At 38.8% G+C, this 72,089-nt stretch overlaps 1 non-coding gene across 1 annotated transcript; it reads right to left on the bottom strand.

Moving 5' to 3' along the window:
* Positions 1-57,137: 57,137 nt before the first annotated feature.
* LOC130032203 (U7 small nuclear RNA) lies at positions 57,138-57,199 on the bottom strand. The gene has a single exon (XR_008793758.1). It is a non-coding gene; the product is annotated as a U7 small nuclear RNA (small nuclear RNA).
* Positions 57,200-72,089: the final 14,890 nt, after the last annotated feature.

Genomic DNA, 72,089 nt, shown 5'->3' with positions numbered 1-72,089 from the left:
AACCTCTTTAATATTCAAGTCCTGTCATATTTGTGATTTAGTTAAAATGAGCTGAAACTCTAGTATCTGAGTCCTTTGTTAAACCCTTCTTTGTATTAATAAATAAACAGATTATCTGGTTTGGACAAACTTGCAGGCTATCGAATGTAGCCTGCCCACAGGGCAGAGTCTGGCAAACTCCCCATGGCGTACCAAATATGCCAAGTACCAGTAACAATGATGGGTCTCATTCTCCTAAAGAGCCTTGAATATAATCTCACGGCTAGGATGAAAGAGACGTTACTGGGGCCTGCTCGAGGCAATCGACGAATAACAGGATGATGAAATGAAATGAAATGAAATCTGGTTTAAGAGGTGAAACTCAACCCACAAACCCTTGTCAGTTCAAATCCTGCATCTGATATTATTATACTTATACAGGCTTCCTAACACCTCTCTTTTTATATTGCCATCTGTAAAATGGGTACTCCAAGCCTGCTCTGACTGGAACTGGCTCTCCTCCAAACAGATTCCCCATCTTCCAGTTTGCAGGCATTACACCCACAACTGCCCCTGGCACCGTGTAATCCCATCAATGGCCAAGACCTAGAGACTATAAAACCTAGTTCTGGAAGCACGCAGCTGCAAATGTGGCTGCGCCACATCCTATTACCTAGTTCTTACTCTGGAGAACCTGGCAGGCTACCAAAAGTACCCTGCCCACAAGGCAAAGTCTGGCAAATTCTGCGTGGCGTATTCAATATGCCAAAATCCATTAACAATGATGGGTCTCATTCTCCTGACCCTGAAAGAGCCTTGAGAGTGGCACTTTCTAAAATCCCAGGGCTAGGACGAAGGAGACGTTACTGGTGCCTGCTCGAGGAAATTGATGAACAACAGAATGACAGTGATAGAGTGAATTTCTACTAGAAAGAAGCATATAAATATTCAGCAAAAGTAATAGTTATTAGCCAAGTCAAAAACATCCTGGGGGAATAATTCCATAATAGAGAACAATAGAGTAAGAGTTGTTGCTAAATTCAAGACAGTACAAAAGCCTTCTAGCAAAGGATGTTGCCTTTTAGGATTATGATAACAGTTATTAATATTTGGGTCTTTATTAAATATCAGGTGTTTTACTTGCACCCAGCCATTTAAGTCTGTTAACTCATTTGACACAAGCACAATTTCTATTATTTTACAGCTGAGGTCTTTGAATTTTAGGGAAATGAAGAAATTTGTCCAGAGCTATCAAGCATTCAATGACATATTATGTCTTTGAAAGTTCATCAGACTATTTAACCAGAGGCCACTGTACTACTGCTGAGTTTGTAATTGGCTAAACTAAAATCTAGGGCCAGAAAATATTAGATCCATTATTTCATCAATGGCCAAGATCCAGAGACTATAAAACAAAGCTCCCAAAAAAGAACGATGCAGGCCCAGTTTCTCTTGGAGAGCCCAGCAAGCTACCGAGGTTATCCCGCCTGTATGGTAGAGCCTGGCAAGCTACCCATAGCATATTTGATACGACAAAAACAGTAACAATAACAGGTCTCATTCTCCTGACCCTGAAAGAGCCCCCAACATGGCAGCATTGGGAAGGATGAGTAAGAACGCAGCAAGGATGAATGAGGATGTTACTGGTGCCTGCTCGAGCAAATCGATGAACAGCAGGACGACAAGTGATACAAGTGAAGTGATTTCTTTGTTGATACAGCTGAGCTGGGCCAGAGTGATAGTACAGCAAGTAGGGCGTTTGCCTTGCACTAGGCCGACCCAGGTTCAATTCCTCCACCCCTCCCGGAGAGCCCGGCAAGCTACCGAGACTATCCCACCCACATGGCAAAGCCTGGCAAGCTACCTGTGACGTATTCGATATGCCAAAAACAGTAACAACAAGTCTCACAATGGAGATGTTACCAGTGCCTGCTCGAGCAAATAGGTGAACAATGGGAGGACAGTGCTACAGTGCTATATCTGGGCTCTCCCAGAAACAAAAAAGAAACGAGTTTAATGACAATGGAGTTATCCATCTGTTGAGGGTGGCAAACAAGGAATGAAGTACTAGTTATGAGGTTGAAGTTTTAATTTTGAAAAAAGAGGTGGGGGTGAGAAGCTCAATCTTGGAAACAAACATGACTTACTGAGTTCTATCAGAGAGGAGTCATGCTGTGAGTAAAAAATTGTTTCTCTGACCCAGAGGTAGTGTGTCTTCTGTTGGTTATGTATATAAAACTTGCCGGCTAACTTGTTAGCTTCCAAGTCGAATAAAATTTCATAATTTCTGATTTAACTCCAAGGAGAGGAGGTCATAACTATTACACCTCTACTTGGAGGGAAACATCAAAATTATGTCTTGATATACCAGTTCTCAGAGTTTCCCAGAAAAATGAGAGAAAGGGAATGGGACAGTGAACACAAAATTTTTTGGCTGACTAATGCTTGTACATATGCAAATGAAAAGTCAGGTAAATGTCATTTCATATTTATCAAAATGGAAAATATAGTAATGCTAGACCTGTGTACAGAGGAAAGAAGGTGGGCAGTGGAAACAATGCTGGTGGAAGTGTAAACTGGAGCAATTTACATTTCAGAGGACACTTTAGAAATACAAATAAAGATGAAAATACAAATAAAGATGAGGCTGGAGAGAGATAGTCCAGAGTGCAGGGTGTTTGCCTTGCACACAGCTGACCCAGATTCAATCCCTGGCACTCCATTTGGTCCCCTGAGCCTACAAGAAGTGATCACTGGGTGCAAAGCCAGGGTTAAGCCCTGAGCAGAGCTGAGTGTGACCCACAAACAAAAAACAAACAATAGAAAAGATACCAAGTCAGTTTTCTAGAAATTATTTTCTAGGGGTCTACCCTAGAGATATGTTAAGCCACATATATAAAATACTGTAACATCTTAAGAGCAAATATTAGAAAAAACTTCTTAGTTTCAGAAACAACAAAATAAGTAAATAAGTCAAGGTGACTTCATACTAACCAGTAGTTTAAATGAATAAAGAAGAATGATATATATCAACCAATAAATATCCATAAATATATTTCCAATATAATACATATCAAATGCATAAAAAGATTAGACAAATAAAAGCAAATGGGTTATATTTATTTAGAATTTGATACTAGTTGTATAAAGTTTTGAAACACATAAACAGAAGCATGTATTTTAGGGACATATTTATGTGTAATAAGGGTTTAATTAATGGTATAAAAATTTGTATAGTATGAGTATTTGATAATATTGAGAGAGAAGAAAGAACCAAATAAAAACTTTAGCTCTGGAAAATGCAATGTTTGAAATGCAATATTCTCTAAACTTAACAGAATGATGATAAGGAAAGCAATTTGTAAACTTGAAAATAAATAATTATCATGTGGTCTGTGTTGACCTTAATTTCTGTTGAGTATGAGTCATGTCTTAATTCTTCTCTTCTTGAATAATTTTGGATGGTGTGCCTGATATCTTCTGTTCTGACATTCTGGGTTCTATTTTATTCCTCTGAGAGAATAATAGTAAACAGAGTATAAGTAGATAAAGAGAAATGAAAATAGACAAAGTATAAGTAGACAGAGTAAAAAGATTATAAGTAGATAAGTAAGCAGAGTATAAGTAGATATTACCTATTTTCAATGGTGACATTTTAGAGTCACTGCTGTTTTGTTGCAATTTAAGCATCCTTTTATTTCATGTGCCATGTCATTGCACATAAGATTTTAACATTTTTTATTACAATTATATTTTTGAATCTAGAATCAGTTGAGTTGTTTTTCTCATTCTTGACACTGGTTTCTATTTATTTCTTTTTAAATTTTATAAACATCCCCTAAAGGGTTTATCAATTTTATTTATCTTAAAGAAATATGCTGCTAGACTGGGGAGATCAGGTGGTATTCTTGCATGTAGGATACTATAATTCCACTGGAAATTCAGAATTTCTTTTAGAGGTGTTTAAGTGCCCTTAGACACAATCCTATGCATTCAGGATCCATCAGACTCTGGTGTCTCCAAGGGCATTGCTTGGGAGTTGAATGAGTGGTAGCCAGAGCACTGGAGAACAAGATGGATTTGTTTCTTTGACAATGATGATGACCGAGGACTTAACTAATACCAAGATTAATTCATGTAATTACTAAACCAATGTTCTCCAGCCCCTTCTTCATGCCATTTTCATGTTAAATAACACTGAAAGAAGATTGAATAAGATGTGATCTCTTTGTGTGCTAGACAAAAATAAATAACACCACAATAAATTCTTGTCTATACACAGGCTTATAGAGAATGAGATAATGCAACCAATTCTTCCTTGGAAAGATTCACTGATGAATCTTTGGGGATTGGAAAAGAGAAATAATGCTATTTTGACTAGTAACCAAACACTTTGATTTTCTCCTACACATAGGCAGAACTTATTGGCTACATGCCAAAAAAAAAGAATTAATGTCCTAATGATTTGTATTATGACGTGGTGCTAATATATGTGAAGTCAGTCCTGTCTTCAGGCAGTTCGCATTTCAAGTTTCTAAATAGAATGGATAGATTCCATCAAGCTACTTAGTCGCTAAGAACTTCATGAATTCCTCTTTATAATTGACTTGCTTTCAGACAATAATTGTTAACTGATAAATAGGAAGACTGTCAGGTGTGGATTCCATGGTGAGAGAAAGAGAGTTTGTCTGTTGCACATAGGAAGAATCACCAATAAGACCTCTGATCCCATTAAGGATATAAACTCTTCAGATGAAGTTGATGACAGCCCACAGGCTACTAGAGTCCTCACCAGCTTGGCTATTCTCTGCACATGTTCAGCCAAAGGGGGATGAAATAAATGCAAAGATTTCATGGCCTCCAAGAAAATTACTGTTGAGAGATGACCCAGTTCTTTGATTGGTGTCACCAAAAGACAGGACTCCCTGAGAAATGACTATAATGACATCCACCAGCTGCTTAAATTCTTTCTATTATATGCATTTGCTTTCAAATGACTTTAGCATTTTAGCATAAACTCCTACTTGCTTTCCTCCCAGATTTGGATTCTGGGCATTTTTAAAGCAGCAGGCAGATGCAGGACTGGCAAAAGCAGCATGTCCCTCTGCATCTCACAGAAAGGATAAAAATTTCTTGGCTCTCTAAATGATCAATGGCTTAAGAAAGCGTTATGAATGGATGCCAAAGTGAATGTTTCCCTCACTTTTGTTGTGTTTTTCACAAGGAACACGAAGAGGTATGGGCTCAAATCTGAGATATCTTCCTTTTGCCACTTTTTCTTCCTGAGCCTATATTGGTTCTTGCACTGGTATACTCTGGGTTTATTTGTTCTCATATGTCCATTGACTTCTGAAAACTCTTGAGCGGATTTTATTGTGCCTCTAAAACATATCTAGTGTATGAGAAGAGAAAGTGGGTTATGGGAGATGAAAAAGTAAGCATGAAGTAAGAGCAGAAATTATAGCAACCTTTGTAAGTGAATACAATTATAAGAACTTCTCCCTGCTTCATTTCTTTTATTATTCTTGATGGAACTGGAATGACTGGGTGTTCCAGACTTGGTTGCAGTGCACCAGAGGATGGCACACTTGTGTTGTGTGTGGAAAACTCCCAAATGACTGAGCTTGTAGCGATGGAATCAGATTCCTGGTTTGGTCAAAATTGGATCAAACTGTTGGACTTAATCTGCAAACCAAATACTCTACTACTGAGCCTCTGTGAGATTCTATGTTGTTGCAATATCCTGAAGCCTCTTTCTATTCCTTCCTGCTATATCTTTTGCTCTTTTCCCCACCTCTCAACCCTACTCAAGGTATAGCGAAAGATGGCATATAAGATAATACAAAGATTTAGTAACTACCTTTTAGCTGGAACTGTACCCTGAGCATTTATTAGGTGTCAGGCTCTTTTGAAATAGTAGCATATTTTATTCACAGCAACCATATAGGTATCTGTTGTAGGATCCTTTTTAAGTGAGGGTTAAGACACAGAAAGCTCAGGTTATATAACAGTATGTCTAAGGTTATATAACAATATCCACTTAGCCTACTCTCTAAGAAGAACCTGCAAGATGGGCATTATCTGGAAGAATTTTATTTGGGATTTGGATAGGCCACACCTGGAAGTACTCAGAGATTACTCCTGACTCTGCTCAGGGTTCACTCCTGGAGGTGCTAATGGGGTGCTGGAAATCAAACCCAGGTTGAATGCATGCAAGGCAAATGCCATACCCACTGCACTATCACTCCAACCCCTGGAACAAGTTCCTTGAAGGGCCTCTTGAGAACCTTTATTATTTTTTATACCACACATAGCCCTAGAGGTGGGTGGATATGGACAGAGAAATAAGGAGAAAAGGAGATTTTCCCACCACTTAATTGAATACTAAGTTTGGGTTACAACTGGGTTTGCTGGATAGCTTACTTGTACTATGTAGTGAGTTGAATGTAACATGATAGAACATTCAAAGACCTTCCTGGGAGGCTTGGATTACCTGGCTCCTGGGTACTTGAAGGAGCCCCATGGAGGAAGTGATTGAGGTTAGATAGATGGCTGGCATTGGGTGGTTGGCTGGGAAGTTTGTGCAGTGAAGTTTATCTATTGGGAAGTAGTTTGAAGAGGAAATGAATTTGGTCTATGCTTTGTGTCTATCTGCCTCATGTGTGTGCTTCATGCATCTGGGAAGAGGCAGCACCACATCATAAAACCTCCTTGAAAGCCACAGAGGTATCTCTCTAAAACATGTAATGGATTGTACTGAAAGCCTAGCTTTGACTGATGTGAGGTTTGGGACTCTACCTAGGTAAGAATCCATGCAGCAAAGAGACCAGAGAAGGCAGATGACCCAGAGTAGGGCCAAACTGTTTACCAACAGATGTGTTTTTGAAAATCTTCTTTAACTGGTCATGGCAGCGGAAAATATCCTGCTGTTAAATGCATCTGCAATCCGCTGCTCTCCCAGTCCACCTACAAAAATTTTGACCTTTAAAGAAATGATGGAGAAGCTGTTTTTTTTTTCTATGGCATCGAAGCTCTGTCTATTTTAGGCTCCAAGGCAATTGCAGCCCTCTTTGCTCCCTATTTCACATCACTTTTAAGTCTTGTCCTGGCCACTCTGAACCCTTCAGCACTTCTCCCTGTGCAATTTCTTGAGTCAAGATCTGTGATTTGCAGATGACATGTACATTTCTTGGCTGATGGTTGCTGAGGCAGTTTACAAACCCAAGACAGTTGTGGGAGGGTGGGTGGGAGGTGCTGGAAGGGTGGATTACAATGGAAAAACTGTAAAGCCACTCTAAATTTCTATTTTCATGCAAATTAGAACTGCTTTCTCATTATTTTGATTGAAAGGAAGGTAGCTCAGGTTTCTTGTTGGTGTGAATTACCATATTCATGCTTTTGATGCCCAAACAATTGGCTGATTTCTATTGTTTGTCTCTCCTATGAGAGTAAAGTACTTTGGAAAGCATTATTAAAAATGTTTTCTCTACCCCCACTCCTCCCTAAATATCCAAGCAAAAGATGAATTTTTAGGTTCCTCTCATTATGGCAATCTGTTATCGAGAAGCATCAAAGAACATTCAGCTTCTTGAGCTTTAAACAATGATGGTTGCATTTTGGATAATCTTTTATTTGAATATCTGAAAAATATGCAAATTACCAAGCCTATGACAAAAGTTATTTCAGTATCACTTATTGAAATATTCATTCATTTTAAAGAGGCCATCTTAATGAAAAACAAGACTTATTTGATTTTAAGCAGACCTGATATGTATATAAATGTAATGTGATCTGAAACACATGTTAATGAGATTTCCATCAGAAGGATTACTGAGGTTCTGTGTTTAGACACCGAGAAAAGGCAAATGGCTGTATCAAGTCCCTGTTCTTAATCTTCAAGAGCAAATTTATTGAAGTGTCTCAATTTTACCACACACCCTCACATCTGCATATGGGTCTAAATTCTTAATCCTGTCACACTGTGAGGCTGCAGATTAAGAGAATGTATAAACAATGTCTCTGTCACTATACATAAATATAGACTGCCAAATCAAGTGTGGGCTTTATCACAGAGACTCCTATCTTAAGCAGATTTTTGCACTCATCATTGCTCAGTTCTGAAGAAAAAAACATTGACAATCTTTGATATTTCTTTACATTTTCCAATTGAAAGGCATTTTTTCTGTAAGTGGAAGATACCCTCTAAATGTTTCCCAACAAAGATAAAACAAACAAAAAAACACACAATGAACAACCTAACATATGTCAGACACTCTGTCAGATATTTGCATTTTTTGCTAGCAAAAAAAATCATTAAATTAGTGTGCATTTAGATATCACATTTAAGTGTTCTATATTAAAATATATATTACTTCAACCACTTTTTTTTGGTGTGTGTGTTTTCCTTCATTGCATGTTTACCACTGATTTTATAAAACATATACTCGATAGGTAAATCTTTATGAAGAAGACTTTGAAACCTTTGGAAATCCACAAAAGCTACAAGGAAAAAGTAGATAAGAAAGTCATTGTGTCTGGTACAGGCACTTCAAGTTAATGCCTTAGCAAAATTACAAATTACTACAAGTTGTGGACTTTCAGGGTCATTTAAACCCATTCAATGCCATGAATGTTAAACCTACAAATTGCCACAGGCTTATTGTACTACTCCTGTCAGCATGCAACTCAATTGTTATTTTCAATGACAGTCACAAAAGCTTCCATTAAATTATCTACCACACACTTTTGTAGGATTTCAGATTTCATCTTACCCTACACTTTATTTTGTCTAATGAGTTCCATTGTGCAAAGTAAATATAAGATAAACTCTAGATATTATAGCTCTTCAGAGAAGTTAGTGAAAAATCATTAGAGACAACATTCAAAAAGTGCTGGAGAAAGGTTGATGTTTATCCTTTTGCAACTTTCCATAACAAGAAAAAAGCATGACTGTAGGAAATTCGATTGGATTTTCAAAAGCAGATAAAATAAACCATTTTAATAGTAAATTATAAGTCTCAGTTCTATTGATTTTGTTACTGGGCTAAAAAATCACAAATTTCTATCAATATAGAAAATAAAAGCAAAGGCAATTGAAGACCTTGGGCTGCCCAACTAGCATTGATGTTTTGGTTACTAGACTTGAGTCATCTTTGTTTTCCTGCATGAACTTGTTAGTAACAGCAGTTGGCCCTCCCGTTGATCGTCGATTTGCTCGAGCGGGCCCAGTAACGTCTCCATTGGAGACTTTGTTGTTACTGTGTCTGGCATATCAAATACTCTCGGTAGCTTGCCGGGCTCTCCGAGAGGGGCGGAGGAATCGAACTCAGGTCGGCCATGTTGGCCGCTTGTAAGGCGAACGCCCTACCCGCTGTGCTATCACTCCAGAAGAACATCAATATTTAAAATTATAATTCCATTCCCTTATTCTATCACTGTATCACTGTCACCCCATTGTTCATCAATTTGCTTGAGTGGGAGCCAGTAATGTCTTCATTTGCCCCAGTCCTGAGATTTTATTTATTTATTTTTTAAAAAAATTTATTAGTGAAACACCATGAGGTACAATTGTAGACTTACAATTTTTTGTTCTTAGATTTCAATTATACAGTGATTAAATACCCATCCCTCCACCAGTGCCCATTCTCCACCACCACGAATCCCAGTATCCCTCCCACCCCTCATCCCCCCCATCCCACCCTGCCTCTGTGTTCTCTCTCTCTCCTTTTGGGTCCTGTGGTCTGCAAGAGAGGCATTGAGTGGCAATCATGTTTGGTCTATAGTCTACTTTCAGCATGCTTCTCCCATCCTGGGGGGATCCTCCCAACACCCTTTATTTGGTGCTCTCTTCTCTATCTTCCCCTAGCATGTGTGGCCGGCCTCCAAGCCATGGAGCAAACCTCCTGGTAAGAATCTCGGCCACTCTTGGGTGCTAGTCTCCTGTTTTGTTACTTTATGTTCCCCAGATGAATGCAATCTTTCTATGTCTATCCCTCTCTTTCTGAGTCAGTTTGCTTAACATGATACTTTCAATGTAGTACCACTTGTATGTAAATTTCATGACTTCATCTTTTTAACAGACATAGTACTCCATTGTGTAGATGTACCAAAGTTTCTTTAACCAGTCATTTGTTCTTGGGCACTCGGGTTTTTTTTCAGATTCTGGCTATTGTAAAGAGTGCTGCAATGAACAAACAAGTGTAGATATCACTTCGACTATACTTTTTTGCCTCTCTGGAATATATTCCCAGGAGTGGTTTTGCTGGCTCAAATTTCTAATTTTTTGAGAATCATCCATACTGTTTTCCAAAAGTGCTGGACCATTCGGCATTCCCACCAGCAGTGAAGGAGGGCCCCTTTCTCGCCACATCTGTGCAAAGCATTGGTTGCTTTTGTTCTTGTGGATATGGGCCAGTCTCTGTGGTGTGAAACGATATCTCATTGTGGTTTTGATCTGCGTCTCCCTGATGATTAATGATGTAGAGCACTTTCTCATGTGCCTTTTAGTCATTCGGATTTATTCTTTGAGAAAGTTATTGTTTATTTCATCGCCCCATTTTTTGATGGGGTTGGATGTTTTCTTCTTATCTAGTTCAACCAGTACTGTGCATATCCTTGATATCAACCCCTTGTCGGATGTGTATTCAGCAAATATCCTTTTCCATTCTGTAGACTGTCTTTGTATGTTGGTCACTGTTTCTTTGGAGGTTTCCAAAGCTTCTTAGTTTAAGATAGTCCCATTTGTCTATCTCTGTTTTCACTTGCTTGGCCAGTAGCATGACATCTTTGAAGATACCATTAGCTTCAATATCATGGAGAGTTTTGCCAACTTTTTCTTCAATGTACCTTGTGGATTCCGGTCTGATGTTGGGGTCTTTAATCCATTTTGATCTTACTTTTTACATCACGTTAGGCAGAGATCTGAGCCCACTTTTTTGCATATAGCCATCTAGTTTTGCCAGCACAATTTGTTAAAGAGGCTTTCCTTGCTCCACTTCACTTTTCTTGCCCCCCTATCAAAGATTAGATGACCATAAGCTTTGGGGGGAGATGTCAGTATATTCAACGCTGTTCCATTGGTCTGCAGTTCTGCCTTTGTTCCAGTACCATGCTGTTTCAATTATTACTGCTTTGTAGTAGAGTTTGAAGTTAGTGAGGCTGATTCCTTCCATTTTCTTTTTCCCAAAAATTACTTTAGCTATTCTTGGGGGCTTTTTGTTCCATATGAATTTCAGGAGTGTTTATTCCATTTCTTTGAAGAATGTCATGGCTATTGTATTAGGAATTGCATTGAATTTTTACAGTGCTTTGGGAAGTATTGCGATTTTGACAATGTTAATTCTCCGGATCCAAGAGCAGGGGATATCTTTCCATTTCCTCGTGTCCTCTTTTATTTCCTGAAGTAGCGTTTTGTAGTTTTCTTTGTACAGGTCCTTTACTTCCTTAGTTAAGCTGATTCTTAGGTACTTGATTTTCTGGGGCACAATTGTGAATGGGATTATTTTCTTCATATCACTTTTTTCTCTCTCACTATTTGCACATAGGAAAGCCATGGACTTTTGGGTATTGATTTAATAGCCTGCAACATTACTATACAGGTCTATTATTTCTAAGAGTTTCTTGGTAGAGGTTTTAGAGTTCTCTAAGTATGGTATTATAGCATCTGTGAATAGTGAGAGCTTGATTTCTTCCTTTCCTACCTGGACGCCCTTAATATCTTTTTCTTGCCAAATCGATATTGCAAGTACTTCCAGTACTATATTGAACAGTAGTGGAGAGAGTGGGCATCCTTGTCTCCTCCCTGATCTTAGGGGGAAGGCTCTCAGTTTTTCCCCATTGAGGATGATGCTTACTGTAGGCTTGTGTTATATGGCTTTAACTATATTGAGGAAAGTTCCCTCTATCCCCATTTCTGCAAGGGTTTTCATCATAAATGGGTGCTGGATCTTGTCAAATGCTTTCTCTCCATTTATTAATATGATCATATGATTTTTTAAATCTTTTTTGTTGATATGATGGATTATGTTTGTTGATTTCTGAATATTAAACCATCTTGCATCCTCTGGATAAGTCCTACTTGGTCATTATGTATGATCTTTTTAATGAGTTGTTGAATTCTATTTGCTAGTGTTTTGTTGAGAATCTTCGCTTCTGTGTTCATCAGGGATAACGGCCTGTAGTTTTCTTTTCTTGTGGTGTCTTTGTTTCCTTTTGGTACTAGGGACATATGGGCTTCATAGAAACTGTTGGGGAGAGTTTCTGTTTTTTCTATATCCTCGAAAAGCTTTAGAAGAACTGGCAATAGGTGTCTAAATGTTTGAAAAAATTCGCTAGTGAATCCACCTGGACCTGGGCTTTTGTTTTTGGGAAGACTTTTGATTACATTTTCAATTTCCTTGAATTTAAGAGGTCTATTCAGGTACTCTAGATCTTCTTCATTAAGCTTTGGGAGATATAGGAATCCAGAAATTTATCCATTTCTTCTAGGTTCTCTTGTTTCATGGCATACAGACTTTCAAAGTAGCCTCTGATGATCTTTTGAATTTCTGTGGTTTCTGTTGTGATATTCCCATTCTTATTTCTGATTAGCTTTATTAGGGTTCTTTCTCTCTGTTTCTTTGTGAGTGTTGCTAGTGGTTTATCTATCTTGTGCTTGGTTTCATTGATCTTTCGGATAGTTTCTTTGGTTTCCATGTCATTGATTTCTGCTCTAAGTTTTATGATCTCTTTCCTTCTGCCTTATTTGGGATCCTTCTGTGGATCCTTTTCTAAGATCTTGAGCTGTGAAGTTAAGTTGTTTATGTGCATCCTTTCTTCTTTCCTGAGATATGCTTGCAGAGCTATAAATTTTCCCCTTAATATGGCTTACGCTGCATCCCATAAGTTCTGGTAGCTTGTTTCTTCATTCTCATTTGTTTCCAAGTATCTTTTGATTTCATCCTTGACTTCCTTCTTGATCCACTCATTGTGCAGCATTGAGTTGTTTAGATTCCAGGTGTTTGATTTGGTTCTCCGTGTCTGTGTGTGATTCACTTCTATTCTCAGTGCACCATGGTCTGAAAAGATTGTTGTACTATTGCTATCCACCTGATTCTATTGAGGTATGTTTTGTGGCCGAGCACATGGTCTATTTTGGAAAATGTTCCATGCGCACTGGAGAAGAATGTTTATTCTTTCTTTTTGGGGTGTAAAGCCCTGTATAGGTTTTAAGTCCTTTATCTTGTATTTCTCCTTTCAAAGCCAACGTTTCTTTGCTGAGATTTGTTCTTGTTGATTTATCCAGAGGTGATAAGGTGATGTTGAAGTCTCCAGCTATTATTGTGTTGCTAGCAATGTCCTCCTTAAAATATGCTAGCAGTTTTAAATATTTAGTTGTCCCCTCATTAGGTACATATTCATTTAAGAGTGTGATTTCTTCCTGTCGTACATATCCCTTGATGAAGTGAAAATAGTCTTCACTGTCCCTTCTAATCTTTCTCAACCTGAAATTAATGTTGTTGGATACGAGTATGGCCATCCCAGCTTTTTTGAGGGAGCTGTTTGCTTGCAGGATTGTTTTCCATCCTTTAACTTTGAATATGGGTTTGCTCTGACTGTTGAGATGAGTTTCTTGTAGGCAGCAGAATGTTGGGTTTTGTCTCTGAATTCATTTTGCCACTCTGTGTCTCTTAATTGGTGAATTTAGACCATTGACGTTGAAACAGATTATTGTTATGGGGTTTTGTGTCATCTGTCTGTAAGGGTATGTTGTACTTGTAGTACTTGTAGTACTTGTAGTACTTGTCTTATAGTAGCCCCTTTAGCCCTTGTTTTAGGTTTGATTTTGAGTCTATGAAGTTCCTGAGCTGCTGTTTATCTAGAAAATAGTGTACCATTCCTTCGATTTTGAGTGAGAGTTTAGCTGGATAGAGTATTCTTGGTGAAGGTTCCAGGAGAGCCAACAAATAGTACCTCTTTCCACACACTCAGATTCAATACTGATGGAGAAATGAGGATCAAGAAATTAAGATTCAAAATTTAATAAATTGTTTTTATTGAAGGGTTGGAGCAATAGCACAGTGATAGGGCGTTCGCCTTACAAGCAGCCAACATGGCCGACCTGAATTCGATTCCTCCGCCCCTCTCGGAGAGCCCAGCAAGCTACCGAGAGTATTCGATATGCCAGACACAGTAACAACAAAGTCTCCAATGGAGACGTTACTGGGCCCGCTCGAGCAAATGATCAACGGGAGGGCCTTTACTTACTTACTTTACTTACTCTTGGTTATAATCTGCCAGTGATCAAACCAGTCACTTTTACATAAGCGAATTTCTATGCTTATTTTCCAAATTTCACATGTTTTTTTCCTCTTAAGAGAGCAAAAAGAAGCTCAGAGAAGTAAAGAGGTAGACACTATGAACAAAGATGAAAGGTTCCAGATTCCAGATACACTGGCTTTCTAGACCAGAGGAAGATGCATGGATTTGCCAATAGAATCTTCTTGGCCTTTAGAAAAAAATATCCCTTACAGGAAAATATTTTATTGTGCTCCTCCTCATCATAGAAGATATCGTGCTCTCTGAATCATAGCCATACATTGAGATGCTGCATTTGACAAAAAAAAATTCCATTCAACCTATGAGAGAAATATTCATAGGCAAGGAGGACTGACTAAATTTCTATCCACTTCTATCTTTGGTTATCTTTTTGAGTTTCTCTAAACATCAAACTTGTGAGCATGGACTTGTTAGAAGACTAGGTAAACCAACTTGTAACTTGTATTTTTAAGATATGAATCTCCAAAAAAATTGGATCAGAAGTACTCTTGGTTTCAAGTATCACTTTCCTCTAGAAATAGAGGATCAAAAAAGTTTAAACAAGTTAAATAAATGTAATCAAATGAACCTGTGGAAAATTTAGTGGTTCTGAGGAAACCATGACAATCTTAATCGGCAATGAATGATAAGAAATTAGCTTAATGGTAACCATTGTTACAAAATTTACTATTTTTATTAAAGATGTGAAATTTTAATCTTCTAGAAAAAGCTGGCAGTTTCTATCTTTGTTGTCTATGCACCAACATCCAATTATGATGAAGGAGAAATTGAGAAGTTCTACATGGATCTGGAGAAGTTCTATAAAGAAGACCACACCTTCTACAAGATCATTGTGGGTGATTTTAATGCCAAGATAGGACCAAGAAGATAAGCCGAAGAAGTCCAAATCCGGACCCATGGCCTAGAATGGAACGGACAGGATGAGAGACTGTCTGAGTTCATCATGTCAACAAAGACCATCCATGGTAACTCACAATGCCAGAAGGCCAAATCTGAATGTTGGACATGAGAGTCTCCTGGTGGATGGTTCCACAACAAAATTGACCACATCATATTCAATAGACTATCTTGGCTGACCTATGTCGATGTTGTCCCAAAATTCCAAACAGGATTGGACCATTATCTCCTTTGTGCAAAATTCTACTTCACAGAGCAGGGAGAAAGGGCTGAGAAGTGTAAGAGAGAACTCCCAGAATGACCACCAACTGGGAGCTCTTTGGCACTACTGCGACAACATGGGAAGATGCCGTTGTTGACAACATTGACAAGGAATATGATAGACTGGTTCAGCACCTCCATGATTGTGCAAAGATTGCCAAGAGAGATAGCCACAAAAAAAATGCCTGTCTTCAAAAACTCTTGAGCACATTCGCAAATATGGCTTGGCACAAGCCTCAGGCAACCACAAGCGAAAGTCTGAGCTCACAAAGCAGTGCAGACAAGCGATCAAGGAAGACCTCAAAGACAAAAGAACAGCAGTGCTGGCAGATGTGGCGGAAGCTGGGAAAAGCAATCTCAAAGCCTGCCTATCCTTCGCCAACTATAAGACCAAGATGACTGCCTCCGACATCCTGATGGATCTATCACATCTCCCAGAAGGGCAATGGAGAAGATTATCTATGACTTCTACACGGATCTCTTTGATAGTCACATTCACCTGTCCACGTACCAAATTCTGCAGGCTAGATATATCATTCCTCTGTGAGTTGTATTGCAGATTCACTACCAGGATCTCACCATTCTACAGGGAGGTGATCATTGACGTCAAGAGAGGGGTTCGGCATGGTGATACCATTTCACCGAAACTCTTCAGTGCCACCCTCGAGAACGTGATGTGACGACTGAAATGGGAAGGAATGCGAGTGAAGGTAGACGGTCGGAAGCTACACCACCTCTGCTTCACTGATGACATCGTTCTTATAACACCAAACATCAGCCAAGTGGCACAAATGCTGCCTGACTTAGATCGTGAGTGTGGAAAGCTGAATCTCACGAAACTGAGTCTCATGAAGACAATGTTTCTGAGAAACAGTCTCGTTCCTGACATGCCATTCAGTCTCAACAGGGCAAACTTCTCCGAATGCAACAGATGAATGTTATGTGTACCTAGGTCGAGAAGTCAACATGACGAATGACCTGGCACCTGAGTTGCTCAGGAGGAAGACAGTAGCTTAGAATGCCTTCAAGATCATCGAAGAATTAGCTAAAAGGACGAAGAACCTCTGGCTCCAGGCACATCTCTTTGATTCCACTGTTCTTCCTGCATTAACATACTCCTCAGAAACCTGGGCCCTATGAAAACAGGATGAGAATGCTATTTGGTTCTCCCAAAGAGGAATCGAAAGAGCTATGCTTGGAGTATCACGCTTCACTCAGATGAGAGAAAGAATCTGGAGTTCCAACCTCTGTCCACAGTCAATAATGAGGAACGCTGTCTCGTTTGCCAAGTTGCCGAAAATCAGATGGGCTGGACATGTAATGAGATTTGGAGACAGTTGCTGGACTAGAGCCATTGCCGTCTGGATTCCACGGGATGTCAAAAGATCACGTGGCCTCCCACCTATGAGATGGTCAGACTTCTTTGTCAAGACCCCGAATGATCAGTTTGAGGCTCTTCGTGTTCCTAGAATGAGCAGATGCCATTGGTCTACATTAGCACGCGGCAGGGACAAATGGAGACATTACTGGCGCCCACTTGAGCAAATTGAGGAGTAACGGGATGTCAAGTGATCAAGTGATGAAAAAGCCCAATTTCATTATTTTTTTCTGAAGCATTTTAGTTGAAGGTTAACAACCAAACCTTTGTAAAGATTAAGTGGGAGAATTTTATGTTAAATAACACCAACATAAGGCAAAGTGACACCTCTTTACACCTATTTATGGTCAAAGACACTTGAATAAGATGTAGTCTAACTTTTGAGGAAGTTTTTACAAAAGCTTTAGTGCATGTAGTTTGTTATTTTTTATTTTTAATTTTATTATTATTTTTTAATCACCATGAGATAGTTACAAAGCTTTCCTGTTTGAGTTTCACTCATACAATGATTGATCACCCACCTCTCCACCAGTGCACATCTTCCACCACCTAGGTCCCCAGTATGCTCACCACCTGTCCCACTCCTCCCCTTTCCTTTATGGCAGACAATCTTCTCCATACTCTCTTTTGTATTGCATTTTTGGGGGGTTTATACCCAGCAATGCACAGGGGTTACTCCTGGTTTTGTACTCAGGAATTACTCCTGGCGGTGCTCACAGGACCATGTGGGATACTGGGAATAGAACCCGGGTCGGCAGTGTGCAAGGAAAATGGCCTACCCCCTGTACTATCGCTCCAAACCATATTGCTTGTTATGAATAGCATAAGATGTCATGCAGCCGCAAGAACAACCATATGCTCCTGGAATTCTAAAATTTTAGATAATTAGGGTCTGGAGGAATCTGCAGCAAGCTGCTCTGCTTGGTTCAGAGATTCTTTTGCATGTCTCTGGATCATGGCCATTAAAGAGCTTAAGTAGCAGCCAGTGGCAGTTTGTGGGAGTGACCTCCAGGATCCCTTGGGGACGGGGCCTGAGAGAGACCTGCCCATCCTCAATCCCTTGAGGCCTGGAGTTTGCTGTCATGGTACCTGCACTTTTCATTGGGTTCTGGAAGCTGGTGGTTCGTATGTAGTCTGTTAAATCAAGTTTAGGGTTATTTATGACTGTTTGACTACCACCCCCCCCAACATAGTCACTTGAAATTACCATTTATTATTTTTAATCTCTCATAATTATGTGGATTTACACTTAGATTTTCTCACCGGTTTGTAGTTCAGTTTGGAGTAATCTGAAGAAATGTCTTCACTGCCACCTGTCACTTGAAATGGATAAAAGTCTAGCTAGCCATCTCTCTTCTTGATCATTTGTATTTCCTCAGCATGGCTTTTGGTGCAGTCAACTGATTACCTGAGACTAGGTTTTCCATGAGTTCTAAGAGAGCCATTCCAAGAATTTCAAGAATACTAAGGAGAAGTCAGAAGGTATTTTATGACCTACTCTTGGAATACAAAGAAGCATTACTTTGGCTGCATCTTACTAATCAAAACAGTCACATACTAGCCAGAAACAACTCGAGTTGGAGCAATAGCATGACGGAGGGAAGATGTTATTGGTGATGATCTTGACAACAAACCATTGCTAAGAAAGTAAATACTATTTATACTTAAAATGTATCTCTCGAATTATTTTGAAGGACATTCAGACTTTGTTTCTCCATATAGAGCATAAGAATATAGGAACATAAGGATTTATTAGTCAAGACCAAATATTGAGGGAAACTTCTGTAGTCTGAAAATTCCCACAGAGGCCATTACATTTCTGTTTATTTCTCCCTGAGGGGGAAGTAAGGACACTTTCTAGATTCTCATCACAAACTCACTCAGTCCACCCTCTGAGAAGAGCTACAACTTTTCTGAGGAGTGTGTTTTGAGATTGTCAAGTTCAGTGGAGCCAGAGTACACTCTTCTCAGAATGCACAATTTAATTCCCACTTTTAGAGTGACATGTAGTTCTGTTTGGTCAAGGACTAAAAAGCATGTCTAATTCAGGATTTTGGGAAATCCTCTGAGTCCTTCATCTATTTCATTTTCCAATCTATAAAATAGTGACCCTGATACCTGGTTTAGTAGTTGGTCACATAATGGGAATTATTTGTAGTCCTCATCTCCAACAGTAAAATATAGGGACCCATCAGAGTGATTCTTGACCAAATGGATCTGGCCTTTTCAGCAGTCTCCATGGTAGTTTTGGACACCTCCATGGCTGCATCTAATCTTGTTCTGGGCACCATGTGGTGCCAAAAGTTGAACCAGTGTCAACTGCACACAAGGCTAGCTCCTTAACCTCTATACTATCTCTCTGGCCCCAAAGAACACTTTTTTCTCTACTATTACATATTAAGTGTTTATTATAGGTCAGAAACTCTTCATTGTCTCACATCTCTCTGCTGACTAAACTTTCCCAACAGCTCCAAGTAATAAATTTTGTTTCCCCACTTTTATGGTTAGAACAATGTGACCATAAGGTAACACCAAGTTTTAAACACCCTTCCCTTCTAAACCTGTGCTGTTTCTCTTTCCTTTTGTTGAACCAATGGTGTGTTTCAACATTGCTTGAATTTTGGGTGTGTTCTTCGCTCTTAGAAACGTTTCTCTCTATAGGGTTAGGAGGACAGTTTCAAGAATAGGGTATGGTGGGGTGATAGTGCAGATATTGTCTCAGATTGGATGCCCCGAGAAAGGTAGAATCACAGAATGAAAGGAAAAGTAAAACACAAAGGCAGAAATTCTGATTTTCTTCTACTCCAACTCTTTCTAAGAAGGCCCTTTTCCCCTGTTACATTCTTGCCCAGTAACTCATACTTTCCCTAGAGTTCTTGAAAGCAGGAACTACTGAGAAGCAGCCCATCTGTAAGTATATTTCCTGCTGTTTATCTGCTTCCAGAACTGGCTGAAGTTTACTTTTTGGTACTCCAGAGACCTAGCTTCTTCTTGCCTTCTTCCAATGTGGTCTATTTAATCTCCTGTCGTGTGGGAAATTATGTTCAAAATCTCCGTGATCCTCTGTCCATAGTAAGTTATGCATGTAGTGACAAGTACATGCCACAAGGTCTTGAGATTATATCTGCAATGTGTTGCTGCCGGCTGTTGATCAAGATAGGCTGGAAGAAAAACATTATTTTCAGGTGTGAAAAACCGTCACCTTTATCAAATAATTTTTCTTGCATTTTTCCCAAGACGTTGTAGCCTATTTAAACTTGGGAGGTTAAGTTTGTAGCATTCATTATGACTGAAAATTTAGTTCACACAATCATGATGCTCTCTTTATTAGGTGTTACTGTTAAACAATATTAAAATAAACAGAATGTGGCTGGCCTTTTGTAAGCTACATGGCATATTTACTTCTTTGCCTGGTTTCTTAATTGCATTTATTCATCTTTTTGAATACCCTGTGCCACTGCCACTTACATTTGTTATTTTGGGGTATGTGGTGAATATTTTATATTTCCCAAGGACAGCAGTTGATGGAGGAAATCTCATTTGAGTGGTTTGAATTCTTAGCCAGCAGTTTGCCACATGCACTCCCAGCTCTTGTCTCTGCATCACATCTTTGTACATGGAGCATGAGGACTCTTTGAAAAACACAATTAGAAACCCCATGACTGTGGAAGAGCAAGAGATGAAAATACCAACAGCACACCCCTCAGCTTTTGTAATTCATCAAAGTGATGGAAAACAACATATCCAAAACAAAGACAAAGGCACCATTAAAGACCTAGACCTGGTCACATACAAAGAAAGAAGATAAGAATCTTCCTCATGCACCTTGGTTTCTTTCTCTCTTTTCTTCTTTCTTTCTTTCTTTCTTTCTTTCTTTCTTTCTTTCTTTCTTTCTTTCTTTCTTTCTTTCTTTCTTTCTTTCTTTCTTTCCTCTCTCTTTCTTTCTCCTTCCTCCTTCCCTCCTTCCCTCCTTCCCTTCCCTGCCTCCCTCCCTCCCTTCCCTTCCTTCCTTCCTCCCTCCCTCCCTCCCTCCCTCCCTCCCTCCCTCCCTTTCTTCGTCCCTCCCTCCCTCCCTCCCTCCCTCCCTCCCTCCCTCCCTCCCTTTCTTCCTCCCTCCCTCCCTCCCTCCCTCCCCCTTCCTTCCTTCCTTCCTTCTTTCCTTCCTTCCTTCCTTCCTTCCTTCCTTCCTTCCTTCCTTCCTTCCTTCTTTTTGTGCCAATGGAATTTCCCAACTGATTTCAAGTTAAATGTTGAATATTAGTAAAATATATATTTTTTCAGTTGTATTTTCCCCCTAAGCTTTTCTCCTTTAGCATTACAGGGTTCAGATTATTTTATGTGACTATACAGCCACTATGTCAACACTGGCTAAATTAAATTTCATGCTACTGTTTTCATGGATAGAAGCAAACACATATATCTCATTTTTCCCATTAAGTAGTAACTTGACTAGGTGAGATTAAGAAGTAACTTAGACTAGTAGTGAGGTAATTATTTCAAAAAGGTAAAAACACTTTAGTTGTCCTTAATAATTTTCCAATTTACTTTTTGTAAGGTTGTAGATATTGTACTTGCATGGGGACAGTTTTGAGAGTAATCATTTAATATCAACACGATGCAGGGTGCCACCATTATTATTTTTCCCTTGTAACGGAAACCTCCATAGATTCAAACCAAAGTAGATTGTAATTCAGGTACTGCTGCAGAATCAACAACTTGATGTCGTTGTTCTTGAGGGGAAATGAGCTAAGGATAAAGAACCAGCTTGAAAAACAGTAGACAATTTGTGCTCGCTGGGTTTACAGAGTGAGAGGCTTTTCAGAGTAACTCCTGGTACTGTCTGGCAAGGGGCAAACCATACAAGTGCTACCTCAGGCCTCAGGCCAGGAAGACAGGCACAGCCTTGTTGGTGTCAAAGAAGAACATGGGTAGCAGGAGACCTACGAGTGAATGAAAATTGAATTATCTTTACTTCCAGGACTTGTCTATTGAGAAACAGCAGCGCTGGCAACCATTTACTACCAACAAGAGGCAGTTCCAAGAGAAGAATATAAAATATGCCCTGCTCAACCCCACGAAACTCAGAGTGTCTCACAATGGCCAATTTATTATTTTTACCCTGTCCAGTGACATGGAAGGATGCATCAGGGAGCTGCTAGCCTCTGCGATGAATAACTTAAGTCAGGCTGCAACATGTGAAATAATTCAGCTGACCAGGATTTATAACACTAGCTGGATTTTTTTCTTTCTTTGGGTTTCATGAAGCATGGTGTTGTGAGATACCACAGGAGTCCTGTGATGAAGTTACTGTTCTCTTTCTCTTTCTTATTTTTATTTTATTTTTTTTGTATTTTTGTATTATTTTATTGGCTAGTTCAAGAAACTTTTTAAAGCTGGATCCAGTTTCCTAGAGAGCTCATCTCTTTGACTTTGAAAATTAGAACCACAGACAGTTTGGATTTCTAAGTACTTAAAAAAAATTTCCTTTCTTTACTTATCTACTCTATCTATCTATCTCTGTGTTAGTTGATGCTATGTGAATTAAATGGGCTGCAATTTGTTTTTGCTTAATTATTTGTGTGTTTTTGACCAAATAAGAAAAGTTGCAATGTGGGACATGCTTAGAATTCAGCCCACCTTGTTCTCCAGGTCAAAAGTCAGTAAGGATGAGTGTTAGATTTGCAAAGGGAAGTCGCCTCTGTGTCCTTTGGAATACATATCCTTGAGGAGTTCTGTGTGATGGGACTGTTCTCATTCTAGGTAAGGTATAGGCACAAATCTATGGCACTGAGAGTCTGAATCTATGTGCTTCCAGAGATACAGGATACTGGGTTGTCATAAATCCTAATCTTTGTTTCCTACTTTGATACAAAAACTTGAAGGGGGCCTCAGAGAGTCATTTAATCACATCACTCAGCTTCTTAGCCTCATGTTTCAGAGGGACAATGATTTGAAATGACCCTCTTTTGTATGGTCACTGGGGAACTATGTTAAAAAACTTTCCTGAGTTACTCTCTGGCCTTCCAAATCTTGTTTTAACTGGAAAATTTTAATGAGATCCTTCAGCAATTTAAAAAGGAGAAAAATATTTGTAGAAGCAGCATTTGTAACATTGCATTGTTACCATTGAAAGTAACAATGGTTTCTCTCTGTTGACTACCCACTTTGACTTCTTAACATCCCTGAATCAAGTCCCAGTGTCTTCAAAGTTTATTCTCTGACCACAGGTTAAATATTTTAATATTCACTGATGGGGCCGAAGTACCACAAGTTACTCGTATGAAGGCCTTGAATGCTGAGGGCATTAGTAGCTCTATAAAATGTAAATGCATTCTTAATTATCTCAAGTCACTGCACGCCCAAGTAGTTCTTTTATAAGAAAAACATAGCTTACTGATAATGAGCACGAAAATTACTGAGAGATTGGAGGAGTAAATCTCTTAAACCTCTTTTCTTTTTTTTTCCTCCAAATTTTGATGTGGCTTTGTTAATTTTTGTGTGTTCCTTTCAGATTCTGCAGATAAGTACGGAGCCTTGCAAGGGATTTGGAAGGTTGGGATTTCAGCTTTCCTTCGCTCAGGTCTAGCTCTCAAGATTATTATTGTCATCATGACTTATTTTTATTGAATCTCTGAAGCTTATAGGGTCTTAAAAAACCCAGGTTCCCCCAATAGTTTGCTAAGTGATTTTCTTTTTAAATGTACATTTTTTCCATTACTTCATTTTAGGCCCATAACATCTCCATGATGCAGCTATTTTATCATCATTTTTCAATGGGAAAATAAAAATACAGCAGGAAAAATGACTTAGTTTTGATCATTTACAGTAGATGATACTTTGAGACTCTGCCTCCAGTCTTCTAGTCTTTGGCCCTATGCTCTGACACAAAACCACCCTGATTTCTTCCCAAATCATGGAATGGCCTGGGAAACTGCATGTTCAGGCTATCTGAAAGTGGTGGGTTTAAGGTGTTTCTTTAACACTGTCAGGCTTTAATGTCACCTGACAACAAATACCTCATTAGAGGAAACATCCAGTGTGGATTTGACTAGTCTGATGACAACATCCTATTACACATCAGAAAATTTACTAAGCTGATCCCTCAGGTACTAGGTGGTGACAGTCAAGACCTTACTGGAGATCTTTTCTATTTGTCATGCGTTGAGACATGCCTGTTTAATTTTTCTAACGGATCCTTGGGGTAGGTATAGAGATAAGAGCATTCACTCTTAGTGTTGCTACCTGAGATGATGCACCACGTCAGGTGAAGGGCAGCGATGCAGGTCATCAGTAATATAGTTTGTTTCAAGGCTAAATCACCTCTTTTATCACACTTATCCCAAAGCAGTGACTTCTACAGATGAAAGCAGAACTCCACATCCCTGCTTCCTGACCATATTCAGTAAGGTTGTCTTCTGAGATTCCTGGCTTGGTGTCAACCTATTATCCTAGACTTTTCTGAGTTTCAGAGCCAATTTAAGATCTTTGAAGGTCCTGGATGGTGTTTTGGGGGTAATCTAGAATGAATGAGAGCTAGAGAGTAGAATATGGAGATGAATATCTTTGTGTTGAATCCCTCTGCAACCCTGCCCTCCCCCCTCACAACACACTATACCTGGCCATTGTTATCTGCTCTGTGTGCTGTTTCGGGCTGTGTTCTCCCTAGCATGGGCACCCTCCCAATACCCTGTCTCACAAACTGACCTGACAGGTTCATAATTGAAGCTTAATTCTAGTACTGGCCTTATAGCACTTGAAACTTCCAGTGATTGTCTTTCACTTTCATCTTTATTTCACTTAGCATAATCTCAAATTCCACCCATTTTATTCCAAAAGGCACAATTTCATCTTTTTAAATGGCAGAAGAGTATTCTGTTAGATATATACACGATGGCTTGTTTACCTCATCATATGTTACTGGGCATTTGGGCTGATTCTATGTTTGGCGATTACAAATAAGGCTGCTGTGAACATAGGGGTGCAATTATTTTTTCAAATTATTATTTATATGTCTCATATAAATTTTTAAGACTGTAACCTCAATGATACACAGTTTCCATTTTAATTTTTTTAGGAATCAACATGCTACTTTCCATATAGGTTCCATCAATTTGCATTTTCTTAATGTACCAGTTTGTTTGGGCTGGAGTGACAGGTAGGTAGGGAGCACAGCAGGTAGGGCATTTGCCTTGCATGCTGCCAACCTGGGTTCGATTCTTCCACCCCTTATAGGCCATTCTCATGGAGAAAGGTGATATTTCATTGCTATTCTCATTTGTTCTTCCTTTTTTTTAGTAAGTACTATTGACCATATTTTCATGTGTTTGTGGGCCACTTGTATTTATTAAAGAAATATCTATTCAGGTCTTTTGTTTTTTTTTTCCAATTGCATTGTTGCTTTTGTTTTTTTACTGTGGGAGTTCCTTATATAGTTTGGATCACCCTTTCTTACACATATGCTGTGCAAATTTCTTTTCTCAATTGCTAGTTTGCCTTTTGTTTTCTTGTGGTTACTTATTTTGCTGTGTAAATTTGATGTAGTCCCATCTGCTATGCTTTTTCCCCCTTTGCTAATAGAGTTTACTTTCTAAATATATGCCTGATGTTAAGGTACTCAAGTCTATTACTTGTGTCTTTCTCTATGTCTTTTGTGATGTCAGGTTTAATATTCAAATTTTAAATTTATTTTGAATTGATTTCTAAGTAGGATGCTAAGTAACAAGAGAATGGAGTCATCTTTGTTCCCAAATTATACAAGATTTATTAAGGCTTGTCAAAAGAAAAACATCTATTTCTGCTGTACCACTTTTTTTTCTGTTTTTTTTAAAATTTTTTTTATTAGTGAAACACCATGAGGTACAGTTATAGACTTACAAATTTTTGTGCTTGGGTTTCAGTTATACAATGATCAAGTACCCATTCCTCCACCAGCACCCATCCTCCACCACCACAGGTCCCAGCTTCCCTCCCACCCCTAGACCCCTCCCATCCCACCCTGCCTCTGTGGCAGGGCATTCCCTTTTGTTCTCTCTCCCTCCTTTTGGGTCCTGTGGTCTTCAAGAGAGGCATTGAGTGGCAATCATGTTTGTTCTATAGTCTACTTTCAGCATGCTTCTCCCATCCTGGGAGGATCCTCCCAACACCCTTTATTTGGTGCTCTCTTCTCTATCTGAGTTTCTTTTCCCCTAGCACGTGTGGCTGGCCTCCAAGTCATGGACCAAAATTCCTGGTACTAATCTCGGCCACTCCTGGGTGTTAGTCTCCCATTTTGTTCCTTTATGTTCCCCAGATGAATGCAATCTTTCTGTGTCTATCCTGCTCTTTCTGACTCATTTTGCTTAACATGATACTTTCCATGTAGTACCACTTGTATGTGAATTTCATGACTTCATCTTTTCTAACAGATACGTAGTACTCCATTGTGTAAATATACCAAAGTTTCTTTAACTAGTCATCTGTTCTCGGGCACTCAGGTTTTTTCCAGATTCTGGCTATTGTAAAGAGTGCTGCAATGAACAAACAAGTGCAGATGTCACTTCGACTATACTTTTTTGCCTCTCTGGGATATATTCCCAGGAATGGTATTGCTGGGTCAAATGGGAGATCAATTTCTAATTTTTTGAGAATCGTTCATACTGTTTTCCAAAAGGGTTGGACGAGTTGGCATTCCCACCAGCAGTGAAGGAGGGGCCCTTTCTCGCCACATCCGCGTCAGCATCAGTTGCTTTTGTTCTTTTGGATGTGGGCTAGTCTCTGTGGTGTGAAATGCTGCACCACTTTAAACCCTTAGATTGAATTGTTTATATAGAAAGATTTTTTTTTTATCTCACAGAATGTCCAGATTATGTACTAAGAGCTAATTTAGGATACCTGTATCACTAAGAAGACACCTTTGTTTTGTAGCACTGCTAGCAAAGACCTTATACATGGTACTATTCAAGAAACTTCACGTTAAGATACCTGTGGCAAAGTCTGCTCAAACTGAGATTTATGGTAAAGTTTGTTTATCTTAGTGATATTTGGTACTGATTAACCCAGTATATTTCTCTGACTGTTTAGAAGCATGCATGCTCAGAACTAGATTTTCTTTTAAATTGGCCAGTCCTTTACTTACTTGTATTTTATTAACTATTGCCCTTTATTTCTCTTTTTCTTCTAGCAAAAATAAAATATATAAAAATATACAAGAAGGATATTATAAGCACATGTCTTTCCAGTTAAATTCTGTGAGTATTCAATGTTCATATTTGTTTCCAATACTTATTTTTAAAGAAATAAAATATTACCATTTAGCTAATATCCACCCTGGTCCCAAGCTCCACAGCCTCAGCGACATTCATTAAGATGGATGTATTGGGTATTTTTTATTGGGTATTTTTTATCTTTTTTCCATACTTTTACACACACAAAAATTATTTTTCTATGATTTAAACCTGTGTCTTTCAACCTTTTTACACTTGTGGACCAGCATACTGCTCCACACACCAGCATTTATAATCAAGGTTGGTCGACCATGCTTTTAAAAGAACTTATTCGTTATTGTTTTTATTATTTAAATTTTTTAATTTATTTTAATGTATATGAAAGCCACAACTGTTGATACAGCTCTAGAATTGAGATTGATTAAATTTAAAAAAGCTCCAGTATCAAAGTCGATAAGTATAAATAAATCAAAATTTTTATGTGAAAGTCTGATCACAGGGTTGTTAAGTCCTTGTCCAAAAAAATTTATTAAGTTGCTTGCTGCTTAATTGAAATAATACAGTTAAACCACCTGTATATTGTCATTGTTGAGTTTTGTTTGCTAATATGTTACTTTCCCTCCTAGTAACTTCAGTATTGAGGAATTTGGAGTCTAAATTATGAGAATTTGTCCCATGGCAGAGTCTCCTGCCCCTGTGCCTGGCTATCCTTACTGGGGCCCCTTGGAGGGGGGCAGGTTGAGTTTCCCTCCCCACCCCAAGCAGAGCCCTGGCAGCCAAAGACCTTCAGAACCAGCCACAGCCGTGCTGAGACCACTCTCCACACGTCTGGACAAGCCTCATGTATGAAGGAACCAGCAGAGGAACCCAGGCATGAGAGTCCCTGGGCCGAGATCTCCAAGCCTGCTCGGATTGGGACTGGGCCTTCTCCACCCAGATCCCCCATCTTCCAGTAGGTAGGCATTACACCCACCAGCTGCCGCCTGCACCACGTGGTTCCATCAATGGCCAAGACCCAGAGACTGTAAAACTCAGCTCCCAGAAGCCCGCGGCCACATTTGCAGTCACGTGACATAATATTATCTCTTTCTTACTTTGGAGAACCCGCTACCAAAAGTATCCTGCCCGCACGGCAGAGTCTGGCAAACTTCCCGTGTCGTACTCAATATGCCAAATACCAGTAACAATGATAGGTCTCATTCTCCTAGCCCTGAAAAAGCATTGAATATGGCTCTTTTAAAATCTCAGGGCTAGAAAGAAGGAGACATTACTGGTACTCGCTCAAGGCAATTGACGAACAACAGGATGATTGTGATGGTGATCGTGATTGTCCCATGGTGGCCACATGGCTCAGAGACTTCAGGATCTATAGTCTGGGTCAATGAGATGACATAGTACTGGGTACCTGAAATTGTTCACTGGTGTCTCTGCAGAAAATATTTGTGAAGTGGTGGAATTGGGCTCATGGCATGGCTGCAGCTGGAAATTGGGGTGGGGGGTGGGGTGAGGCTGCTGGGGCTTCAGCACGGTGGATACTCAGTATGCCTACCTCCTGAGAGCACCTTAGACTTTTCAGTCACGGGACTGGTGTTTCCATGAGTTTTAGCTGCTTGCCATGTATCTCGTGTGAGATTTAGTTAGGAATCCTAGACCAGTGGTTTTAAAATTTTCTGCACTTGTTGACTGATACTGGTTGGCAGATTGGTTAAGTGATTAGAATTTTTATGTCAATGAGGTACTATAATAGAGCTGTGATGTTTACATTAATTTAATATCTATTCATGTTGATATATGTAAATCTAGTTTATTTCTTGAATTACTGTAATTTATCATGTGGTTATACCACATTTTATTTCTAGTAAGGAGCATTTAAGTTACTTTCTACTTCTTTCCTACTCTAAACTGTATTAAATGTTGAAGTTATTTTGTTGGGGGGCATTTTAAGCTGAGCTCTAGGGAACCCAGAGCTACTCCCCGCAACACTCCTGTGGATGTGATGTTGCTCCAACTCTAATATGCTGGAGACCACCAGGATTACCCCAACAATGCTCAGGGACTGCAAGAATCACAGCAGGTGGTATTTGGGACTTCCTTGGCTACACTCAGTGCTCTAGGTGCTATGAGGTACTAGGAACTCATGCATACCAAACCTATGCTCCTTACACATGTGCTGTTCTCCAGACCCCCAAAATTGATACATTTGATAGCACAGCAGCAGTGCATTTGCCTTGGGTTCAATTCCTCCGTCCCTCTCGGAGAGCCTGGCAAGCTACCAAGAATATCTTGCCGGCACAGCAAAGCCTGGCAAGCTCCCTGTGATGTATTCAATATACCAAACACAGTAACAAAAAGTCTCATGATGGAGAAGTTACTGGGCCCACTCGAGCAAATCGATGAACAACGAACAATGGGAGAACAGTGCTACAGACAGTGTTACATTTTTACTGTAGTTTGTGTCCTTTGCTTTAAGTCACATTGGTGTAGTGGTTTAGCTATCTATAGATATTTTGCCTCTGCACTCCAGAGACACCCAAGGCTCCTAGTTCTTGTCCTTGTTGCTTACATGCCTCCTCTTATTTCTTCTCTCTTCTAATTCCTCTTTTCTTGGCATTTTAATTTCTAAAATCTATAGCCAGTGTCTTGCCCACTTCTGATAACTGCCATCCTCTGGACAAATTATTCTATAAACCACAGATTAATGAGATTATCTGGTATTCGTCCTTGTCCTCCTGACTTCACTTAATGTAAGATCATCCAATTCCATCCAAACTGCAGAGAAATGTATGATATCCTCATTTCTTCTGGCTGTCAAAGCTTATTGTTTAGACAAAAACTCAAAGGAAGAAGACAAAAAATCAGAACTAAATATTTGTTCTTTAAAATTTCAAATGAAGTAGTGGAGAGCCAGAACGATAGTCCAGCAGATAGGGGCCTTGCCTTGGCACAAAACTGACTCAGGTTCAGTGTCTGGCGTTTGGCAATCTGGTTTCTTGAGCTTTGTTGGGAGTGATCCCTGAGCACAGCAGGGTGAAGTCGTCAAACAAAAAAGAAATAAACAAAAAAGAAGCCAAGGTCAGAATTTATCAGTCACCTAGTTATAATTAGACATTTTCAAGCATTCCATTGGCAGTAGCTCTTTCTCTTCATAGTCCTTTTTTTCTGCTTTTCTTAAACAGCCTGGAAAGGTTTTGGGTGGTCAGTGGGAATATTTTTAATGCCAGTGTTGGATCAGTGTGCTGGCATGCATTTTATACCCTCTCCTCCCTCCTCACCAAAGGCCTCCGGTGTTTAATCCCTCTTTTCCAAAAGGGATACAAGAGAATTTTCTCATAACCTTGTCTCATTTTCAACAGCTAGAATAAGAGTTTGTATCAATTAGATCTCTAACTGCAAGTAAGGGAAGAATTCAACTCATGTGGATTAAACCATATAAAAATGTAACAGAAGTTCCAAGGCAATGAAGTTCGAAGAATTGGGGTTATTCAGTAATGAGTGTCATTATTAACAATGAAATTCTTTCTACCTTTTTTTGTTCTGCCATTGTCAAAGTGTTTGCTTTCACTTTAGACTTCCTTTCCTTAAGGCCGTGAGATGGCTGCGGAATTTCCAGGAATCAGAGCCAGCATGGTAATATCCAATGAAAGAAGAGGGGTTATTTATTTCTATGTTTTCATTTAATAAGGAGAGGAAAATTTTCCCAGATCTGCAACAGCTGTGCTTCCCTGAAGTCCTGTTGATTAGAATGTGTTTATGCCAAGCTCCTCACTGGTGAAAAGAACAAGACCTAAAAGTGTTTCAGTTAAGCAAATATGTAGAATTTCCTTTTCATCACAATGACTAGAGCAGGTAATAGAATCTAGAGAGTGTGGCCCAGTGATGCTAAACCATTTTTGAGTATAGGACAGACCCATATCAAAGATTGTCCCCGTTTGAATGCCAATAGTACCCATGTTGAGACCAGTTTAGACAAATTATGATTTATTTTATGGAGACATAAAGCATAGAGCAGGATTTAATTTTTTTGAAACCTGTGACTGAATAGTGTGAGGATGAGTATGACTTCCTTTCTAGTACTAGTGATTTGTTATAAAGAAGGAGGGGAAATTAACCATATCTCATGAGATTCAGCTCTGCACTTTTGGGAACTGCTTAGAATAAAGAGACTTGACAGTGTCACAGCAGACCATATAGCTGTTGTCCCATGACTTGCTTACACATAAGTATTAGATATATTCAATATTATATGTAATATTCCAAACTGTAGTAGCTTTGAAATATACATCCCAAGTCACCATAAAGAATAATTTTAATATATATACACATTCCCATTTACTCTTGTTTTAGAGACTAAAACTTGCAACTATGTAATAATCATCCTTGTTGTAAAGTATACTCTAAGAAAATTTATTCATTAATCTGTTCAACAAAAATTTATTGAGCACTGACACATTATTTTTGTATTCTCTCTACAGAACTAGGAAAACAGTGGTGTAACTTACATTACAGTTGAAAGGAGGAGAAAAATTTTGCAGGAAGATGAATAGTATTATATGGGTTTGTTATAACTCTTGAGTTGTTGTTCAAGATAAAAGTTTTGTATCCAAAACACTTAAAAAATTCCCAAGGAGAAGTGGAATACCGAGAGTAAACACATAGGTAAGAGTATAAAAAGGCATAAGGATAAAGTCTGGAGTCAAATAGTCTCCTGATAAATAGAACAAAAGAGAAGAGCATCCTCTAGGAATGGAGTTGACCCAATTATGGAGGATAGTTTTGGCACTAATTTACTGAAATTATATCTGGTTAGATTCAAAGAGTCTAACTAGATATATAGATTTAGTAGTAAATTTTATATGAGTCTTGATTTAGAGAAAAAATATAGGTTGGGAATGAAGATATATACGTGTGAAGAAGAGTTTAATTTTATAATTTGGAGAATATAGGATATCAAAATCCTTGGCCATCTTTATAGCATACAGCCGCAGAGAAGGGCCACATGGAGGACTGGCTCCACAGCTCCTGGAGAAGACACCAGGTTCCAAAAAGAGCCGAGATGACCGGGAAGTCCCAGATGGGGTAGGTGCCGCATCCCGCCTCCCCCAGATGGAACCCCGGTGACCAGAAGCCTCTACAAGCATAGCTCGAGTATGTGGGAACTAGGACTTTTCCTCCAAACCATCTCTGTATATACAAAGTGATCAATGGCAAGTAAATCACCCAACGTTTCTCCCTGAAAATCAGAGTTAAGGTTGGAGCACAGCCACAGCCCCAGAAGCACAAGGACTTAATGCAGAACCCAGCAGCTTGGAGCAGAAAAGTGAACGGACTATGCGTTAATCCAGGGGAAAGGGTGTTGCCCCATTCGCCCTCTCCTCTCTGGAAAGAAAGATGGCGGCCGCATGGGAGCCTTGTGGACAGCAGGTATGAGCTGGGGGTGTGGGGGCGACTAAAACCTCATGGGAAGGGGGGCGTTCCAGTCCATCTTTCACGCCCTACCGAGGTCACCAGTTGCCCCCCACGAGCGGCTCTCCGGCACGGCCACGACTCCAGAGCACAGAAACCAATCTCTTAATTATCTGACTTTCAGTAGAAATACTTCCAGGGTTAATAAGTAAAATAGCGGAAATCCAAAACCAACATTTAATTCTTGAACCCAGCTGTAGAAAGCAAATCACTTCACAATGCTTTTCAGCATGTCTGATTTGTGTGTGGGGGGTAAACTCTAAATAATAGTGGTGCATCTTTTATTAAAACAATGAATCTAATCAAAGCAAAAAAATCCTTAATTTAATCAACTCACAAAGTACAGACAGTGTACTTTGAGTAAGTAGTTGAGATAATATCAGAGACCAGTTTTTGACCCAAGTAACAGATTGTTCTTATGACAATGAGTTTTAACTCTCAGTTCTTTGCAATGGCATTGGCAATATTAAATACTGTCATTATCATTTTGATAGCTTATTTAAAACCATAATAAAAGACCAAGACATGGATGTCTAGCTAACATTTTTTTTTGGTTTCAATGTCTCATAAAGGTAAAGCAGATGTAGTAATTTCTAAAATAAGCATACATAAAGCCCCATTGTAAGTTGCTTTCATCAAGTTGGAAAGTCTCAAAGACAGCTTTTCCAAAAGCTTTGAAACTGCAAATACTTCTCAGAATTTCTACTGCCATGTTAATGCTATTACCCAAAGTTCTTTTCCTGAACATAAATGAGTTTCTAAGTCATTTTTGAAAGTGAATGTAGCTATATACAGTCATAGTTATAAGAAAATTCAATCTGTTGATATCTTCATGATAGAGTCTATATATCATTTACACTTCACTTCTCTGTGGGCGGAAAAGCTTTTTTCATGGTTTATTTAGCAGAAAGTCATTTTGATCAGCAAGATGAGTAATATTTTACAGCTGTTTGCAATTACTGCTTCTGCTCTGCCAGGAGTTTTAACTATTATACAAACTGAAATACCAAATGAGTTGAAGCAATATGGGGAGAAGAGAAATGCATATTTCATAGTCCTTTCATGTCAAAAAATTGTCCACAAACTTTTAAAAAACTTAATGTTTTAAATTTAAAGTTAACATTTCTAAATAATTTCCAATTATCTTTCTAATTCAAAAGTTTTTGTTTAATCAAAGAGGGAAAGTACAGTCCTTAACATTAGGTTCCCTCTGACTAAAGCTAAGTCACCATCACTTAAATTCCACATAGGTGAGAAGCCAGTTGAGTTGGAAAAAGAATATAAGCCTTGAAATGATCTAGATATCTCTTACTTAAAATGTTTCCTGGGAAAGAACAACAATTAAAGCATTTCCATTATAAGAAGAATAAAATGACCTAAAGTATTTTTTCCTTCTTATTTAACATAAATTTGATTTAACAAATGCATATTTTCAGAAGTAGGGAGCCCTTTGTTAATTGTAAATTAGGTTCATGAGTAACTAACTTTGGAAGAGTAAGAGTCTGGAATTAAGGGGCAAACCTAAGTTCAAATTCTGATTCCCACTTCCTGTCTGTGATTTTAGGCAAGCTTCTTAATGTGACACAAGTGTGCAAAAATGCCATTTTTCGACCTCATGGAGCTTACCAAATTACCAAGTGCAAGTAAACTTTACATAAAAATTGGTACAAGATATTTCTAAAAGTATTCTTCATGATTTTAGCATCCACACAAATGCGTGTCATCCCAATCCTGCCGACATGATTTCTGGTTCCCTGGACTCATACCAAAGATGTTTCACTTAACACTTTATTCTCTCTCTCTCTCTCTCTCTCTCTCTCTCTCTCTCTCTCTCTCTCTCTGAAGGAAATAACTCCAGAGGGGAAAGGACTTGGGATTAGTTCTAATTGTCTTAATTGGGTCATATGCCCATGTATGAACTAGCCGATGCTTCATCCTGAGTGACCAGACTTATGTCACATAACCACCTCCTGGGACAAGGACAATGAATCAACTAACTTAATTGATTCACATGAGCTTACTCAAGTTAATCTCTAAGAAAAATATGAGTGCTGCTTCCAGAAAAAAAATAGTGCTAGAATGAATAAAGATATAAAATATCTTTGTAGGCATGTCTGTCACCTCAGCAATTGACTGGAGGATTGCAAAGATTCAGATTGCGATGATTTGTTGAAAATGTTTCACCTAGTCAAATTGTCCTCTTCAAACTGACAACAACTTATAAAACTTGACTATATCCAAAAGATAGCTCCAGTGAAAGGGTAATGCAATGTATTATTAAAACATATTAATGTTTAATAACTACTCTTTGGGATACCCCACTCTTCGCTTAGGAGAAGATGTTATATGATAGATGAGCAATTGATCAAGAGGTCAGAAGGTTTTAGGCATTCTTGTGATGTGGTAGCTCAAGAGAACTGCTATATGTATCTTGGGATTTTTCTGTACGTATCAATAAAGCAAGATTTTAGTTCCCAAACATTGACCGGAGTTCTGGTTTAGTGAACTTTGCTTCTTCTATTCACACTTAGCTTCCAGTATTTTCAAATGGAGGTTAATGCAAGATGACCCAAAGAATAAGGATAGGAAAGATAACTTTTCTCTATATATCTTGTGATGCATAAGTAATATAAATGTAGTACAATACAGGTATGAAGACAATGCAGTGTTAAGTTCTATTTATGAAGCTAAGTGAAATACATGTAAGGAGATTAAATATTATTTCTGATTTAATTTTCTCTTACATAGATAACCAGGGAATTCAGAAAGATTCAGACACAAGCCACAAGAGTGTCAGATACATGCCAGGTACTATGTCCACTGTTTTCTCGAGTACTGAGTACTTTAATCCTCATGAGTATTCTGGGAGAAAGATAATATTTTTCCCATTTTATAGATAAAGAAATTGAAGTCAGAAATCACAATCACAGACCTCCATGGTGTAGCAGAGAAATATATCCAATTCTTCAAATTTCAGTTTCTCCACTCTATTCCTCTTTTTAAAAATTATTATGATTATTATTTTTTGTTGAATCACTGTGAGATAGACCCTTACAAAGCTGTTTGTGATTAGGTTTTGGTTATACAGTGTTCCAGCACTCATCCCTCCACCAGTGTACATTTCCCAAACCAATGTCACTAGTTTCCCTCTTATTACCCTCCACCTCCCTTACTCCACCCTGCTTCTATGCCAGGTGCTTTTCTTCCTTCTCCTTCTTCTCCTTCTCCTCCCCCCTCCCCCCTCCCCCCTCCTTGTCTTCCTCCTCCTCCTCCTCCTCCTCCTCCTCCTTGTCCTCCTCCTCCTCCTTCTCCTTGTCCTCGTTCTCATCCTCGTCCTCGTCCTCGTCCTCGTCCTCATCCTCGTCCTCATCCTCGTCCTCATCCTCGTCGTCCTTCTCCTCCTCCTCCTCCTCCTCCTCCTCCTCCTCCTCCTCCTCCTCCTCCTCCTCCTCCTCCTCCTCTTCTCTCTCTGTCTCTCTCTCCCTCTCCTTTTAGGAACTGTTTTGTAATACTAATGCTGAAAGTTACCAAGTATATCCCTTTACCTTCTTTTAACATTCAGTTCTTGTCTGGTGTGATTGTTTCCAGCTATTATTGTCATATTGATCCCTTCTCTCTCTTACCTAGCTTCTGCCCCAGACACCTTTGTTGTATTCCAACCATTGGTCAGTACCCATAGTCCATGTTTTCCCTGGCTGCAATATATATAAAGCCCAGCAAGCTACCGAGATTATTGGATATGCCAGACACAGTAACAACAAAGTCTCCAATGGAGACGTTACTGGGCCCGCTCGAGCAAATTGACGATCAACGGGAGGGCCTTTACCTTTACCTTACCATATATATATATACATATATATATATATGTTTGTGAGATATATTTGCGATATATATGTGCATATATATATATATATATATATATGCAGGGGCATAAGCCTATGCAGTGTGGACCAGGGGATTTTTAATACTCATCTGACCACTTCTAGAGCCCCAGGATTTGGGTGCCTGGGCTTCTTCACATGCTGTAGAACATTTCCACTGAATTCCTTAGAGCAATTCCTTTGTAATAATTAGAATTTGGAAGTGTGTGTCGGTATGGCATTGTAGTAGAATTTTAGATAGTTATTTAAACTCTCTGCATTTTAGTTTTTCACCTATTAAGAAAAAGATACACCATTTTTTTAATCAGTGAATCACTGTGGGGTTACAGTTACAAACTTACGAACTTTCGTGTTTGTATTACAGTCATGCAATGATCGTTTACCCTTCCCTCCACCAGTGCCCATTCTCTCCCACTAATGTTCCCAGCATTCCTCCCACGACCTCCAACCCACCCCGCACAACCCGGTGGGGTTGTGGGGGCTGGGGTGGAGACCCAGGAGTAACCCCTGATCATCACCTTTTATTCTCTCTCCTTTTGGGTGTTGTGTTTTGCAATAGAGGTATTGAGCGGCCATCGTGTTCAGTCTATAGTCTACTTTCGGCACACATCTTTCAGCCTGAATGGGTCCTCCCAACATACTTTACTTGGTGTTTCCTTCTCTATCTGAGCTGCCTTTTCCCCAGCATGTGAGGCCAGTTTCCAAGCCATGGAGCAGACCTCCTGGTCCTTATCTATACTATGCTTGGGTGTTAGTCTCCAATTCTGTTATCTTATATTCCACAGATGAGTGCAATCTTTCTTTCAATCTATCCCTCTCTGACTCATTTCACTTAACAAGATACTTTCCATTACACCAGTTTTTTTAAATTTTGGGTCACTCCTAGTGATGCTCAGGGGTTACTCCTGGGTCTGAACTTAGGAATCACTCCTGGCAGTGCTCAAGGTACCATATGGGATGCTGGGAATCGAACTTGGGTCAAACTTGGTAGGGCAAACACCCTACCTACTGTGCTATTGCTCCAGCCCATACACTAGCTTTTTATAAGATGATTTTTAGAATTCAGAGAGAATTGCATATGAAAAGAATCCTGATAATGATATACTATTTGGAACATATAAGTATTAGAAGACAGAGCAGTAGGTAGGGAAAAGAGCTTAGATTTTGAAGTCAGAGATACTAGATCTTTAATCTAGGGTATGCTATCCCTACCTTGCACTTTGAAAAAGTTATCTAAAACTTTGTTTCTATATCTTATCTTTAAAAGTCAAATCCTGTCTATTTTCTAATGTGCAAAGTGAATAATTGAGATACTGAAAGTAGTTGCTATTTTTACATTTAACATGCTTCTAATGTATGACAGAGCACTTGAAATTCAAAATAATCCAGTTTCTGATCCCAAGAAATTCACCATTTAATAAAAGTGACAAGCTCATAGACATAAATAGAATGAGGTTTGGGAGTGTTAGCAGAGGTAGGTACAAAATGCTATGCATGTAGATAATATTACATTTTAGAGCTGCTTTCAATGGATACCTCCTGGTAGATATAAGCTGGGAAGCTGATTTCAAGCAGAAGGAAGAGTAGAAACGGGCAGTGTGATGTAGTTGCTTGGTTCTCTGGATGATTGGGAATAAGTAGGATGGCCCACTAAGAGGAGAAGGGACAAGAAATATGCTCCAAAGCCAGATCACATTCACCTGTGTTAAAAAACCAAATTCATTTTATACATTTTATACATCTTATTGCAGCACTGCACTGCAATGTCCTCCATTTGTTGATTGATTTGCTCGAGCGGGCACCAGTAACGTCTCCATTGTGAGACTTGTTGTTACTGTTTTTGGCATATCAAATAAGCCATGGGGAGTTTGCCATCTAATTGTATAAAGTGTATTTTATACAATACATTTTATACAATAAGTTATATTTTATACATTTTACACATCTTATTGGCATTATTTGATGATAATGTAAAGGGCAGCATCCAATCTAGCAGACAAAAATAAGACCTGAGGAACAATATAAAAAGAATGATTTTCACAGGCAAAAGGAAGTAGGAATTGGGAGGTTATACTTGGCAAAAAAAGCTTGGCTTTGTTATTTCAAGGTCACTTTCCTTGTATGGCATGGCCAGGATTTATCAGGCCAATTACTCAACTAATGCTTATGAGACCATTTCTGATTCACTGCTTTAAGAACCCATTCCTGAGAAAGCTGAAGCTGTATATAAGTTGTGAATTGGAGACGTGAGTCTTAACTCATGCAATTCCATTTGGGACCTCTTGCTTTGTTTTCTAACATCTAAAAAATTTGGATTTTTTTCTTGCAACTTTTCTTTTTAAGATCTTCTCTCCCTGATATCCTGAGATCTATTGATTTGGAAAATGAGAGCATTGTATTTCTTCCTCTGAATTTTACTATTGGAGAAATTCTCTAGGTTTGCTCATAAAAGAACTTGCTTCCCTTCTATAACCAGTATTCCCTGATACTGAAATGCACAAGGGATAATAGCATTTAGATTCTTTTGTGCTGGTTATTAATAGAACAAAGCCAGAGAGGTTAGAGATAGCCTGTAATTCATCAAAGACTCGTCGACACCCCAGTTCATTCATTCACTCATCCTGAATGTCTGCCTGGCCCTGTTCAGACAGCAGTGGGGCTGACATTCCCCTTCACCAACGGTCGAGCTGCTTCATAATCACCAAGCAGTGGCACCTCACTCTGTCCCATTAGAGAGGCGTGTGCAGCTCGCTTGTTGGGCATGTTGATGCAAGCTTGGGAAGGAAAACATAATTCACTTTTGCCAGTGACAGAAATGTTAACACTTACTTGAAATAGCTGATAATCTGACACAGGAGAGTTAAAGGATTACTGTATTTCATTTGGCTAATAAGAAAAGCTGTTTAAAAGCTACATTAAAAAGACTTAATGTATGGTGACTGAGCATTGCTTTAATGTATTCTGTGTCATCAACTATCAGAATGCTTCCCCACCCCCAAGCGCCCTTATTAGGTTACTAGAGATTTGTGCCTCTTTTCTCTGGGAAGAGATAATAGGAAGCAACTTCCACTCACATAAATTGCTTAGTGAAACATGCATCCAATAAATATTTTTGAGCACCTACTGTGTACCTGTCACCATGCCATGCTGGGGTGTCAAGAAGCAGAGTCCGGGACTCTTGTCTCTGAACCACAGTGTGGTCATAGGAATAAGATATTAAAGACAGTGGGGGATTGGGAGGGGGAGGAGGGAAGAAGATATTTTAAAAATCATGAATACACTTTGGCTGATAGGTAAAATACAATATTCACTTGATGAGGAAACTGAAGATAAGGCAGTCAAGTGATTTGAAGCTAATTAGTGAGAAGTCTAGCTGACTTTATATAACCTTACTTTGATGTGGAGTCCTGTTTCTTGTAGTGCTATTCCCCTGTACTTGCAAACTCTGCTCAGGATTGCATAGTTGTCCCTCCTGGAGATTTCTAGAATAAGGGAAGAAAACTTGACAGGGCAGTGGTGTCTGGGCTATGACCAGTGACAAGCTGTGGCTTGAAAACACTATATCATGAGACTTAACTGTATGGGACGGACTTTGTAAGTGTAAAAGCACAGTTCAAACTTGAAGGGTGGCAACTGGAAGTTGGGGTCAGAGCAGCTTCAGGGGAAGCCTTGAGCTGTAGGAGAATAGAGCCAGATGCCTTTCCAGGATATTTAGTCTTCTAGCAAATTCACATCTTCTAGTCTGTGGGCATTACCTCTTGGTATCTTTGTGAGACATACTAAATGCAGACACTTGGAACATATCCATAGATAGACTCCTGAGCTAAGAAAGCTTTTGAAGTTGTGTGGCTCCTTAATGGTTGTATCATTCTACATTCACTAGGAGAACATGTTTCTCATTTCACAATGGGGAACATTAGTACATGTGCAAATAAGGCACTGTTTTAGTCTGCGGTAAGGAGTCTGATGAAACCCAGGCACCTAGACACTTTGCTAGTTATTTAATCTAGAATTATCATCTCTGTGGTTGCTGATTCACTGTGAGTGATGAAATCACTTGTTCAGGTAAAGTTCAAATTGACCAATAAGAAATATTCCTCACTGAATTAACCCAGAAATAGAGTCTACTAATTGAGAGCTAAAATGAAACAGTCTTTTTTTTAAACTATGGAATAACATTTTTTTAAAAAATTTATTAGTGAAACACCATGAAGTACAGTTATAGACTTACAAATTTTTGTTCTTGGGTTTCAGTTATACAATGATTGAATACCCATCTCTCCACCAGTGCCCAAAAAGAAACAGTCTTGATATTGAAGTATAAAGCAGAGATATAGTTAAAGAAAAATAGATTGAGAATTCTTACAGGCTCAAAACCTGACCCTTTCTTCCAACATCTCCACATTCATTATCCCTACCACGTTCCTTGTACCAAGTGAATATTCACTTCATGTCAAATGCACAAAACAGCAAGCCAGCAGAAGGTAATAACTATTATTACTCTTAGAATAGTAAAGTCAAGCCTGGCTAAATAAACTGAGGGGCTCAGTGTGAAATAAAATTATGGGCACTGTATCACTGTCCTCCTGTTGTTCATCAATTTTCTTGAGTGGGCACCAGTAACGTCTCCATTGTGAAACTTGTTACTGTTTTTGGCATATTGAATACGTCATGGGTAGCTTGCCAGGCTTTGCTGAGTGGGCGGAATACTCTCCGTAGCTTACCAGGCTGTCTGAGAGGGGTAGAGGACTCGAACCCAGATCGGCCACGAGCAAGGCAAATGCCCTATGCGCTATGCTATGGCTCCAGCCCAAAATTATGGGCATTATTAAAAAATTTAGGGGTTAGGGATAAAATGGATTAGTTCAGTGCGTAGGAAGTTTGCCTTGCATGTGGCGGACTGGAGTTCAATCATCTTCGTTTCCCCAAGCCTGCTAAGAGTAATTCCAGAGTTCAGAGTCAGGAGTAATCCCTAAACATTGTTGGGTGTGGCTCCCCTGCCCCCAAAACAACAACAGAAAAGCATTAACTTCTTTTTCACTTTTGGAAAAATTTCAAACTTTTTTTTTTAAATGTCTAAGTATTCTACCTTAGGCCTATTATTAAAAAAAAACCAGAAAGTTAGAAAAGTACATGTTTGTGGTATTGCCTGGTTATTTGTGTTTCTTAGAATATCTTTATGATTTCTGCAATTGAAACAAGTTCAGGTTCAACGCAGTAAGGAATAAAACAACCTAACTTTTTGTTTCTTTTGAGCCTCACTGGACTTCCACACACTATGAGTCCACTGGAATTTTAGGTTTCTGGGGTCATAAGCAAATGGTATAACTTTAGTAGGGTGGCATGCATACTAACCATCTCATTAAAAAAATGTAAGTACTGTGATTTACAGTACTGTAATGATAGGGATTTATGTATACAATGTTCCAGCAACACACCTTCCACCAGTGTTCACTTCTCTCCCCCACTGTCTCAGTGTCCCCTCCCAACCAGTGCCCTGATCCCTTGGTATAAAAATGCATCTCAAGCAAGAGTGTTCAATAAAGATCTATTGACTGCTTATGATAGCACAGAATTGTGCCGTCTCTAGACTTATTGATAATATAATTTTATCTGTATTTTCTTCCTTGTTTGATCTGTATAAAGTAAATTTCAAACAACTTTTTTATTTGTTATAAATTCCAAATAAGCTGAGTCCAGATAAATAGCATTTTCTACTTAATAGAATTTCCTCAACTGTGGACCTTCAGATTTGGAAAGGTCATGTTGTGAGAGAATTCACTTTCAATCTTAAGGATAATATAGAATTATTAAGATGAGATATTGGTAAGAAAACACACATAAATGCCTTTCTAAAAAAAAAGATAAACATGAACTATCTTGGTGTTTTTATCCTCCCAAATTAGCAGTGATGCATGACACATTTATTTCTTTTTTCCATATTTAGCTTGACTAACAACCTCGGGGTCTGTCTTCCTCACCATTTCCATAGGATGGTGTCAATTTGTTTTGCAATGTTACTAGTAACATGAAGGCTAATAAGCATTACGTGTGTCTTTGGGTCTTTCTATTCCTCTACCCAGATGTCCTACACTTTTTAAATTTTGTGACTTTGAGTTTCTTCTTATTCTCCACCAGTCTGTGGAGTGGAGGCAGAGTGACTTGGTAGCTGGCAATGGAAAAAGCGCTGGAGACCCTGAACCTTGCTCTTTCATAAAGGTGCTCAGTGCTTCTTTAATTCTTCTGGGGATTAGATTGCTTTGATCTGTGCATGTTAACTCCCAGACTTGACTGTGCTGCTTAGCCCTCCCCCTTCCTCCACGGAGAGAGGTACAGTTCTAAGCCTGGAATGATTTCCCTTCATCTCCTTATCTTTCCTAAGGCTGCATAGTAAAATCTCCTTTTGCTTTGCCATCTGTTTTACCTCTTTTGATTCCCAAACCCCAGTACTTTCTTTAAATTACTCCCTACAGGACTGGTTTGCCATTCATGTATACTGGAACTAAGTTGTTTAAAAGGTTTATAGAAGTAAATTTATGTACAATTGACTTTCTCTTAAGGGAAATTTGCCATTATTAGCCAATATCTTTTTTGTGTGTGAGAAGATCCTGGGTTTGGATTAGATTAAGTTTCAAATTTGTTCTGCTCCTTAGTAGAGGAGTGTTCTGAACTTGGGAAAATGCAGACAATTTTGAATTTCTCAAATTCCCCCAAATGAAAATAACAATATTGCCCTTATAAGCACCAGGGCAGTTGTTGTATTACAGAGGGAGATTGCAAAAATACATAAACAGAATGATGCTGCTAATGCAATTTGTGTGTGTGTGTGCATTCATATCTGTGTGTGTGCAGTCTACACAGACGTAAATAGAGGGAAGGGTGTAGATAATTGTCATCTAAATTTTGATGTGGTTATCTTGAGAAAAAGTTATTTTATTTTTCCTTTTTATCTTCTTATAATATTTGAATTTTTTCTGATCCTTATTTAAATGAGAGATTGGAAAAAATTTTCAACCTTAAGTAGCAAGAGTTTTGTGGTCTTAAGAAAAAAATACACACATATGTGGGTATGCATGCATATACTTATATGCATGTAAATGTGTAAACATATGTAACCTGATAGATGTATATGTGTATACATGTGTATATAATCTTCTATAGACAGCTGTAATTTATTGAAACCTGCTAAATCTGAGGCATAATGCTATGTTTTATTGTTCGCACTGTTTAATCTTTCTGATAGCTTAAAATGTTGATATTATTCTTCATTTCACTCATGGTAGTTATCTATGGTAGTTTTCCCTTTACTTACGTCTTTTTTTTATTATTTCATCCAACCAGAAGTAGAAAAAAAATAAAAAGGAAGCTTATCTTTCTTTCAGAGCTTTTAGGCACTAAATAGTACAATAAATATTTTGAGAAAACAAGTCCAGGCAAATATCTCATGTATAATTTGAGGGAAAAGGAGTTGCCTATTTTAATATATACTTCAACTTTGATAACTCTATATTTAAAATATTTATTTTTTTCTAATGACTAATCTGACTTTGTAATAAGAACATGTTTCTACTGCTTAAATTGATGCTCATTATCAATTGTTATCTTTTGCTGTGTATTACTACTAATTAATAATTAGTAGGTTATTTTCTCTTTAAGAGAAACATACCTTGGCAAGCTCTTAAATGTGACTCAATAGACTGGAGACACAGAAATAATTTGGCTTCTTCTAAAACTCTGTCTCCTGCACACTTGTGAACATTAATTACCCATCTTTTAGGCTCTACAGATCAATAATTATTCATGTCTGGAACCCATTGGCAACTCGAAAGCACTTTATGCAATTTTCAGGTCACTTTAGTAGTTGAAGATTTTCCATTCTCTCACATGGAAAACCTTTTCTGCAGAGCATAAGTGAACACTTCTCAGCTCTGCTCTGCGGGGGAGAGGCAATTCCAAGAAGGGCAGAGAAAGAGATGGGGAAGAGGAGTTTCAACCTTTACAGATGAGAATGTGTATTTATTCTTTCAAAAGTAAACCTTTGAAAAAAATATTTACAAAGAAAGAAAGTGTGTACTGTGGCTTCCAACAGCTAAGGGCGGCTGAGCATTCTCCGTGACCAGGGCAGAAGTAATGGGAGGTAAGATTTCCAATGCTGCTGAAGGGCAGAGCGGACCTAAAATGCCAGTGGAACTTGCGCATTTCTCTGACGTGCCTATTTCCAACAGTCCAAGCAATGAATTGCTCTAAGCTTAATGTGACTTGCTTTAGAAGACCAGGCAGAGACCGCCCAAAGGGAGATGTAGCAATTCTTATTGCTGTTGAATTGTTCTGTATTGATTAAACATAAAAGCTATTTGGTGACTCCTCTCTTTTCTCCACCTATATCTAACCTTCAGGCTCTCACAGCCTCAGATAACCCAGTGGCCAGCAAGACAGAAATTCTCTGGGTGTCTTAATTAAACTTATTGTAATATCACCACCCTCCATCAGAGATGCCATCAAGAGGATTTTTGACAGGCTGGGAAGAAGAAGATGACATGAATGACTTCTATTGCTAAAGGTCTCTTACTACTCAGTTTCTGATTTTTGTTAGTTAAGTGTTAAAGATGCAGACTCAAACTTTCATCTATGGAGTCTAATTAATAAAGATTGAAAATAGATGGTCACGATCCTCCCATTATTCAGAAAAACTTCTTCTAAATTAAAAACGAAGCCCTGTTTGGCATCTACAAGTGAAGAAGTACCCACAGACACTCTGTATCTAAAGATCTATAAATGAGAGCTTGACAAATAATTATCATGTCTGTTTTGCAAATATGCAATCTACAAATGAATTCTGAATGGGAGAGTTGACACTGTTTTAGAAACCAGTAGGCAACGTAAACATCTTCTGTAACGAGGCCCACAGTTAGTTTGCAGCTCACATTCTGTGTTCCTCATCAGTCTTTTCACCAAGTTCTGGAAGGAGCCCAGGGCAATAGCAAGAAAGAAAGAAGGCCATTGGTGGGATGAAAAACACAAAGTAGGGCTCATCATTGTTATTTTATGTGTCAATGCTCAGGATCCCTACTCAATTCAAGACCTAGGATATTTCAAGAACTCTGAAAGATTTTTTCCTCAACGCTCTCACTTAATGCTACTTTTCCAGAGGTAAACTCTGTTCTAATTTCTATCATCACATTACTTTGGCCTTTGCTGTACTGAATAGACATGGAGTTATACAGGATATACTTGTATTTTTATAACTTTTCTCATTGAATGTTATTTCTGTGGAATTTATTGGCCTTATTGTGTATGAAATTTAATTAAAAAATAACTTGGCCAGAGACAGGTCAATGGGCTAAGTGTATGCAAAGCATGCTTTGCATGTGGAATACCTGTGTTTAATCTATGGCACTCTATGATCTCCAGAGCACTGCTGTGAGTGACCAATGATTACAGAGCTAGGAGTATCCCCCTAGCACTGCCAGTTGGGGTCCCTAAGCAAAACAAATGAGACTCTTTGAAATTATATATTCAAATGTGTATTTGATCAGTCCTTTGAAATGGCCACTTTTTGGCAGTGTTCTGGAGCGATAGTACAGCAGGTAGGGCATTTGCCTTGCACATGGCCAATCTGGGTTCGATTCCTCCATCCCTCTCAGAGAGCTTGGCAGGCTACAGAGAGTATCCCACCTGTACAGCAGAGCTTGGCATACTCTAAATGCCAAAAACGGTAACAAGAAGTCTCACAATGAAGATGTTACTGGTGTCTGCTCGAGCAAATCCATGAACAACGGGACGACAGTGCTACAGTGCTACACTTATGCTGTGAAAGCTGTAATGCTTAGCTATGCCTGGAAACTAAGAATAGTCTTCTTGATCATGGACAAAACAGTTTAATATACATTAAAGAACATTTGATGTCACATTTAGCTTTTGATTCATCTTGTATCATTCTCACTTCAATTGTATCATTCTCACTTCTTCATTAGCTCTCATAAAAATGCTTATAATAATTAATATGTGCCATATCACTCTCTAGATAGATCTTATTTTATCCTGTATTCTGTACCCACTATGAACCAAAATGCTAGCCCTGCCATCTGTGTTAGAAATGAGCGTCAATAGCAGGGTCCTCAGTGGTGAGAAAAACACATTGGATAGTAGGGCACAAAAGGTGGAATGGAATCTGAGTCCTTGAACAAACTCAAAGCAGATACTTACCTCTTACAAACTATTATAATTGGGATGAGTGTTTAATTTTTCTAAAGTCCTTTTCTGGTCAACTAGAAAGTGGTAAATAACAATGACATGTATCTCATAGGGTTTTGTCAGTGTTAAATGGCATGTATGAGTCACTATCTCAACATCTTTTGTAGTGATAATCATTAACTTGGAAACTTTTATATTTAATATAAGAAAAAGTCCTCTTTTTAGTAGAACATTTAAAATAGAACTTTATCAAAGTAACATAACACCAAGGGAGAGTGTTAAGACAGGTTGTTGAGAATGTTTATGAAAGTGAAAAAAGAATTGAATTGACAGGCAAATATTGGCCACTCATTTAGTCAATTCATTTACTTCTCACAGTCAACACACAACCATTAAAAGGTTTACTTAGATGTTTCCTCTATCTATATTGATTCCTTTTCAGTGAAAATATTGATAAGTTTGTATAGATCGGGACCTTAAAGTTACTTAATTATTGATTGAATACAGTTGCTCAGGCTGAGCAGGTAGGTTTTTACTTTGTTTAAAAACCACAAGAAGCCAGCGGAGTTTCTGCAGGATAAGACTGGCACCAAACCTCCTCCTGAGTGCACTAACCCTTGTCTGCTCTAGGCCTCAGCCTGTGAGCTTTCAGTCCATTTCCCAAACAATTGCCCATGTGCTTGATGTTTATCAGAAACTTGTAGCAAATTAGACAAAGTGGTACCACCCACAGTGGTATGACCCAACTATGGGATAGTTGAAGAAAGAATACAGATAGGAAGTCATTGTTGAAGTGTGTTCTATGAGTCACTGCTTACTTCTATCCATAGAGAAGCAATTCAAACAAAAGCCTACCAGCTCCTGAGGTACACTGGAGTGCAGAAGATCAATAAAATAAGTCCCTTAACACCGAGAGTTAAAATATGAGGTAAGCCTCTCAGTCATCATACTAAAACACTATTGAAATGTGTCAATGATGTTTGGAGGAATCACTCAGGATGAGAGATGTTTGCTGAAAATATATAAAGGACCAAACATGATAGCCTCTCAGAATCTGTATTGTAAACCACAATGCCCAAAAGTAGAGAGAGTGTATGATGGAAATTGTCTGACATAGAGTCATGCAAAGGGGTGGGATGGGGGTGGATACTGGGGACATTTGTGGTGGAAAATATATACTGGACTGAAACTTAAACATGAAAGCTTTGTAACTGTATCTCAGGGTGATTCAATTTAAAAAAAATTAAAAAATTGAAAAAAATAGAAATGGGATGTTTTCAGTGTTCACAAAAGGAAAAAAAACATTAATAAGTCAGGAAGGAAAAGCTTTCCTGGAAAAGATCATTAGTTCATCTTACATGTACAAAACATAAAAGTCAATGGTGTGTTTCATTTGTGTAGCTTCCCTTTTGCTCATGAGGCGTCTTCCCAGGCCCAAACCACAAATGCATTAGTAGTTATTGATAACCCACCTGGTGGTTATTTTTTTTAGTTGTTGAATTCACTTCATGGATCTTATGATCAAGTCTGTGGAATGGGGTATAACGGGGAGAAAGAAAGAATATCTGTCACTGTCACTGTCCTGCTGTTGTTCATTTATTTGCTTGAGTGGGCCCAGTAACATCACCACTGTGAGACTTATTGTTACTGTGTTTGGCATATTGAATATGTAATGGGTAGCTATGTGTACCTAGGTCGAGAGGTCAACATGACAAATGACCTGGCACCCGAGCTGCGCAGGAGGAAGAGAGCGGCTTGGAACGCCTTCAAGAACGTCGAAGAAATAGCTAAGAGGACGAAGCACCTCCGGCTCCGGGCACATCTCTTTGATTCCACTGTTCTTCCTGCATTAACATATGCCTCAGAGACCTGGGCCCTACGCAAACAAGATGAGAACGCCATTCAGGTCTCCCAAAGAAGAATAGAAAGAGCTATGCTTGGAATATCACGTTTCACTCAAATGAGAGAACGAATCCGGAGTTCTGACATCCGTCGACGATCAAGGATCAGGGACGCTGTCTCATTTGCCAAGGTGTCGAAAATCAGATGGGCTGGTCACGTAATGAGATTTAAAGACGACCGTTGGACTAGAGCTGTTACTGATTGGATTCCACGGGATGTCAAGAGACCGCGTGGCCACCCACCTACCAGATGGTCAGACTTCTTTGTCAAGGTCATGAACGATCGGTTTGAGGCCCTCCATGTTCCCGGAGCGAAGAGATGCCATTGGGCTACACTAGCACGCGACAGGGACAAATGGAGACGTTACTGGCGCCCGCTCGAGCAAATCAACGACTAACGGGAAGTTAAGTGATTAAGTGAATGGGTAGCTCCCCAGGCTCTTCGAGAGGGGTGGAGGAATCAAACCCGGGTTGACCGGTCAGCCTTGTGCAAGGCAAACACCCTACCACTGTGCTATTGCTCTAGCCCCCAAGAAAGAATATAAACATTATAATTTGGTTGTGATAGACAGGAACCCCAAAGATAAAGCTTTTTTTCCCAAGTAAAGGAAGTCAGAGGCAGGTAGTCTTCTGAACAGAGATCCAGGAGTAAGTCACAAGGCATGGTTGCGTGTGGCCCCAAAGGAAAAAAAAATGGCTGTTGCCATTGTCCTATTGACTTTGTAAGCTGACCTGGGTTAGATCCCTGGCATCTTATATGGTCCCCCAAGCAATCCCTGAGCACAGAGCCAGGAGTAAGCCCTGGGCACAACTAGGTATGGTCCAAAATTTTAAAAAGGAAAAAAATGGGAAAAATAAATTATGGTGGTGGTAACTGAAGAAGTCACGTTGAGGTGAATGGGAGGAGTTGTTATGGGGTTGGTTTGTTTTGAAATGGCACTGGAACTTTGGTGGTAGGTGTGACAAAACTAAGAGGTGAAAAGTTGTACATCTGAAATTGTAAAATATTGTTAAATAGAATAAATGAGTTAAAAAAAGAAAAAAAAATAGGTCTGGGGATCTTGTTTTATTATGGCTCCTGTGAAAGTAGTTGATAATGACACAGTTTACCAGGAAGGGGAAGCAGAGAAGATAAATGGGGAGCTAGATCACATTCTCTGTCATAAAGGGTGTTGCAAACACATACATGCTTCACTATAGAAGCTGCCAGGATGCATTAGTGCTCTAGGATTGGCATAATAATGTGGGACTTGGGGAGGAGCTGGTTTTATAGTTGGGGTTAACTTGGAGCTGGCCATTCCAAGTAGAGGCAACCATCCTAAATAAACAAAATCATAAACACAAACTTCAAATGGTTTAAAAATATATAGTAGGCTCATTGTTGCTAATATTAAAAAAATCGAGAGGATCAGGGAGGTAGCAGAAGAAAAACTTACTTTGAAGATTCATCTAAGTATTAGTTTAAAAATCTGAAGCCTTATATATTATGCCATTTAAATTTATATAATATACAGAAAAAATCTCTAATGGTCCCATATGTACTTGCTTAATATCCTAAAGTGTGTAATGGAAGACCTCAGCTTACAGGTATCAGTGCCCTCATCAGGAGCCTTGGTCACTATTAGAATCTACCTGACATTATTTTTTTTTTAACTCAAGCCTGTGTCTTGTTGCTAATTCTCATCCCAGGTCCTGAATTTAGAATGAGAGATAAAACCCATTTTCCACCTGAATAACACATTCTTCTTAGTTTTCTAGTGCCATAAGATGTCAACAACTTATAATTCTCTAACATAATATTAAAAGAAATACATCATGACTCGATTGTTACTGAAGACTCGGGAACAGAGGCTGAGCACAATACAGAATGTGCTAAGAATGCTGAGAAAACATTCCTGCCAAAGCCCAGGGGACACCATGTGGCCTGCTGAATGTAAAAAAACTAGTTTTACTTTGACAAACTTCAGTTTCTCATACACTTTGATGGTACTGAATGATTGAAGGGAAAAATATAGGAGAAAAAGTCTCTCTGAAGAAAGTGTTGGAATGTTAAAGGGTTGAGGTCCCTTGGAGAGCTTGTATGTTTCTGGACTTTGGGAACAGTAAACAGTGGGACGGCAAACAACTTCCTCAAATCCTGAAATATTTTAAGTAGCACAAGGATTAAGTAGTTTTCTATTTTAATATTACTGGACCAGAGTAATAGTACAGCAGATAAGGCATTCCCCTTGCATGCAGTTAGTCTGCATTCGATCCCTGGTATCCCATTCGGTCCCCCAAACACTGCCAGGAATAATTCCTGAGTATAGAGTCAGGAGTAACCCCTGAGCACTGCCAAGTGTGGCCCCCAAATACCCCTCCCCCCCAAAATTATTGAGTCCCAGTGGTTTGATTTAGTGCTTCCAATGCTATGAACATTCTTTTTTTGGGAAATGAGGGTACATACAGCTATGCTTAATTCACAGCCAGGTCAGCCAGGAAAAAGATAAGTACCTTATCTTTGCTCTATCTCACCAGTAGCACTGTAGCACTGTCCTCCTGTTGTTCATCAATTTGTTCAAGCAGGCCCAGTAACATCTCCATTGTGAGACTTTGTGTTAATGTGTTTGGCATATTGAATATGTCATGGGCAGCTTGCCAGGCTTTGCTGTGCAGGTGATATACTCTTGATAGCTTGCTGGGCATCTATCCAGTATTCTATGAAAATTATTTTACTCTAGTTTTATTCATTTTTAGTTTCCTATTCACCCAGCACCAAAATCCACAATGGCAGAGCTTTGGTAAGTTCGACCCATGAAAAATAAGTAATGAATAGTTACTGAATGAATGAAAGAACTCCCCCAGCAATCATGGTTAAAACGAATTTATTTTGAAAATTAAAGGATCTAGGTTTTGGTAAATGCAGGTGGATAGGTGACAATTTAGTTCCTTTGAAATTAACTTCAGTGGAAGATTTCTTTAAGGAATCTAAGGGAGTACAAGGAGTAGAAACCCATGCTTGAAGAAATTTCTTGTCTTATTCACAGAAGCTGGGAAAAGCATTCACAATGCCCGTCTGTACTACGCCAACTACAAGACCAAGATGACTGCCCTCCGACATCCTGATAGATCTATCACATCTTCCAGAAGGGCAATGGAGAAGATTATCCATGACTTCTACTCAGATCTCTTTGATATCCATGTCCACCCACCCACATACCAAATTCTGCAGGATGGATATGTTGTTCCCAACATTCTTCCTTCCAAAATCTGACACGCTGTTTCATCAGTAAAGAAGCGAACAGCACCTGGCTCAAACAAGGTCATACCTGAATACTTGAAGAACCTGCCCTCAGTACTCATCAATACACTGGCTCGGCTCTTCACATGCTACCTGTCTGAATGCAAGGTTCCATCCCAATGGAAAACCAGCAGGACTGTACTACTGTACAAGAAGGGAGACATCCACTGCATTGGCAACTATTGCCTGATCTGCCTGTTGTCTGTTGTCTACAAGCTGTTCACTCGAGTCATCCTGAATAGGATTGGCAGAACACTAGATGAAGGACAACCATGCAAGCAAGCCGGGTTCTGAAAAGGATTCAGCATGATCTGATTTTAGATGCCTTGGAAAATGAGACAGCATCCCTGATTCTTGATCATTGATGGAGGTTGGAACTCCAGATTCTTTCTCTCATTAGAGTAAAGCGTGATACTCCAAGCATAGCTCATTCGATTTCTCTTTGGGAAACCCGAATAGTGTTCTCATCTTGTTTTTGTAGGGCCTAGGTCTCTGAGGAGTATGTTAATGAAGGAAGAAAAGTGGAATCGAAGAGATGTGCCCACAATATCCACACAATAACCAAGCTCATTGAGGTTTCTTGGGAATTCAAGATGCCGCTCTGTGTAACATTCATTGATTTAAAGAAGGCCTTTGATTCTGTTGAGAAGAAAGCGGTCATCAAAACCCTAGCCAAACAGGGTGTTCAATGTCAATACATAAGGATCCTCTATGAGCTGTATTGCGGATTCACTACCAGGATCTCACCAGTCTACAGGGAGGTGATCGTTCACGTCAAGAGAGTAAAGAGAGGAGTTCAGCAGGGTTACCATTTCACCGAAACTCTTCAGTGCCACCCTTGAGAACGTCATGTGATGACTGGAATGGGAAGGATAGTGAGTGAAGATAGACGGTCGGCAACCACACCACCTCTGCTTCACTGATGACATTGTTCTAATAACACCAAATATTAGCCAAGTGGCACAAATGCTGGCCGACTTCAACCGTGAGTGTGAAAAAGTCATACAACAGCTGAATCTCACAAAGACAATGTTTCTGAGAAATGGTCTCTTTCCTGACCTTTCATTCTCTCTCAAAGGGACAAATATCTCCGAATGCAACAGTTATGTGTACCTAATACGAGAAGTCAACATGACCAATGACATGGCACCTGAGTTGCACAGGAGGAAGAGAGCAGCTTGGAATGCCTTCAAAAGCATCGAAGATATAGCTAAGAGGATGAAGAACCTCTGGCTACAGGCACATCTCTTTGATTCCACTTTTTCTTCCTTTTTTAACATATGCCTCAGAGACCTAGGCTCTACGAAAACAGGATGAGAACACTATTCGGGTTTCCCAAAGAGAAATCAAATGAGCTATGCTTGGAGTATCACGCTTCACTCTAATGAGAGAAAGAATCTGGAGTTCCAACCTCCATCAATGATCAAGAATCAGGGATGCTGTCTCATTTGCCAAGGCATCTAAAATCAGATGGGCTGAGCACATAATGAGATTTGAAGACGACAGCTGGACTAGAGTCATTGCCGACTGGATTCCATGGGATATCAAAAGATCAAATGGCCGCCCACCTATGAGATGATCAGACTTCTTTGTCAAGACCCTGAATGATCAGTTTGAGGCTCTCTTGTTCCTAGAACAAGCAGACATCATTGGGCTACACTAGCACACAACAAGGACAAATGGATATGTTGCTGGTGACCTACTCAAGCAAGTCGATGAGTAACGGGATGTTAAGTGATCAAGTGATTCCCAGAAACTGGCAAGCTACCCGTGATGTATTCTATATGCCAAAAACAGTAATGATAATGTGTCTCATTCTCCTGACCCTGAAAGAGCCTCCAATACTGCAGCGTTGGGGTAGACAAGTAAGAAGAGGCTGCTAAAATTTCAGGGCTGGGACCAATGGAGACATTACTGGTGCCCGCTTGAGTAAACCGTTGAACAATGGGATGACAGAGATACAGTGATTCCCTCTTAGAGCTATGCTCAAGGTCGAAGTTGTCTATTCATTTGTTTATTATCCACTTTCCCTTTGTTGCTGCTATTGCAATGATTGAGGGTTATACACAATTGGCTATGAGGTTCTCCCACTTGCGGTGCTTGTTTGGGGTCACACACTTTAATTGGGGTGCTTACACACATCTGATTGTGTGCTGGAGATCATACATTCTGCTCTGGTATAGGAGTCCTAAAGAGAAGAGCTGCAGAAAAATAATCACTTGGCACATCCAGGATGACTAGGGCTCAAACTCATGGCCTCTGAGTCATAATCTTTGGGCCCATATTTCTGACCTCTATATCTTGAACAAATTAATAAATACGTAGATTAATAAATAAAATGGAGTAAATTCTACTTTGTGTGTTCATACATTAACGAGACTCAATTTCATTTCCGATACCACTCAAATTGTTGATCTAATTGAGGCCATCATCCTTTATGTTGTTTTTCTAAAGGCATATTAACTTATGGCCCAGTTATCTATTTACTTTATTATGCAACTCATATCTTTTTAAAAATGAAAATTACAATAATTTAATGCTATCATCATAGTCATGGATTAGCTTGATGTCAAGAATGTAGGAAATATTGAAGCTTCTCTGGGCTTATGACTGTTTTAACAAGAAAAGAAATCACCAGTTAAAGGAAAATTTAACACCTATGGTCAGTTGTAAACAGTTATACTTTATGATATGTCCTATTTCCTCAAGCATTTATTTTTGATGTGCAAAAATAATACACAAGTGACAGAATATAAATATGTTAAATGTTCAGTTTATATTGACCATTTGATGCATTAAAGGGAAAATCTGAATAGAAAAATATTTCTTTGTTACAGATAGATTTTTTCCCTCATTCTACAGCATGGAATAGTTAATATATTAATTGTTAATTTAGCACTGTGAAAATTCTTTCATTATCAAATCTGTTACCAAGAAACCATTATATCTTCTGACAGATCATTTGAGCTTCTCTGTAAATGAGAACATGGGTTTAAATTTCATAAATGCATTGTACAAAAGTTATATATCAACTCAATACTGTAAAATAAAGATAAAGGATATCAAGCTAGCAATTTGTTTATTTTTTAATCACTGAGTTGCCTAAACATAACTTTCATTGAAAAATATCATTACTGATCTTCTCAGTTGGTAAAATTAAGAATTTATATAGTATCTCATAACAAGTCTCAAAATGGAGACGTTACTGGGCCCACTGGAGCAAATTGATGAACAATGGGAGGACAGTGTTACAGTGTTACAATAGTATCTCATAGACACAGGCACACACATTAATGGCATTATGTCATTGTCTAAGATACAGAATAATTTAGCATGCTTCAAACCAAAGCAGGTTACCTGCACTACTGAAGTATTTGCTTTGTTTTATGGAAAAGCCTCTCCATTGACCAGAAAGAGTAGAGTTCTTTTTGCTGTCATTGAATGGAATAAGTCACTCATAATAACAGGGAGACAGAAGGTAAAGGAAAGGAAAGGGAAAGGAAAAGAGGCTGGGGGTGGGGGTAGAGACAGAAAGAGAGAGAGATAGAGAGAGAGACTGAAGGAGGAGACAGAAAAAGGGAAAGGAAAAGAAGGATTGATTCCTAATGAATGTATAAATGTGCTCTGTCATTTATTTTTTCCTCCAGCAATATTTTCCCTTTGAGAAACATACTTCCAGTTGAATTTACTGATAATACCTTTATAAACATGATTTTACAAATAAGACTTCTGTTTTTTTATTTCTCCTACTTTCTTCATTTGATAAACTCCCTTTCATCCCCAAAGAATCATCTTTTTATTGAAGCCTACCTTTTCTAGTCTTTTCGGGCACATGAGGGCTCCTTTTCTTTATTATTGAGGCTCTTTGCATCTCTCTCATCTTAATGCTCCCCCACTTAAATAAATGGTACTAAGACAATATCAACATCTATAACAATATATGTATATATGTATATGTATATGTACACGTATAATCTGTTCCAGATAGAGGAAGAAATTAAAAATGAAACATATAAACATACAATTTTTTTAAAAATGAGGAGTATAAACATTTTACATATACATACTCATCACTTCATAAAATGAATTGGGAGTGGCTCTTATTTTTTTATATTCGATGAATAATTCATGTAAGATTGGAATCATCTGTTTTTGAACATTTGGTAAAACTCACCTGAAAATCCTCTAGAGCTTATTATTATTTTCTGTATGAAAAATGTATGGGCACTAATTTAATTTTATATAGGATCATTTGGATATCCTCTTTCTCTTTTAAACAATTACAATAAATGCATTCTCTAATAATTTACATGTTTTATCTAAATTTTCAAATATATTTACATTTGTGCATTATATCCCTAGTAGATTTTAATCTCTGTTGACCATTTTAACATGTCTCATTTATATTCTTGTTTTATTTGTACCTTTGGGGGGACCGGTGGAGCTTTCTTTTTTCAAATTTTTTTTAGTAGTTGAAAATGTATTACTCATGTTAAACAATTTTTTATTTAGTTTATCCCAATTATTTATTTGTTTTCTATATCATTAATTTATGCTTTTGCATTTATTTTATCACCTTTTGAAAAATTTTACTTTAGTTTATTTTACTTCTTTTCCTGATTACTTTCTTTAATTACATAAATTACTTGCTGAATTTTCAGACATTAGAAAAACAAATGTATGTACTCAAAATTATAGATTTCCCTCAAGTAGCTTATAAACTTTATCTTACTAATGTTGAAATGCAGTATTTTAAAAACTAACTTTCAGAGTCAGAGAGGTGTTTTAGGAAGTTAGGCCTTGCATGTGTTTCTAGTTTTCCCCCAGCATCATATAGGCCCATTAACCTACTTCCCAAATCCTAGCACACTAGAAGTGATTTCTGAGCATAAAGCCAGGAATAAGATCTGAGCATAGCTGGGTGTGACCCAAACCACAATTCCTGGTAAAAGTGAATAAATAGAAACTAAGTACTCTCAAATTTCCATTTTAGTTTCTTTTACTCATGAGTAAATAGAAATTTATTTTTAGCTTTCAGGAATTTGTGTTATCTCTATAACAATTACGTTCTATGTTTAATCAGGCTATATGATACCAGCTTTTATTTTAATTTGTTGGTATTAATATTAGTTCTGGCCAATCATTGTAAGTATTCTTTGTGAGCTTGAGAGAATGTGCATTCTACACTGTTGGCAGACAGTGTATTGTATGTACAACTGAATTTATTTTATGAATCAAGGATATGTCTCAGTGATAAAGCTTGTGTAAGGTCTCGGATTTGATTCCTGGCACTTCCAAAAATAAAATAAATAAACGAACAAGTTTATTGCTTTTTAAAATATTTTGTATCACAACTAATTTCTTTTGCGGGGGTGGGGGGTGAGTGTGGGCTTTCTGGTAGCAACCAGAAAAACTGCTAGACAAATTCTAAAAGAGCTGTAACACTTTTAACTAATTTCTTCTTTTTTTTTTTTTTTTTTTTTGCTTTTTGGGTCACACCCGGCGATGCTCAGGAGTTACTCCTGGCTCATGCACTCAGGAATTACTCCTGGCGGTGCTCAGGGGACCATATGGGGTGCTGGGAATTGAACCTGTCTCGGTCATGTTGGCTGCGTGCAAGGCAAACTCTCTACCCGCTGTGCTATCACTCCAGCCCCTTAACTAATTTCTTGATTTACCTATTAGTGATGATAGAATTGCCCACAAAGATGATGGCATTAATTTCTTCACATAAGAAAAGTGTCTGTGGCAGAGGCAGACTTGGGGTGGGGTTGGAAAGAGGAAAATTGGGACCATTGGTGTTGGGAAGTATACACTGGTCAAAGGACGGGTGTTGGAACACTGTAATACTGAAACTCAATCATGGACAACTTTGTTTTTCTCAAGGTGATTTAATTAAAAAAATTTTAAATACTTGAAATATTTTGAAACTACTTTATTAGGTGCATTTAAGTTGAAATTGTTAAATCTTTCTGGTAAGTCTGAATTTTAAATAATATATAGCAATCATACTAATTTCATTTTGTATTTATTATCTTCACACAGCAAAGCCTGGCAAGCCACCCGTGAGGTATTCAATATGCAAAAAACAGTAACAACAAGTCTCACAATGGAGCTGTTACTGGTAACCGCTCAAGCTATTCGTTGAACAGCAGGAGGACAATGCTACAGAGCTATTTATTATCTTAAATTCTGTTTTGTGTTGTATTAATAAACTTTCATTGACGTTCTTGTGGGCTGGAGCGATAGCACAGTGGGTAGGGCGTTTGCCTTGCACACAGCCAACATGGACCCGAGTTGGATTCCTCCGCCCCTCTCAGAGAGCCCAGCAAACTACCGAGAGTATCTCTCCCACATGGCAAAGTCTGGCAAGCTACCCGTGACGTATTCGATATGCCAAACATAGTAACAAGTCTCACAATGTTACTGGGCCCGCTTAAGCAAATCGATGAACAACGAGAGGACAGTGACAGTGACAGTGACCGTTCTTGTGGATATTACTACACATCTTTAGATTTATTTCTAACATTTCCCCCTTGTTTTTTTTTATGTGTTTTTGGTACTTAAAAAACACATGCAGCTTAAATTTGTATGTCTTTATCTACTCTGACAATTTAACATTAAATTCAGGACATATCTATCATGATTACACATATATTTGAATTTATTTTGCCAGCCAATTTTGCTATTTGTTTTTCCTTACTCTAATTTTTTTGTTTTGTTTTGGGGCCACACCTAGCAATATTCAGGGGTTACTCCTGGCTTTTCACTTAGGAATTACTCCTGGTGATACTTGGGGGAACCACAAGGGATGCCTGTGATTGAACCCTGGTCAGCTGTGTGCAAGGCAAGCACCTTACCCACTGTATTCTCTCTCAGGTCCTCTCTAATTATAAAATAAATTCTTGCATCTTCCCCACTCCCATTCTTTTAGACAGAGATTTTCCTCCCTCATATACATTTTTTCTCAATTGATTTAGAGATTATAAGATTTTTACACTTTTAGTCATTACCTTAAAGTTTCCTAGAGCTTAAATACCTTATGAATTATAATTCGAATCAGTAGTTTGGTATTTGTCCCAAATAAATATAAAATTTAGGATTTTTTAATTTCCAGTCACTTCCATCCCCCATCAATACACTAATGTTGACTCAAATATTGTTCATTATTGCTCTTTGCTTCTTTAATCTCTTAGACATTATTATTGCTTTTTATATGTATTCTTAACCTTTTAAATGTTCGCACAATCTCGTCTTTTTAAAAAATTTTATTAAAACAACATGATTTACAAGGTCGGTTTTTTTGGGGGGGGGGTCACGCCTGGTGATACTCTCAGGTTACTCTTGACTCTGCACTCAGGAATCACTCCTGGCGGTGCTCAGGGGACCATATGGGATACTAGGAATCGAACCTCAGTTGGAGAGTGCAAGGCAAATGCCCTACCCACTGTGCTATCGCTCCAGCCCCTACAAAGTTATTCTTAGTTGAGTTTTAGACATACAATTTTGCAGTATGCATCCAACCACCAGTGTCAATCTCTCTCCACATATCCTCTTTGCTATCCAGACTTTCTTTCTGGAATAATTTTCCTTTTCTCAAAGCACATCACACATCTTTGAGAATTACTCTAGTGAGGACTGTAGGTAGGACACTCTTGGTTCCTACTTGTCTCCAAACTCCTTTAATGACCAATGGATTTCCTGTGCGGGGAGAGGGCAATCCAGAGAAGGGGAGCTTGGCAGCTTAGAGTTTCTTTATCACTACAGCAGAGGACTTTCCACAGGAGCCCCTAGTTTTTCTCAAGGCAATGACAGGTGCTCTAAAAAGAAAGACGTTTATAAACTTAGCCAGAGACTCCTAGGACAGTGTTTCTAAATGTTATTGACATTTTTATGTTTGGAACCATTTTTTTCTTCAAAATGGGGGTTGTCTTATACTTTATAAGTACAGGGTGTTTGTTAGCATCTTTGAACTCCATGCAATAGTTTCCTTCCATGTTTAATGACTCCCAGATGTATTCGGATATTAGCAAACAGTGAGCAAAATTGTCCATGGTCAGTGACCACTCATTTAGATCTATAGAAAGTAAGTTCAGGGGACACTCTGTACTACTTCTTGTCAGTTGTGTTATAGTTAAGTTGAAAATATGTACTTTCAAAGAAAACTACAAAACGTTGCTTCACAAAATAAAAGAGGACATGGGAAAGTGGAAACATATCCCCTGCTCATGAATTGGGAGAACTAACATCGTCAAAATGGCAATACTCCCCAAAGCAATATACAGATTCAATGCCATCCCCATAAGGATACCCATGACATTCTTCAAAGAAGTGGATAAAACACTCCTGAAATTCATATGGAACAACAAACCCCTATGAATAGCTAAAGCAATTCTGGGGAAAAAGAAGATGGGAGGCATTACCTTTCCTTTCCTCAAACTCTACCACAAAGCAGTAATAATTAAAACAGCATGGACCTGGAACAAAGGCAGAGCAGTAAACCAATGGAACAGGGTTGAATATCCTTACACACACCCTCAAATATATGATCATCTAATCTTTTTTTTTTCAAACTCAAATTGCCTTTTTTATTCAGGTCCTCAATAGAAAAGTTGATCCCTATCTGCATTAATAAGGATGATCTTTACTGTATCTACCAGTTCATATGTGAATCTCTTCTAATATTCTACATAAAAACAATTGGGAATAGTGATTTACCAACTATCTGACATTCCTTTATCTAGTCTGATTATAAAAAAAGAAAAACAGTCACAAATGTATTGTGCAATATTTCCACTAAAACTATCACATTATCATTATTATCATTTTTATGCTACAGATTTAAGCCCTATAGAAATATTGTTAGGCATCACAAATGCTAAATGGTGAAGCTGGGATTCTGACCCAATATGATTATTCAGTAGGTATATTTTGTCTCAGCAGCTGTCATCAATTCCATCTCAAACATTTCATAGCATTAACATTAATTTTAATTGATATTTTTATAAATAACACCTTTTCAATAAATTCTTATAAAAGATTATTTCTAAATAATATAACATAATGATCATCATTATGAGTTGAATACAATCAGTATTTTGAATACTTTGTAGTTGTAAATTATAAATTTTGAATTTTAAAAATTTTCTTGAGCCTTTGCCTTTTTCTTTTTCTTTTTTTTAAACACCTGGCTGTACTCAGAGTTTAATTGTGGCTTTGCACTTGGGGATCACTTCTGGCAGCAATCAGTTCTCTACAAAGTAAGTATGTGATTGTCTGTACTATCCTCCAGTTCAATTTTTTACTTAAATTCTGTTTGGGTAATAAAAGATTAACTTGTACCCAATTATTATCTAGCAATATGCACATTAATTTGTGATAATTATAGTGTTTAGGGTTATAATCGATTTGCTTAAGCGGGCCCAGTAACGCTCAAGCAAATTGATAAACAATAGGAAGACAGTGCTACAGTGCTTCACAGTTATAATCTGCATCCTTATAAACTATGGTCCAATCTAACAAATCTTTCAGTTCCTTTCAGACAATGAATAATGTAAAAATACTTTAAATTCATTTACTGTGATCCAAATCTTATATTATTGCTGTTCCTTTTTTTTTTTTTAATTTTTATTAGTGAGACACCATGAGGCACAGTTGTAGACTTATAAATATTGTGCTTGGGTTTCAATTATACAATGATCAAATACCCATCCCTCCATCAGTGCCCATTTCCCACCACCATGGATCCCAGTATCCCTCCCACCCCCCATACTCCCCATCCAAACCTGCCTCTGTGGCAGGGCATTCCCTTTTGTTCTCGCTCTCCTTTTGGGTGTTGTGGTCTGCTAAAGAGGCATTGAGTGGCAATCATGTTCAGTCCATAGTCTACTTTCAACATGCATCTCCCCTCCTTGGAGGATCCTCCCAACACCCTTTATTTGGTGCTCCCTTCTCTATCTGAGCTGCATTTTCCCCTAGCATGTGTGGCTGGCACACATGTTATGTTCCCCAGATGAATACAATCTTTCTATGTCTATCCCTCTCTTTCTGACTCATTTCGCTTAGCATGATACTTTCCATATTGTACCACTTGTATGTAAATTTCATGACTTCATCTTTTCTAACTGCTACATAGTACTCTACTGTATAAATGTACCAAAGTTTCTTTAACCAGTCATCTGTTCTCGGGCACTCGGTTTTTTCCAAATTCTGGCTATTGTAAAGAGTGCTGCAATGAACAAATAAGTGCAGATGTCACTTCAAGCTGTACTTTTTTGCCTCTCTGGGATATATTCCCAGGAATGGTATTACTGGGTCAAATGGGAGCTCAATTTCTAATTTTTTGAGAATCGTCCATACTGTTTTCCAAAAGGGCTGAACCAGTCAGCATTCCCACCAGCAGTGAAGGACAGTCCCTTTCTCGCCACATCTGAGCAAAGAACCGGTTGATTTTGTTCCTTTGGATGTGGGCCAGTCTCTGTGATGTGAAATGATTTCTCATTGAGGCTTTGATCTGCATCTCCCTGATGATTAATGATGTGGAGCATTTTCTCGTGTGCCATTTAGCCATTCAGATTTCTTCTTGAAGAAAGTATCTGTTCATTTCATTACCCCTTTTTTTGATGGTGTTGGATATTTTCTTCTTGTGGAGTTCAACCAGTACTGTATATATCCTTGATATCAACCCCTTGTTGGATGTGTATTGGGCAAATATCCTTTCCTATTCTGTAGACTGTCTTTGTTTTTTGGTCACTGTGTCTTTTGAGGTGCAGAAGCTTCTTAGTTTAAGATAGTCCCATTTATCTATCTCTGTTTTCACTTTCTTGGCCAGTGGCATACATCTTTGAAGATACCATTAGCTTCAATGTCATGGAGGGATTTGCCAACTTTGTCTTCAATGTACCTTATGGATTCAGGTCTGATGTTGAAGCATTTAATCCACTTTGATCTTACTTTTGTACATAGCGTTAGGCAGAGATCTGAGCCCACTTTTTTGCATGTAGCCATCCAGTTTTGCCAGCACAGTTTGTTATAGAGGCTTTCCTTGCTCCACTTCACTTTTCTTTCCCCCTTATCAAAGATCAGATGATCATATGCTTGGGGGGAGATGTCAGTATATTCAACCCTGCTCCATTGGTCTACAGCTCTGCCTTTGTTCCAGTACCATGCTGTTTTAATTATTACTGATTTATAGTAGAGTTTGAAGTTAGGGAGGTTGATTCCTCCCATTTTCTTTTTCCCAAGAATTGCTTTAGCTATTCGTGGGGGTTTATTGTTCCATAAATTTCAGGAGTGTTTGCTCCATTTCTTTGAAGAATGTCATTGGTATCCTAATAGGCATCACATTGAATTTGTACAGTACTTTGGGAAGTATTGCCATTTTGACAATGTTAATTCTCCCGACCTATTAGCAGGGGATATCTTTCCATTTCCTCATGTCCTCTTTTATTTCCTGAAGTAGCATTTTGTAGTTTTCTTTGTACAGGTCCTTTAATTCCTAAGTTAAGCTGATTCCTAGGTACTTGATTTTCTGGGGCACAATTGTGAATGGGATCGTTTTCTTCATATCACTTTCTTTTCTTTCACTATTTGCATATAGGAAAGCAATGGGCTTTTGGGTATTGATCTTATAGCCTGCAACTTTACTATACAAGTTTATTATTTCTAGGAGTTTCTTGGTAGAGCTTTTAGGGTTCTCTAATTATAGTATCATACCATTTGCGAATAGTGGCAGCTTGATTTCTTCCTTTCCTACCTGAATGCCCTTAATATCTTTTTTTTGCCTAATCGCTATTGCAAGTACTTCCAGTACTATATTGAACAGCAGTGGAGAGAGTGGACATCCTTGTCTCGTCCCTGATATTAGGGGGAAGGCTCTCAATTTTTCCCCATCAGGATGATGCTTGCTGTAGGCTTGTGTTAGATGGCTTTAACTATATTGAGGAAAGTCCCCTCTATACACATTTTGGCAAGGATTTTCATCAAAAACCGGTGCTGGATCTTGTCAAATGCTTCCTCTGCATCTATTGATATGATCATATGATTTTTGTCTTTTCTTTTGTTGACATGATGTATTATGTTGATTGATTTCCAAGTGTTAAACCATCCTTGCATCCCCGGGATGAATCCCACTTGGTCATGGTGTATGATCTTTTTGATTAGTAGTTGAATTCTATTTGCTAGTATTTTGTTGAGAATCTTCACATCCGTGTTCATCAGGGATATTGGCCTGCAGTTTTCTCTTCTTGTGGTGTCTTTGTTTCTTTTTGGTATTAGAGAGATATGGGTTTCATAGAAACTGGAAGAGTTTCTGTTTTTTCAATTTCCTGGAATAGCTTGAGAAGAACTGGTAGTAGGTCCTCTTTAAATGTTTGGAAAAATTTGCTAGTGAATCCATCTGGACCTGGACTTTTGTTTTTGGGAAGACTTTTGATTACAGTTTCAATTTCCTTGATGTTAATAGGCCTATTCAGGTACTCTAGGTCTTCTTGATTAAACTTTGGGAGATGATAGGAATCCAGGAATTTATCCATTTCTTCTTGGTTCTCTAGTTTTTATGGCATACAGACTTTCAAAGTAGTTTCTGATGATCTTTTGAATGATCATCTAATCTTTGATAAGGGAGCAAGAAATGTGAAGTGGAGCAAGGAAAGCCTTTTAAATAAATAGTGCTGGCAAAACTGAACAGCTACATGCAATAATATGGGCTTGGACAACACCATGTACAAAAGTCAGATAAAAATGGATTAAAGACCTCAACATGAGACCAGAATCAACAAGGTACATTGAAGACAAACAAAGTCAGCAAAACTCTCTACGACCTTGAACGTAAAAGTTTCTTCAAAGATGACTAACCACTGACCAGGCAAGTGGAAACAGAGACAAACAAATGGGACTGTCTTAAAGTAAGAACTTTCTGTACCTCTAAAGAAACAGTGACCAGAATACAAAGACAATCTACAGAATGGGAAAGGATATTGATCTCCACAAGAAGAAAACATCCAACCCCATCAGAAAATGGGGTGATGAAGTGAACAGATACTTTCTCAAAGAAGAAATCCGAATGGCAAAAAGGTACATCAGAAAATACTCCATATCACTAAACATCAGGGAGATGCAGATCAAAACAATAATGAGATATCATGTCACACCATAGAAACTGGCTCACATTCAGAAGAACAAAAGCAATCAGTGTTGGTGTGGATGTGGGGAGAAAGGGACTCTCCTTCACTGCTGCTGGGAATGCTGACCGATTCAGCCCTTTTGGAAAATCGTATGGACAATTCTCAAAAAATTAGAAATTGAGCTCCCATTTGACCCAGCAATACCGCTACTGGTAATATATTCTGGGACTGCAAAAAAAGTATAGTAAAAATTACATCTTCTCATGTATGTTCATTGATGCACTGTTTACAATAACCAAAATTTGGAAAAAACTCGAGTGCTCAAGAACAGAAGACTACTTAAAGAAGGTTTGGTACATCTACACAATGGAGTACTACGCAGCTGTTAAAAAATGAAGTCATAAAATTTGCATGTAAGTGGATCAACAGTGGATCAACGTTAAGTGAAATGAGTCAGAAAGAGGGACATATATAGAAAGATTGCAATCATCTGTGGAATATAAAATAACAGAACAGAAGACTAATACCTTAGAAAGGAAGAGATAAGGTCTATGAGATACAGAGATAGAGATAGGGAGAGGAGAAAGAGTAAAGGAGGGAGGGAGGGGGGAAGTGGAAGAGACTGTTATATTAGATGATTGTAAACAAGAGGAGCAAGTACAGCCTGTATGCACACATACCTTAAGTGAATGGTAAGAAACTTGAGGAAACCTGTTTTTTGGAAAACATCTGCTTTATTAGAACTCACTACTGCCACATGTTTATAAATACAGGGTGTTTATCAGAATCTTTGAACTCTTTAAATTTCACACATTTCCCTTAGAATTTGGGGTTTCCCAGCATTTCCAAATATTCTAATTTTTCAGAAAAAAAATTTAAGATCCATGTTTGTAAGATATGCATATGAGCTATGTCTACTTTTAATGTTGACTTTCACTTTATTTTAAATTTTGTTGTTGTTGTGTACTCAAACATGGCAGCTCTCAGGGCTAATTTCTAGCCCTCTAATCTGAGGGCCATATGTGGTGCCAGGGAATCAAACCCAGGTGGGCTACATGCAAGGAAAGAAGTGTCTTATCTACTATACTATCTTTTTTCCTTTTTGGGACACACCCGGCAATGCACAGGGGTTACTCCTGGCTCTTCACTCAGGAATTACCCCTGGTAGTGCTCGGGGTCCATACAGAATGCTGGGAATCAAATCGTGTTGGCCGCATGCAAGACAAAGGCCTTATCCCCTGTGCTGTCACTCCAGTCCTCTACTATACTCTCATATGGTCATATTTTACTTTATTCAGACAGAGAGAGTCAACACATGTGTAAGATGTAGACCTGGATAAGGTAACCTCTGACTTCTACCTGGCCCTGAGTATGTTCAGTAACTGCTAGCTCTCCACCTCTTCCCTATAGTGAAATTACCCACCCAATTCAGTAGTCAGTAGCTTTTCTATTTTATCTCAGTGTCCCTTAAGGTACTGAGGCAAATTTAACTTATACAATGTTCCAGGATTCTACCTGCATTGCTAAGGCCTCTCTTTGTGTTGAGAAATAGTTTCTTTTCAGAAGCTGAGCCAGTGTTTAATTGATCTTTAGATCACTCAATACGCATACCCTTTAGGTACCGCCTAAGGAAAGATTAATTTTCAGCCCCAGGAAAGATTTAAAATGGGAAATTCTGGGCCATGCTAATGTAACTAAGGCTTTACCTTAGAAGTAGCAAATCTAGAGAATTAAAAATGAACCCCATTTTGCCAAAAGAAGCACAATGGTGCTGTTTCTCAATACTGGAATTTTTTTTAAACAAAAAGGAAGAAATCCAAGTGCATTATGTAAGATTGAACAAGTTGTGAGAGTAGAAAGTTGGGGGGTAGTAGTAAAGACTATGGAAAACACACAAAAGAGTTGCCATTTCAAACTGCAAAAGAAATATATATGATTACTCAGGCTTGACCAAGTTAAGGGTAAAACATTAAGGGGGAGGGAATATATTTAGTGAGTGTGTGCCTGATGCTGTACACAAAGTGAGTTCCTTTACTTCCATTAACTCATGGAGCTAATGCTCTCCACCAACTGCAAATAGAGCTTATCCTTTTGTTTATGAAGGTTATCAGAAAGGTTAAATATCTTATTTGTTATTTAGCTGGCAGAGCCCATGGAATTAAAGCACAGGGGGCTGGAGCCATAGCACAGCAGGTTAGGGCATTTGCCTTGCAAGCGGCCAACCCGGGTTCGATTCCCAGCATCCCATATGGTCCCCCAAGCACTGCCAGGAGTAATTCCTGAGTGCAGAGCCAGGAGTAACCCCTAAGAACTGCCGGGTGTGATCACCCCCAAAAATAAAAAATGCGCAAACTTGGTTCTACAATAGACTTCAGGAGAGATTACTAACCTGAAAACAGTCCCTCCATCCTCACCCTTTTAGCCACTTTGCTTTCTAATTCCCTAAAATTTTGGGCAAGATATATTTGTTAGCATAATCACTTTCCTGGGAAAGGGTCTATAGTTTTACAGTGTCATTCAGATGTGTATTTGTGTGTGTGTGTGTGTTAGTTGTGGGACCACATTCAGCAGTGTTTGTAGCTATCAGAGCCTCTCGTGGTAGTGTGAGAGATGGGGCAGTGGCTTGTGGTGTCCAGGACCTCCCACATGCAAGGCGTGTGCTTGATCACTTGAACCAGAGTCTTATTCTCAATTAGTTTTGAAAAATAATAAGGAAGAAGCACAATATTGAGACCCTCTGTCTTCAAGACAAGTCTAAACTGAAAGATTGTCCTACAGTTTTCTCAAGGTACAGAAAAACATATTATGTCTGACTACAATGTTTATGATCTACAAAAAATACCTATTATATTTTCACTGGGGTAAAATGTCAGCTTTTTGGCTGCTTAAACAGAAAATATCTATCAATATTAATGACTAAAGTGAAACAAAATAATTGATAAAAAAGTATACTGAAATAGCAATCAACTATATGTCAATTCAGCTTTCCAAATGACAGTGCAATCAATGAATTTATCTTGGCAGATAATTACTTATTGTATCTTTAGTCCATAAAGTGATCAATAAAGTCAAATGTCCAGTTTAATATTTTAAATTTAATGATTATACAATAACAGACAGCAGAATATATGTTGAGGGAGATTAATGAAGGATTAGACATGGTGCCAATACTTTATTCTCCTTTTAATTAATGAAGCTCTAATACAAAACCCAAAATGTGCTTGAATTGAAGCTGTATTTTCTGAGCACTCTGCTAAGCAGCTGCAAATATGTCCAGAGATTTGGTTATTGAGTTTCTAATTATCTAACAATTCAAATTCTTTGTGAAATGCTTTAAGAGTCTGTCCCATCCTTCTGGCTGGGGAACTAACTCCTGGACCAAATGGCTTTGCCTTTTCAGGAGAGACAGCATTCATCTCCCTTGAACCCTAGGAGGAAACCAAGCCTTGTGCAGGGCCCCTGGCCTGGCGCTGCTGTTCACCAGGTGGTGGTGTTCCCAGAGGAATTGTGGGTTGCCCGTTCTTGTGGTCAAGTTGCTATGAGCCGTGCCTGCCCTTTATCACTTGCCATGAACTTGGTTTCACTAAAAATGCACCACAAATCAATTTTGTCAGTTTCTATTATTTCATTGTTCACCAAGGAGCAGCCCAGGCAGGTGTTGAATAATTCATAATGGAGGTAGTGTTGATCCTATTTTCTGGGTAAGAAAGATCTAAAGCCCCAGAAGGCCTTAGTCTGTGAGTCAGTCCCCAGGCATTGAGGGCCTGCTTAGCACATGATACTGAGTAGGGTGGCTTAAATACCTGTCCCACTAGGAAAATCACTTTCTCACAAGTCTGTATGAGTCACTTACATATTGGCAGATGGAGGAACATTGCCAGGTTAGAACTGATGTACATATATGGACTAAGAAAGATAGGCATGATATGGAAGGCATTTTAAATGGTGAGATCTGAGCAGAATTAGATTCCAAGTCTGTTTGTGTCAAGACAAATGAAACCAGAAAAAGAAAGTCCAGAAAGATAGTACAGCTGCATAAAGCTCCTGCCTTGCATGAAGTTGACCTGGATTTGGTCCCCAGCACCCCATATGGTCTACCAAGCCCTCCCAGGAGTGATTCCAGATCACAGTACTGATCACAGTGATTCCAGAACACAAGTGTGTGCCCACCCTTCCATCCCCCCCCCCCAAAACAGCATAGGAAAAGACACAAAATTAAGGACATATATTTTATATATAATATAAATGTCTCTGTTAGATAAAATGTTGACTCCTAGGCAATCAAATTTATTGCTTTTACTTTATAGATCTCCTTCGTCTCAATGCTTTCTTTGTTTTTAGCTCTTAGAAATTTGCTATGGTATGTTCTGCTATATATTTCCTTGGTTATATCCTGTTTGGATTTATTTTGTCTCTTAAAAACCTGTTTATTTCTGTCTTTTGACAAACTTTAGATTTCAGTCATTATTTCCTTGATCAGTTCACTTCAGTCTGCTGTCTTGTCTTCTGATTCTGCAACTACATTGAAACAAATGTTAGCTATTTTGTTGTTAACTTACTTTTCCAAGTCTCTGTTAACATTTTTTAAAATTTTCTTTTTGTTACAGAAACTAGGTCAATTCGATTTTTCTGTCTTCTAATTCATTGATGTAACATTGACACTGGCAGGGATGAAGGAGACAAAGATGCACCCCATACCCCATCCAGCTGTAGGGTCAGAGACAAGAAAGCGGAAGGAGAGTCTTAAGCAAAAAAGATGAGCCCTCCCTCACCCCCTCTGCCAACCCCCAATAAAAACAGCTCATTGTAGTAGCTAAAATGCATTGTGTTTTAGTTGAGGGGGACGTAAGGGTTGAAGATTGAAGGTTGACAGATCCTTTGCATGCTCTCAGCAGCCCAGCAAACGTCCATTACCTCCACTACCTCTACAACCTGGCCGCCAACACTCTTCAGGATGCTTTCCGGACACTCAGGCTGAGATTCATGCACAAGTGAGGCCCCACAGAGTGAAGGAAGCAGAACTCTGTGACCTTGGACCCCAGGCTCAACATACCCGGGAGCAATAATCCTTTGCCTGTTCTCAGCAGCCCCGCAGGCCTCCATTACCTCCATGACCTCCACTAACCAGTTGCCAACACACTCTAGGATGCTTTCCAGACATCATAATGCACTTAATACAAGATTAACGCACTATATTTGATTGCGTTGAAATTTGGTTTGAACCATGGGAACACCTGCAAGGATGGTTAGAGGCCACCCTAAAAGGCTCTATTCCTCTCAGAGAGCCTGGCAAGCAACTGAGAGTGTTCCGCCCACATGGCAGAGCCTGGCAAGCTATTCGTGGTGTATTCTCTATGTCAAAACCAGTAAATACAATGTATCTTATTCCCCTGACCCTGAAAAAGCCACCAATATGGCAGCATTAACAAGGATGAGGAAGGAGAGGCTGATAAAATCTCAGGGACGACCTAGGCTGCCACAATGAAGAAAGATAAAAATGACTGTCTGTACTTTCAATGCTCATACACTGGCATCGGATGCATCCATCGAGGACCTGATGGTGCAAGCGTGAAAGATCAAGCATGACATCATTGGTCTGACCAAAACAAGAAGGCATCAATTGTATCAAGCCATTTTTGACACTGGAGAAGAACTGTTCCTTGGAACATGCAATGAAAGAGGCGTTGGTGGTGTTGGTGTCCTTGTCAACACGAACTTGGCCATAAACATTGATTCATTCGAATGCCTAACATCCCAAATTGGATGATTACACTTGAATAGATGTGGCTCACTGCCGGCAATTTCTATCTTTGTTGTCTACACTCCACTATGTCCACTACCAGCCGCCGCCAGGCTCCAGGATGCTTTCCAGATGCACAGACCGAGACTCATGCATGACTGAAGCCCCACAGAACAAGATAAGTGGAACTCTGAGACCTTGGACTCCAGGCTGATCAAGTTGTCTACACACCAACATCCAATTATGATGAAGGAGAAATTGAGAAGTTCTACATTGAGCTGGAGAAGTTCTATAAAGAAGACCACATCTTCTACAAGATCATTGTTGGTGATTTTAATGCCAAGATAGGACTGAGAAGGTCAGCCGAAGAACTCCACATTGGGACCCATGGCCTAGAATGGAACAAACAGAATAAGAGACTGTCTGAGTTCATCATGTCGACCAAGACCATACATGGTAACTCACAATTCTAGAAGGCCGAATCTAAACGTTGGACATGGTAGTCTCTCGGTGGATGGTTCCACAACAAAATTGACCACATCATATTCAATAGACAGTCTTGCCTGACCGATGTCGATGTTGTCCCAAAATTCCAAATGGGATCGGATCACCATCTCCTTCATGAAAAATTCTACTTCACAGAGCAGGGAGAAAGGGCTGCAAAGTTTAAGAAAAAAAACTCCCAGAACGACCACCAATGGGAGCTCTTTGGCACTATTGCAGCAACATGGGAAGATGCCATCGTTGACAACATTGATGAGAATACAATTGACTGTTTCAGTGCCTCCATGATTGTGGGATGAATGATGAAAGAGAAATAGCCACAAAAAGATGCCTGTCTTTAAAAACTCTCAAGCTCATTTGCCAAGGTGGCTTGGTGCAAGCCTCAGGCAACCTCAAGTGAACTTTTGAGCTTGCAAAGCAGTGCACAGAAGTGAAAAAGGAAGACCTCAAAGAGAGAAGAGCAGCAGTGCTGGTAGATGCAGCAGAATTTGGTAAAAGCATTCATAACACCTGCCTGTCCTTCACCAACTACAAGACCAAGATGACTGTCCTCGGATGTCCTGATGGATCTATCACATCTTCCAGAAGGGCAATGGAGAAGATTATCCATGACTTCTACTCAGATCTCTTTGATAGCCACGTCCACCTGCCCACATACCAAATTCCACAGGATGGATATGTCGTTCCCAAAGTTTTCCCTTTTGAAATTCGACACACCATTTCATCAGTAAAGAAGCGAACAGCACCCGGCCCAGACAAGTTCAGACCGAACATCTGAAGAACCTGCCCTCACTACTCATCAATACACTGGCTCGGCTCTTCACACACTACCTGTCTGAATGCAAAGTTCCGTCCCATTGGAAAACCAGCAGTACTGTACTACTGTACAAGAAGGGAGACATCCACGACATTGGTGATTATTGCCTACTCTGCCTGTTGCCTGTTGTCTACAAGCTGTTCACCTGAGTC

The sequence above is a fragment of the Sorex fumeus genome, unplaced genomic scaffold (assembly GCF_029834395.1).
Source record: "Sorex fumeus unplaced genomic scaffold, SorFum_2.1 ptg000047l, whole genome shotgun sequence".
Lineage (NCBI taxonomy): Eukaryota > Metazoa > Chordata > Mammalia > Eulipotyphla > Soricidae > Sorex > Sorex fumeus.
Note: the sequence above shows the minus strand (reverse complement) of the source record. Positions and strands in the feature narration are given on the sequence as shown.